The following is a 72,089-nucleotide window of genomic DNA, read 5'->3' as shown; positions in this document are numbered from 1 at the left end:
AGATAAGGGAGTTGAAAGAGTTTTTGATAGTGGAAAGAAAGAGTAAGGTGTTAAAGTTAAGGTGAGTTTTATTATACCTTGAGTTATCAAAATATATTTTATGTATATTTTGACTTATCATATTTATTTTATACAAGTTATGTTTTATTAGTATATTAATAAAAGTTATGTTTTATAAAAGCTTTAATTACGTGGTTTTATTTCTGAACCCTATTTGCTTAAAAGGAAATCCATGGATATGTTTGTTTTACTTTTAAAGAATATTTGACTATGACCTTATAAACAATTATGTTTTGTAAATATCACCACGGGAGTCCCATGCTTTGGGGACTTAAATAACCATTGGCCTTTATTTGGTTACTTGTGGCCCTCTGATCCATTGACTTCTGTTCTGTGCGGACCAAAGTGCTGTGCGGAGCTAAGTGTTACACTATTGTGGGAGCCACCTCTAGAATCTGTACGAGCCACCTCTTGAATCCGTACCTATATTCTGTGCGGACCAAAGTACTGTGCGGAGCTAAGTGTTACACTATTGTGGGAGCCACCTCTAGAATCCGTACGAGCCACCTCTTGAATCCGTACCTCTGTTCTGACTGTCACTTCTATGACCTCTGCTCTGTTCTGTACCGTGGTTATGGTTATCTATTTATACAATATCTGTATTCCAGTTTCTGCTACTCAAATGATTTATGTGCCAAGCTGAGTTATATAAATGTTTTGGCCTAATTAATTGTCCATGGTTATTTCGTGTTCCTTGTACTCTTGGTATAATATTTCTCACTCTACCATGTACTTATAGTTGTTTACCAATTTTCAGGAATCAATGCACTTCAGAAATAGCTTTTTGAAAAGTCGGGTTGCGGAATAGACACACACAGTACTTTTATTGATATTTTTATATGTAAATATCGGCCTTTTGGGTCAATAAATTTTGTAATAAAAATAGAAACTCCAATGATTATTTTGGTACCCTTACTTAAATTTTACTTCTGCTTGCGTTTATTGATTTGTTTAAGAATTGGCCGTAGGTAACCTCAGTTACTGGCTATCACGATGCTTAACCCTTGAGTACGAGGAGCGGGTCGTGACATATAAACATTTTAGTTACATGGTTTTATTTCTGAACCCTATTTGCCTAAAAGGAAACCCATGGATATGTTTGTTTATATTGTAAAGAATATTTGACTATAACCTTATATACAATTATGTTTTGTAAATACCACCACGGAAGTCCTACGCCTTGGGGGATTTAAATAACCATTGGCCTCTATTTGACCACTTTGTGGTCCTCTGTCTGTCATGGATCCATTGACCTCTGTTTTGTGCGGACCAAAGTGCTGTGCGGAACTAAGTGCTACACTATAGTGGGAGCCACATCTAGAATCCGTACGAGCCACCTCTTGAATCCGTACCTCTGTTTTGTGCGGACCAAAATGCTGTGCGGAACTAAGTGCTACACTATTGTGGGAACCACCTCTAGAATCCGTATTAGCCACCTCTTGAATCCGTACCTCTGTTCTGACTGTCACTTTTGTGACCTCTGTTCTGTTCTGTACCGTGGTTATGGTTATATATTTATATAATATATGTATTTCAGTTTCTGCTACTTAAATGATTTGTTTATGTAAATGTTTTGGCCTAACTAATGATCCATGGTTATTTCGTGTCCCTTATACTCTTGGTATAATATTTCTCGCTCTGCCATGTGCTTATAGTTGTTTACCAATTTTCAGGAAACATGCAATTCAGAAATAACTTTTAGAAAGTGTTAGACGCGGGGCTGCGGAATAGACACACACAGCACTTTTATTGATATTTTTCTATGTAAATATCGACATTTTTGGTCAGTAAATTTTGTAATAAAAATAGAAGCTCCGATGATTATTTTGGTACCCTTATTTAAATATTACTTCCGCTCGCATTTATTGATTTGTTTATGAATTGGCCGGAGGTAATTTCAGTTACTGGCTATCACGATGCTTAACCCTTGGGTACGGGGAGCGGGTCGTGACAAATGGTATCAGAGCAATGGTTTATATAAAAAAAAAAAAATCATCATTGGAGTATAGGACACGCGCACATTTAAGAACTGGGATAACGGATAATTAGTACCGAATTATTATATTTTGTTCGTTGATTTAATTATATTATAATTTTATATGATTATATATATATAATAATTTTTTTTTTTAGTGTGGCTAATTTGTGAAGGATATTAGATATAATTTATATTTGTCATAGTAAAAGAAGGACAAGAAAAGAAGGATATCGGGTTCAAGCACTCACCAAAATTATAATATAATTAAATACATATGATTTTTAGTTCAATATTCAAAAAAAAAAATTATTTTGATGTTTTTTTCAAAAGTGAGTTCCGATTACAAAGATACTAATTTTGAAACTATTTCCCATCAATGAAAAGTTCATTTCAAAATTTTCAATTCTTAAATATAATTTTGTCATTTTGTTCTCATTTTTATTTATTCTTATTGTAAACAAAACGAGTGAAAAGTTTTTAAAGTCACCCATTATTTCTCATTTTTGGTCCAAATCAATTTTTGACAACTAGAGAGTGAGTTATTTTTGGTAAAGTTTTTTTTTTGAGGTACTATTTTCTATCAGATTAATCATCTAATATATATTTATTAGAGTGCACAGCGGATAACTTACATATGAAAAATTTCGAAGACGAAATTTTAAAAGGAGGGAAGATTGTAACAACCCACATTTTTAATTATTCTGTAGAATTTATACTAATATTATTTAATCTCAATTCGAAAAATATATAATTTATTATATATTATTATTCATAATTTTTGAAAAATAATATAATTATTAAAAGTTTAGAGGTCAAAATATAAATAATAATAATATAGATAATAAATAATAATAATAATAATAGGTGTGGTATTAAAATAAATAATTAATTTTTTATTAGTATATGATAAAGTATAATTTAATTAAGAATTAATTAATTTATATAATTATATTAAAATATTAGATCAAAAGGTAATTATCTTAAATATCTATTAAGAATAAGAATAAATTTATATAATTATGAATTAAATCTGAACGAAAGCGATGCCTGAGTCATGTGGAGGCCACGTACTCGTCTCTCCTCCCTATAAAAGGAGGAGACGTTCACTGGAGAGGGGAGGAAAGAAAAGAAGAAAAGAAAAGAAAGAAGAAAGAAGAAAGAAAAAAGAACGAAAGGAAAGAAAGAGAAGAAAATCCACGTACTCGTCTCTCCTCCCTATAAAAGGAGGAGACGTTCACTGGAGAGGGGAGGAAAGAAAAGAGAACAAAAGGAAAGAAAGAGAAGAAAATCCACGTACTCATCTTTCCTCGCTATAAAAGGAGGAGACGTTCACTGGACAGGGGAGGAAAGAAAAGAAGAAAAGAAAAGAAAAGAAAAGAAAGAAGAAAAAGAGAAAGGAAAGAAAGAGAAGAAAAAGGAAAAAAAGAACAAAGAAGTGGAAAGAGTTTTTAATAGTGGAAAGAAAGAGTAAGGTATTAAAGTTAATGTGAGTTATATTATATTTTGAGTTATCAAAATGTATTTTATACAAGTTATGTTTTATAAATTATTATAAACTATAAATATTTCAGTTATGTGGTTTTATTTCTGAATCTTATTTGCCTAAAAGAAAACTCATGGATATGTTTGTTTATATTTTAAAGAATATTTAACTATAACCTTATATACAATTATATTTTGTAAGTACCACCACGGGAGTCCCACGCCTTGGGGGATCTAAATAACTATTGGCCTCTGTTTGACCACTTTGTGGTCCTCTGTCTGTCATGGATCCATTGACCTCTGTTTTGTGCGGACCAAAGTGCTGTGCGAAACTAAGTGCTACACTATAGTGGGAGCCACCTCTAGAATCCGTACGAGTCACCTCTTGAATCCGTACCTCTGTTTTGTACAGACCAAAGTGTTGTGCGAAACTAAGTGCTATACTATTGTGGGAGCCACCTCTAGAGTCCGTATGAGCCACCTCTTGAATCCGTACCTCTGTTCTGACTGTCACTTTTGTGACCTCTGTTCTGTTCTGTTCTGTTCTGTACCGTGGTTATGGTTATATATTTATATAATATATGTATTTTAGTTTCTGCTACTTAAATGATTTGTTTATGTAAATGTTTTGGCCTAACTAACGGTCCATGGTTATTTTGTGTCCCTTATACTCTTGGTATAATATTTCTCACTCTGTCATGTGCTTATAGTTGTTTACCAATTTTCAGGAAACATGCAATTCAGAAATAACTTTTGAAAATTGTTAGACGCGGGGCTGCGGAATAGACACACACAGCACTTTTATTGATATTTTTCTATGTAAATATCGACCTTTTTGGTCAATAAATTTTGTAATAAAAATAGAAGCTCCGGTGATTATTTTGGTACCCTTATTTAAATATTACTTCCGCTCGCATTTATTGATTTGTTTATGAATTGGCCGGAGGTAACTTCAGTTACTGGCCATCACGATACTTAACCCTTGGGTACGGGAAGCGGGTCGTGACATTAGATCTTTTTACTCTTTGATTTAAATTTTATAATTTGAATTATATTTTTAATAAACCGCCAATCTGCCCGAACCACCAAGTAAATCAGCTATTATTTACTCTTTTATCAATCCGTCACTTGCCGTACGGTTTCTATTTTTCTCCTAAACCGCATTGACCCACACCGTGCACAACCCTAACTAAGAGAGAGCCGAACAAAAGATGAGAAAGAAGGGAATGAGTGGTTTAATTTATAAGAAAAAGGAAGAAGAGAAATGGAGTAAGTGAATGTTTAGCATACTCTAAAAAAGATTAAAAGTCAAAAAGTTACTAAAAAAGTCAAAAAGTTCATCTTTTTACCTTGTTTGAGTGGTAATATATGTCTAAAAATTCAGACAGCAAAAAGACAGTTTTCTCCCTTCCAACTGTGGCATTCCATCACCTTATCTACACACACGTGGCACACATTGGGCCACTCAAAATTTGCAGCAGTATGTAAAAAAGAAAAAAAAAATTGAAATGCAAAAGTTGCTAGGCGCTGCAGCTTTGTCGGAAGTCCACCCAAGGGTAGAAATGTAATTTTGTTATTTATTACAATATTTTAATATGTATTTTTGGTAAAAAAATCAAAAAATTATCCCAAATATATATTTTTTTCTTCTAACTTTTATTAAAAAGTCAAAAAGTATATTTATATAGTTACTTCCAAACATTCCCTAAGTGAAAATATGTGATATGTGCATGAGTTCGGTTTGGTTTGAAAAGAATTGAAAAAGAAAAACGAAAGAAAATGGCACATGGGTGTGTCTACAAAAGAAAATGAAATAAATAAATAAATAGAATAATTGAAAAGAAAGAAAAAGTATAGAAAAGAAAGAAATGGCAAAAGGAAAAGAAAGGGAAGAAAAAGAAAAGGAAAAAAAGAATAAAGCACATGGGTGGTATCTGGCCTGGCTGTTGTCGGCCATGCTTTAATTTTTTTATTTTTATTTTTATTTTTATCCGCAGAAAGAATGGTGGAAAATGATGGGAAATAGGATCAAATTTATTTTTAAAAAGAGATAAATAACAATAAAATAGATATAAAATAGATAAAATATATTTTTATTAAAAAATTTTACCACCACACTATTATAATAAATCACCAATACTTCTCACTAAAATATTAATATCTCAAAAATATAAAATTTCACAATCTATCTCCCTTAAATTAATTTCATTCTCGAAATTCTAATTCTTAATACTCCTAAAATTTGATAACGACTAAATCCTCAAATAACACGTATTCGTTGTGCACTCTCATATAAACAATGATTTTTTTTTCTAATACCAATCATTTTTTTTTTAAATCTCAAATATAATCAACTATATTTTTTTTAACTTCAAATATCAACTGTCCTGATAGACCCCATATAAGATCTAATCCCTACGCTTTGATACCATTTTGTAAAGTCCTGCTTTTCAGGCCGTTAAATACATTAAATCAACCTCAATAATATACAAATTTTCTCAACAAAAAAAAAAAAAAACAAATTACACACAATTGTCTCCATAATATAATTTATACAAATCTTTAAGTATAATAATAGTGGCGGGGCTCAAAATCTCTAACTCAATAATTCATTTATTGCTTCAATCGTCACTAAAATTTGCTCCACAAGTGAAAAATAAATTAATTCGAGAAGTATATAATACAATAGGAATACAAAGCTCGAATATAGAATAAATCAACAATTTATAACATTGCACCAACGATTCGATAATACCAAGTAATTTACCAAACTACTCAAAAAAATAATCTCACTTATGACAATTTATCGAGAACCAAATACTCGATCTTATTCAGTATATGACCAGTGACCGGCCACACCTATCTCACTCAAGCACAACCGTTTGCCCAAGCATATTAGTTCAAGCTTATTGGTGGGATTCACTCGATTTATGTATGGAGCATTTTCACGTCATTTAGTCGGACAAATCACCATTTTTAACACAAAATATCTTCACAGAATTTTACCAAATGACCAGAATAATCAACGAATCAACAATAAATAATTTCATAGAATTTATCAATGATCGCAATAATCAAAAGGATTACAAGTTGGGAATAATTAAAATAGAACTCTTTGCAAAGAGATTTAGGGAAGCATATTGTATTCTACTTGAATTATCTCAAAATAAACTCCTCCGTCACCATCACTTTGATAATCTGAAATTGCTCCATAAATCTCAAAACGAATGCGGATTAAAATTCTAAGATATAAGGTAGGTAAAGTTTGATAAAATCTGCAACTCTCCTCACTTTAAACACTCCCACATCTAAACTCAATATTCGTGTTACAAACAAACTAAGAGGAAAAACAATCTAAAAGAGAGAGATGAAACCGAGTGACACACAGAGAGAGAGAGAGAGAGAGAGTTGAACAAGAGAAGAGGAAGAAGGGAATGAGTTGTTTAATTTATAAGAAAAAAGGGTAAATTACACTTACCTCCCTTAAGTTTTCTAACAAATACAAGGGCCTTCTCCGTGGGTTCAATAATTACAGAAATCTTCCCTATTTTAACTAACAATATCAAGATTCTCCCATTTTTTAACTGTTATTCACACAACGAACAGAAATTACTGATGTCATCAAAGATATATGTTGAAATGCCATAATGTCCTCAAGTGTCTTGTTGAGAATACCCAAATTCAAACAAAGAAATACCCAGTTCAATTGATTTTTCAAATCTCATATATACGAACAGATATATATATATATATATATATATAAACATGCAAACATATTTTGATTTCTAACAAAGAAAATAAAATCCAATTAAATTAATTTCTAAATTTGATTAATAGATATATGTATATATGTACACACATTCAAACATGGGAACAAATATTTTTCTTCTTCTAATTGATACATATATATATATATATACAAATTTATAGACAAATATATGTATATATACAAATATAGAAACATATTATACAAATTATTCCTATGTTTATATATTTGTATATATACATATATTTGTTTATAAATTTGTATATATATATATATACACTTGTTTGGAGTTTCAACAAAGAATAGAAACTGTGGGGACATATTTTTTGGATAACAACACGTGGCTAAGGTGGCATCGAAGTGCCAGCCGAAGTGCCACATGTCCTGGTTTTGGCGCCGAGGTGATCTCGGCTAGGCCGAGGTTGCCTGGGAAGATATCGGAATTCGAGATGAGCGGATAAGGGATAAGAGTCCTAGAATGAGGGAGGACCTCAGCCTGGATAAAGATAGAGCTCTTAGAGAGTTTATCTTTATCTATTGGAGAGTCCAAGATGAGCATTAGGCCAAAGTCCAAAAGAAGTTAGGCTTCTACAGGGATCAAGTTAGTGCTGGCTATAAAAGTAAGGCACCATCATGGGTCTAAGGTACGCTTTTTGTATTTTGACTAAGTGAGTTAAGCACTATTTGCTATCTTTAAGAGATAATTGAGTACTGACTTGATCGTTGGAGTGCCCCCGGGTGGAAGAACCACTGCTAGAGTCTCATCTTTCTGTGACAGGTCGTTTGGGCGCAATTTATTCTGCCGGTGTTCTCCAGCTGAGTACCTGTTTGGCAGTGGTGTCAGAAAACAACACCCATAATTTGGCACTGTCTGTGGAAAAGAAAGGAGAATAGATGGCCAACGATGGACAGAAAGAGAAGGTTGGAGATGACATCCCTACTGGAAGTGGTAAACACATTGACCTTAACGTAGAAGAGGATAATTGCAACGAGAAAACTCGGGATCAGAATCCCGGAGAGAAAGACGTCGGCCAGGAGGGCGACGTACCAAAGAAGGCAGACCGAGGCGGGTATTATAACGAGGACGACCTCCAGGTATGGAAAGATAGATGCCTGTGGAGGGACGGCGAGATGAAGGGAATGGTGACCAAATTGGCGGACCTACAATTGGTCATCAACTTCATGATACAGAACAACGTCATGCATCCACCATTTTCGCTGCAAGACACGCCGATTCCAGCGGCCAAGAACGATGCCCAAAAAGTGGTGCAAAAAACAATCCCTATAGTCTCGCAGCACACCAGGACCAAGGAACACTCTCACCGGCCTTCACGGGAGGTCGGGTGAGGAGAGTCAATGAAGGGAGAGTCTTGAAAGACACATCACACCAAAGAAGTCGATACCAAAGAACATCGGCATGTTCAAGGGAAGGAACTCTGTTTTGACATAACTAATTGAGAGAGGTCCAAGAGGACTCATAACGACACCGGGAGTAGCGCGCCAAAGAGGCTCAAATCCGTTGATAGCCGAGCTCCTGGACGGACCAAGGAGGATCTGAGGGATTACCTCCAGAGGAAGTGACAAGATGCCGAGGTAACCTCTCTGGTCAAGCCGAGATCACCGTTTTCAACAGAATTGGACAAATTTAAGGCCCTGAAAAGGTTCCACATGTCGAGATTCCAGATATACGACGGTAAGTCTGACCCTAACTTTCACATCAGCTTGTACCTGAACTCAGTGGCACTGTACGTCGGGAACGAGCCGTTGTTCTGCAAAGTGTTCCCCTCGTCCTTTGGGAAAATCACATCAGACTGGTTTTACAAGTTGCTGAAAGGAACTGTGAAAAGTTAGGAAGGCCTGGCCGAGATGTTCGTTGCCAGGTTTGTAACAAACAAACTACAGCCGTTGAGGGTGGACTCCCTGATAGCTCTAAGAATTAGCGAGGATAAAAGCCTCAAGGCTTATGCCAAGAGGTATTATGAGGTATTCAACCGAATACCAGGATGCAACCAAGAGGTGGCGGTCGTGTCTTTCAAGAACGGCCCGAACGATGATTGTCTGCTTTGAAAATCACTGGCAAAAACATTGTCAAAAAGTATGGAGGAACTTATGGCCTGGATAGAGAAATATGCGAGAGCAGAGGAAGACACGCCGAGGATAAAGGCGTCAAAACAAGAGAAAAGAAACGGCTCGCTGAAGCGAGGCCGAGGTAATAGTGGATACAATAAGCAAGAAACAGGACTAAGGGCTGCATAGGCAGTCACAATCGTATTCCGAATTCCGATTTACAAAATCTTGGAAAGAATCCGGAATCAGCTCTATTATAGAGCACCAGAGAAGATTCCTGGTGAATTTATGGAAATTAGTCTGGGGAAGCGTTGTGCCTACCGCAATGAGGATGGGCATCTAATTCAAGGGTACAGAGCCCTAAAAGCACATCTGGAAGACCTGGTAAGACAAGGTCATCTAAGAGACCTAGTAGATGAGGCCAGCACAAGGGAAGAGCAAGCGAGACTACCTCAGGCACTGGCAACACCACCTCCTCCAGCACCACAACCGCAAGCAGGCGGACCTCGAGTGATCAATGTGATTCACTCGAAGGTCAATGAGAACGAGATACGAGGGAAAACTCATAAGGTAAAACACTTACAGCATGTGTACTAGGTCCGACAGAAAAGACCTAGGGCCGATGAGTGCCAGGGACCAATGGTGTCCTTTACTGAAGACGGCCTAGAGATGGTGCAACATCCACATAACAATGCCTTGGTAATATCCCTCAAGATTGGAGAGTGCTAGGTAAAGCGAATTCTAATCGACCAGGGTAGCTCTTGTGACATCATGTATGTCAGGTGTTACAAGGAGCTTGGCCTTCACCAAGATGATCTGGAATAATCCAATGGCCTAATGGTTGGGTTCAACAGAATGCCAATGTGGCCCCTGGGAGCAATAAGTTTGGAGGTATAGGTTGGCACCAAGAAGGTGAAAATGGAGTTCACAATAATTGATACCCCCTCCCCTTACAATGCTATCATGGGAAGGCCATGGTTGCATGTAATGGGGGCTGTTCCTTCAACATTGCACCAGCTGTTGTGGTTCCCAACAGAACATCGAATTAAGGAAGTCAGAGGGGATCAGGTGCAGGCAAAGAATTGCTCCATGGCAGCAATGAAGTCCACCTGTAACATCTAAGAAGTAGAAACGGCAGAGATTGAGGATGAGGACATGGAGGTCCTTGAGGACGTCGGCAAAAAACCAGCCAAGAAAAGTGAGAAAGCCCTAAAGAAGATTTTAGTCCAGCAAGGGAATGAAGAACGCTTCTTCCTTCTTGGCTCAGGCTTGGCTGAGAAAGAGGAAAAGGAATTAGAGGCGTTCTTGAGAGCAAACATTGAGGTGTTTGCCTGGACACCGTACGAGATGTCTGGCATTGACCCCGAGGTCACTTGCCATAAACTGAATGTGGACAGGTTGGCCAAACCTGTTATCCAGCGAGCAAGGAGGACTATGTTGATGCATGTTGAGGTAGTAGAAGAGGAAGTGGATAAACTTCTGGAGGCCAGAGCCATTCGAGAGGTAAACTACCCAACATGGCTATCAAACACGATAGTTGTGAAGAAAAAGAATGGGAAGTGAAGGGTCTGTGTGGACTTCACCAGCCTGAATAAAGCTTGTCTCAAAGACAGTTTCCCACTCCCCAAAATTGACCAATTAGTGGATGCCACCTCAGGACATGGAAGGATGAGCTTCCTAGACGCTTACAAGAGGTACCATCAGATAGCCATGTACCCCCCTGATGAGGAGAAGATTGCATTTATCACTCCAAAAGGGCTATATTGCTACAGAGTGATGCATTTTGGGTTGAAAAATGCAGGTGCAACTTACCAGAGATTGGTAACTAAGATGTTCAGACATCTAATAGGTAAAACAGTGAAGGTATACATTGATGACATGGTCGTGAAGACCAAGGAACCTGAGGATCATCTGGCCAACCTGAAGACAGTGCTTGATATCCTAAAGACATTTCGGCTGCGACTCAATGCTTCTAAGTGTGCATTTGAAGTTGGGTCAGGAAAGTTTCTGGGATACTTGGTTACTAGAAAGGGCTTCGAGGCAAGCCTGGATCAGATCAAGGCCATCTTAGACTTGAAGAGCCCAACATCGGCAAAATAAGTGCAAATGTTAACTGGAAGGGCTGCAGCCCTGAATAGGTTCATAAGCAGAAGTTTTGACAAATGCAAACCTTTGTTTAGTTTGGTAAAGAAAGCCACAGACTTCTTATGGACAGAAGAGTGCGAAGTCGCCTTGGCCGACTTGAAGAAATACTTGACCACCGCTCTAGTTCCCTTAAATCTAGTACTTGGAGAAAAGTTATTCTTATATTTGGCAGTTTCAGAGAATGCAGTGAGTGCAGTGGTAATCAGAGAAGAAAATGGAGAACAAAGGACAGTTTACTACGTGAGTAAAACCCTAGCAGATGCAGAGACCAGATACTTACCCTTGGAGAAACTAACGCTGGCTTTAGTAATGGCCTCCAAGAAGTTGAATCATTACTTTCAAGCCCACAACATTGTGGTATTAACTGAGCATCCTTTGAAGTCCCTGTTGCAGCAAGGAGATCTGATAGGCAAGATAGCCAGATGGGCAGTGGTATTGGGCCAATATGACCTGGAATTCAGACCTAGAACAACAATCAAAGGCCAAGTTTTGGCCGACTTCGTGGCTGAGTTCACACCAGGCGCCATCATATATCGGGCTCCGTAAAGCCAGGGTATACGATGTCCAGGTGAACGAGGAAAAACCTATCTGGGGATAGCAGAACAGAGGAAAGAAGAGAAACTCAGGCCCTGCAGTATTTACGTCGGCGACTCCTTCAGCCTGTTTGTTGATGGAAGTTCAAACTGACAAGGAGCGAGGGCAGGAGTAGTACTAGTATCGCCAGATGGGAAGATGCTGAAACAATCCATTCGTTTGGGGTTTAAAGCCTCAAACAACGAAGCAGAGTATAAAGCACTAATCGCAGGGTTGAAGTTGGCAGTAGTAATGGAAGCCGACGAGGTGGTGGTCTTTTGTGACTCCCAGCTTATCGTCAACCAGGCAACAAGCGAATACGCATCTCGAGATGAAAGAATGATGGCCTATGCAAAAGAGGTGGGCAGACTGATAGCATTATTCCAAAATTACCGACTACAGCAAGTTAGCCGAGATGACAACAGCCATGCTGATGCCTTGGCCAACCTGGCTAGTGCAATGAAACTAGGAGAGACAAGGACAATAATGGTTGACTACTTGTTAGGTCTAAGTGTAGAACCACTAAACACAGAGTATGAGGCAATGTGTGTGGAGATGGGACCAAGCTGGATGGATGCGATAATCGTATTCCTTAGAGATGGGAAACTACCAAATAATCATAAAGAAGCACACAAGATCAGACTGAAGTCGGCAAGATTCAGTCTGACAGCAGAAGGACATCTCTACAAAAGATCTTTTACTGGTCCCCTTTTGAGGTGTGTGCATTCTTCGCAAGTTGAAGACTTCCTGTATGAAATACATGAAGGAGTATGTGGAAGCCACACTAGGGGCAGGTCACTTGCTCATAGGGCCATTACTCAGGGGTACTGGTGGCCCTATATACAGAAAGATGCTGAAGCTTATGTCAGAAAGTGTGAGAAGTGTCAGAGGTTTGCACCTTTGATACACCAACTAGCAGCAGATTTAAACCCAGTATCCAGCCCTTGGCCATTTGCCCAATGGGGCATGGATCTTGTTGGGCAACTACCTCAAGCGACTGGACAAAGGAAGTTCCTGTTAGTGGCAACAGATTACTTCACAAAGTGGGTGGAAGCTGAACCCCTTGCAAAGATTAGAGATGTTGATATGAAGAGCTTCATATGGAAGAACATCATCACCTGGTTTGGGATCCCAAAGGCAATAATAGCAGACAATGGAACACAGTTTGACAGCAAGCTGATCAAAAGCTTCTGTGTAAAGTATAAAATCAAGAATTATTACTCTACTCCAAGCTTCCCTTAAAGCAATGGACATGTAGAAGCATCCAACAAAATTATCTTGGATGGGATTAAGAAGAGACTGGATGCAGCAAAGGTAAGGTGGGTGGATGAGTTGTCCAGTGTACTTTAGACATATCGGATTACGCCGAGAAGATCAACTTGGGAGTCCCCATTCACCATGGCTTATGGCATAGAAGCAGTTATTCCACTAGAGGTCGGCATCCCAGGGATCAGAACCCAGGGAGTAGAAAATGGGACCAATGAGGCATTCTTGGCCCGAGATCTAGATCTATTAGAAGAAAGAAGGGAGAAAGCAGCAATTCAGCTGGGGGCATACCAACGGCAGCTTGCTAGGGCTTACAATAAGAAGGTCAACCCACGAGAGTTTCAAGTCGGGGACCTTGTCCCGAGAAAGGTCATCGGCAACAAAAAGGATCCCAGAGAGGGCAAGCTTGGCCCAAATTAAGAGGAGCCTTATAAAATCACCTCGGTCCTGGGCAATGGAGCATATCGGCTTGAAGACATTGACGGCAAAGAGTTGCGAAGACCTTGGAATACCTACAACCTGAAGTTTTTCTATCATTAGATTTCCTTTTGTTTTTTTTAAGTCTTTTGTTATTAGCCGAAGTAATAATAAAATTTTAACTCGATTTTTTCAAACTTGTGAAAAACGAATGACTAGTCCTTAGGCGCTGTTTCTGATTGAAACATGACGAATAACTTAGACTTATTATATGGCAGAGTTGAATTATACTTGCATATAATAGAGTTGAACTAAGTTGGTGATATTTCTTATTGAAACATGATGAATAACTTAGACTTATTATATGGCAGAGTTGAATTATACTTGCATATAATAGAGTTAAACTAAGTTGGCAATGTTTCTGATTGAAACATGACGAATAACTTCAACTCATTATATGGCAGAGTTGAAATTATACTTGCATATAATGGAGTTGAACTAAGTTGGATTAACCTAGATTTGCTGTGTTGACAGAATTAAAACTTTGAATGATACTAAGTACATGTCAGTTAGATTAACAGAGAAACCAAGGTTAATAACCTCGGCCAATCCCTGTTTGAATCTGACCTCGGTGACAAGATCACAGGCACATGCTTAATGTGAACATAAGTGAAATTTAAGTTCACATTAGGGGGCAGAGAGTTGGAGAATGATAAAGAAAGTTTAAAAGCCTGGGAAGGCTTGTCAAACATTTTACAAGCTAGAGTTGGCCTAAACACTTGTTGAAATTTCAGAAAAATTTACAAGTTAAAGATACACCGAGGTAATATTGCAAAGAAGTACGTTCCTGGTTGCCAAGATGACCAAATTACCCAGCCTTGAGATAATTGAAGATAGAAGTCTTGATAATTGAAAGTGAAGTGGCAAGTTTTAAATAAACACTTGTGAAAATATTTTCACAAATGTTTTCAAATGTTAAGCCATGGCCGAGAGAAACAATCAGCAGGTATATCCTAAATATTTTACCCCAAGGAAATTGCACAGTTGAGGTGTACTTTGAAGAGATGCAAATTATTCTAAGTATGGAATGATACAAGACAGTAAAACAAAAGACAAGTATCAACACTTAGTCAAGAAGGAGGACTTGCACTCAGATAAGGAAGTTGTTCAAATACAAAAGGGCACGCCGGCCAAATTAAAGTTAAAACATTGTCCAAAAAGTTACAATAAACTCCAAAAACAGAAAATACAAAGTAAAGAAGTAGCAACTGGTATCTAGACTACTCGGTGTCAGCGACAAGATGTGTCTCAGCCTCAAAAGACAACTGTGAACTTTTCTTGACAGCTTTCTTAGCCTTGAGCTCGGCGTCAATCTCTTGTAGAGTTTGATCAATGTTTTTCTCGGCGATTGACACCTCGGATGTTGTCTTCTGGGGAGAGGGACCTTTTGAAACCTGGTCCTCCTTATCCTGAGTCAAGTCTAGGACTTGCTCATTCAGAGTTGGGGACTTGGCCCCAGCAAGAGCTCCAGCATCAGCCACCTTGGCCTCTTCGTCTTCAACTTCCTCTCCTTCTTCCTCTTCTTCTTCCTCCCCAGCCTTAGCCTCAGATTGGCTTGAAGCGGAAGGAAATAGTAGCACAAGTCAGCCTGTATCTCTAAGAGGAGAGTCCTCGGGAACAGCCAACTTCTTCAGAGTAGCTATCTAACCAAGGGAGGAACCCTTGTTGCATGCATCTCTGACTTGTTTTTTGTAGTCCTCGCGGACGTCGACTGCCCCCTCGGCATAGGCCTTCTCGTCCGTCGCTTTGATCTTGGCAGCTTTTATGGCCAGGGCAACTCAGAGTTCGGCTTGGGCTTCGATCATTTTTGCCTCAGCCTCTTTCTTTTCGGCCTTGAGGACCTCAGCGACAGTGTTAGTAGCCTCCGCCCTTTCCTCGGCCTCGCCTTGGGCTTGTTTGGCTGCCTTGGCCTGATCTATCAATGTTTTCATCTTAGCCTCGGCTTTATTTATGGTCTTGAGCAAACCAGCAGCCTTCTTGGTCTTGTGGACTAGCTTCTTCTTCATTACCTCTGCTTGCATCGCAAAGGAGTGGGCATGCTGGATTGGCTAGAAGAAATGCAAGGAACAAGTTGGTAAAATCATTAAGTATGAAAACAGAGATTTAAGAGCGCCAAGTGTTAGGGATTTACCTGTACAGAATGCTACACCATCAAAGCGAAATTTTCATATTCGCTGACCTCGGCCATTCAGTTGAGGTCATTGGAAAGGAGCAGCGCAGTAGAGAGGACGACGCCAACGTCGATGTCGATATCAGAGGTGCTGTCAGTGGCTCTGACTAGCTTATCCTCAATTGTGATGGAGGGGGCCCAGGGGTTGTTCGATTTAAAAGAACCCGAGGTGGCTGCTGAGCTCAACTTCAGCTTCTTTAACTTGGTAGATTCAGAGGGTTCAGCCTCGGTGGGCCTCTTTTCAACGGTAGAGGAACTTTTTTTCTACCTCAGCTATTTTTGAGATCGGCAAGGTGTCCTCAGAGTCGATCTGAGTCACTGTTGCCTTGGCTTGGGCTTTCTTCAGCCTTTTTGGCTTCGGTTTGGGTTGAGATTGGGAAAGTGAAGATTGGACTGTGACAACGTTCGGGATGTCGGCTAAAAGATCATCAGCAACAACCTTCTTGTGACCCATCTCGTCGATAGCAACGGCTACAGTGACTCTAGTACCAAAATGGATCGCTGGAAGTGCAGTTGGAGGGTTGAATGGGTCGTAAAAGGACGTCTCGACACTTCGGGGTCTTCGGCTACGAGTTCTGCCTGCTGGTGAAAGTAGTAGAGCTCAACGTCGGTGTTGGTATTAAGAGGGTGGAATCAGTTGTGGAGCAGAGGTTGATGGTTGTTCTGCTGGGTCAAAGGTTGATCCCTGGTCTGGCCTTGATGATGACTCGGCTTGAGGAGTTGTTGCTGAAGGAGGAGACTTGCTTTTTTTCGGCACGTTGGGTAGTATAGATTTATAAGTTAGGATGTAGTTGAGCAGCAAAGGGGCTTTCCGCTGGTCAACTGGCAAACCTAACAATTTCTTGAAATCCTTGCTAGGATAAAATATTTTACGGAAGTCCTTTGGTGGTTGAGGAAGGACTACAAGTAAAAAACAAATAGACGATTAGAACATACAAAAATATCAAAATAATAAAGACTTGAAAGCAAGTAAAGTGACACTTGGCTCTTACCATTCCCCTCTCTGAACACTGTTCGGCTTAAGGGGTAAAGGTGAAGGTCATAATCTGGTGAGAACTCCCAGTTGCTCGAAATGATGAAATAATTGTCTCCAACACCCTTGTTGGAGTATGGAAGGTCGGCGACAAGTTTGTATTCTGTGGATCTCGACTTAAGGTAATAGATGTAGCCCTTTTCTGACATTAGGCCGCACATGGTGTAACAGTACTGGATGTTGGCTAGAGTAATCCTAGCGTTCTCTTTTTTGGCTAAGGAAATTATATCGTTTATGACTTGATAAAAGTTAATGGCTAGTTGCATTGGATTAAGCTTATAATAGTAAAGGACTTCTCGGAAGAGGATGTCAAGAGGGAACCTAAGTCTACACTCTATAAAGGCTACTACAGGGAAAGGCATGGAGTCCCCATCAGGCATGATGGAGTCCTCCTCCCCTACTAGCCTAAGGTGGACATCGGCAGGGATGGCAAATTTCTACCTAAAGTACTCTAGTTTGGTAGGAGTGTCTACCCTCCACCTAAACATTCCCATGATGTCAGCTAGAGGGGTAGGGTGTTGGATTTTAGAAGGAAGTGTTTTGTCTATGTTTGAGTGGACCTCGGCTTAACTCAAAACAGAAGCTGGGGGAAGGGTTTTCAAGATGTAGGAGGAATTCATTTCAATTTTTCCTAAGGATTGGAGTTCTAAAACAAATACCAAAATCTAAGAATATGAAAACAAGAATTGAAGGCAGAAATCTGGAAAACACAACAAGAAAACAGAGAAGAACAATAATTCAGACTCAAGAAAACCAGAAGCGGTTCAAGAACATTACATAAACTGTAAACGTGCACAAATTAAAGACAGTGGCAATTTACATAGAACATCAAGTGTATGAACAGCATGTGAGTGCGTGTGTATATCCAGAAACAAATTGCAAGCAAGGCAAAATTTATAACACAGATGAAGATTCGAGAACATGAATAGAATCACAATAGCAGTGTATAAGCATAACAAATTTTGAAATAAGTCAAAAACTGAAGAAATTGGGGAACAATGACTTACCGAGGAAAATGAGGCCCGTATGAAGTACGCCAGAGTCAGACGATGGCAATGAGGGGAGAAAAGTAGCAAAAGCTTCACCGAAGGAGGTGAACGGAGTAGTTGCAGAAAGCTTCGAGAAGACAGAAATTGAGGATTTGGAAGAGAAAGTTAGAAAGAGAGAGAGAGCTTGAGCGAAAACGGTGGTGCAAAAGTGAAAACATGGAGAAAGAGAGATGATTTTGATCAAAACACGAAAAGGCGGCAAAATTACAATTAGTGAGCCTAGGACGACATGTCTGTCAGGCGGCGCACGTAGAAACGACGCGACCTGATGGCACGTGTCAGGTACGATTCAATAGGGAAGAGACGCTGTAGCTCGACTTTTCGCGCTCCCTTTCGGAAGAATGAATAGCTTTACAGTTCGGACTCCACTTGTGTGTTGGTTCTGATTCTGATTTCATAAGTGCAATGTGAAACAGTGAAAACACAAAAAGAGTCCAAATCCGGCAATTTCTTTTGAAAAATCGATGTTTGAATCAAATGCCAAAAAATGGACTGCTTTTGCCAGATATTAGAGTCACCACCTAAATATTTATTTTGGAAAATTTAGGAAATCCATGACTTGTGCCAAAGGCCATTAGTCCGTCGTTACCAAAGTGTCTTGGTTCAGGAACTTAGGTATGAGAGGGGAAGGTCACTAATTGCACACCCCACTCACCCGATCAAAGATCGGCCTCTACTAATCATGATGTGGTTTTTATGTACAGTACATGCTCTTGTTCTATATGTAACATACAAGTATAGACTAATTTCACGAAAAATTGGAACGTTTGATTCCATGTTTGTTTTGAAAAAAATGTTTTGAATATGTATCACTGAAAATGGTGATCTCATATATACATGAATTAGAGTATCCCAATTCAAGTGATTAGCCTTCATCCACAGGCATTCAAACAAGTATATCAAGAAAGCATTTAGCCTCATGGTAGTATGTTTGATACGACAGCAATCACACTTATGCAATATGCTAAAGCATAAAAGCTTACCTGATGTTCGAAGGCGAGTCAAAAGAAAGTAAATAATTAGAAAAAATGCATGATCCTAATTAATGCGATATGGCTAATGCAACACATACAACGTGCAAATAATAAACTCGGCTACTAGCATGGCATGGGAGTCAATTCAAGGCATGTGATAGAGCATGTATTCAAGTAAAGAGTTTGAATTTGACATTTGAATAATATGATGAGCCGAACTTTTATGCATGCAAAACGAATGGATGCAAGTCATGGAAATGCTAATTTGAAAATATGATATCCCTAACCTAACTATCATAAGTAGTGAAATAAGAGGGAGAAAGAATGGGGGTTGGAAGACATACAACTTATTACATATTTGTCCTCGCGAAGGAGGGTCCGAATGTCCAAATGTCCGAATAAATAATTATTACAAAACCGAATGAATAATAAATGAAAGTGGCTATCTAATTTATTATAATAAGCCCTGACTCAATAAACTCGGTATAACGTCTGATCGAATTCAATTAATCATATTGGTTCTTTATGTCGGTTGTAATACAATTTTAACCAATTTTATTAGCTTTTTTATTACTTTTCCATTTCTTTATTTTTTCTCCTGTTTGTGCAAAAGTGATATTTACGTCCAGTAAGTCCAAAATGCAACAAAGAGAAACAAGGATCAACTTAACCTAAGAAAATTTTCTTCGGGGGAAATTACAAAGGAAGAGTCAAACTTATTTATACGGGATAACGGATTCCAAGTCAAACTCAAGATGTGCAACAAAGACTAGTCAAACTCAAAAGAGTGATAATGACGTAGAAAAACCCAAACTTTAGTGATAATGACTTGAAATCCAAACGTGATAATAAGTGATAATGACACTTTCCTTGGTGATTCCAAGGGTCAATTAGTCCCTTAAAAGTTAACACATTGATGAATAAAAAGAAATGAAAAGTAAAAGATTGTGCTTTAGTATAAGAACATGTATACATTTGGGGTAGTGAACCTCCAAAGAATTTAAACCGTTAAGTGTAGAGCGTTTTATGCTTTTGGTAGTAAATCCCCTAAGAGATTAAATCAGTAAGCATAGAACGTTGTATACTTTTGGTAATGAACCTCTTAAGCATAAAACGTTTTATGCCTTTGGTAGTGAATCTCCAAAGAGATTAAACCATTAATCATGAAAGAGTTCCTTTCTTATACTTGAACCACAATCTTAATTTTTCACAACTTTTTAATCGAAATAAGCAAAGAATGGAAGGAGGTTGCAGAAATGATTATGCGAAGTTGATTAATTGGTTAGTATAAACAAGCTTGATATTTAAAACGTAAATTATTGAAATAAATTAAACAGCCCCCTAAATAGCATACAATAATGCTGAAATTAAGATATAGAAAGCGAGCAAAATTAAATAGCCAGAGGTACTATTCACCGCAGGAGGTTACTATTCACCGCCGGAGGTACCATTCACCGCCGGAGGTTACTATTCATCCGGTGGGGTAGATTATTTAAAGTAATAAATTACAACAGTTTATATACAATATTTAAATTACGGCAGATATGCGGGTGGTGCAGCCATCCCATTAAAGCGATAAAAAAAAAAGTTATGAAAAGAAGTAAATGAAGTATTTAAACAAATTATCTCACATTTTTAAATTAAACGAAAATTTGCGAAAACTCACCTTTTGGGAAAATGATGAATTTTCTAAGTCACAAGATTTCTTTTGATTACTCTCAAGTCTGTGGAATGTGTTCTCAATTCTCAGTCCAAAATTTGGAATTACAGCTTTAGTGGTTGGTTTTTGAATGGTGTATTGATGAAATGAAAATAAAAATATCAAAGAAAATATTTTATTTTCTCTCTCTCTCTTCTCAAACTCTCTCGCCTCACTTCCCTTTTTTTTTCTCTCCCTAATTTCCTCATTTTCCTTTTGCTGGGCCTCCCCTTTCTTTTTTCTCTCTTTTTTCTTTTTCTCTTTCTCTTTCTTAGCCTCTCTCTCTTTGACTATTTTTTCCCCTTTTTTTTTCTTCAGACTCCTCTCTCTTTTTTTTTTCCTTCTGTTGAGCCCCCTCTTGTGTCCTTATATAAGCAAATTATAATAATATAAATATTATATTAATATCATCTATATGTATTCAGTTGAGTGAATTGATGTCGGCATGTCGACATCAATATATTTTTTTCTTATTTTTCTTTTATAATATATAATATAATTATAATAATATATAAAATATATAATTTATACCAAAATGCTAAACGTATAATATAACAATATAACTTTATATAAAATAATAAACATATAATATAATAATATTAAACACATAATATAATTTGTTTTATTATTTTCTTTTATATATATAAAATATATAATTTATACCAATTTATATAAAAGTACCAAAAATATGAACAAACACATAAAATTATGCAAAATTACAAAATGCTAAACTAATAAAATATTTAGTAGTTTAAAACAATTAGACCATAGTGGTGAAGGTTGGGATTAAAGTTCAAATTCCATCTCCTTACTGAGGATTTTGTGAGAAATACATTCTAATTGTCATCATCGGGTAATCAAAAGAAAGCGCCCAAGTCTTAGGGCCGGCCAAAATAGAGTGTCTACAAACGCGTGGTGAAAACGGTTAAGTTACTGTGCATGACAGCTCATACGTGTGTAGAAACTCTTAGAGTTCTTGATTTAATGAAGCAAAGACCTCAGCTAAGGGAACGATCTCGGTTACGGAACTTGAAAAACTTGGCTCTTGGCTCTAAGGCATTGATGAAAACATACTACAAGTCTTGGTCATATGGAGCTGACGAATGATGACCTCGGAAATAAAGGATAGAGCAAACCTAACCGACGTGCTATAGGTTCAAATGATATAGGTTCCATCACCTCAGGATCCCGAGGTAATAGAACCTAGGGGGTAGTTGTGGGGACATATTTTTTGGATAACAACACGTGGCCAAGGTGGCATCGAAGTGCCAGTCAAGGTGCCACGTGTCCTAGTTTTGGCGCCGAGGTGATCTCGGCTAGGCCGAGGTTGCCTGTGAAGATACCGGAATCCGTGATGAGCGGAAAAGGGATAAGAGTCCTAGAATGAGGGAGGACCTCAGCCTGGATAAGGATAAAGCTCTATGGGAGTTTATCTTTATCTATTGGAGAGTCCAAGATGAGCATTAGGCCAGAGTCCAAAAGAAGCTAGGCTTCTATGGGGATCAGGTTAGTGCTGACTATAAAAGTAAGGCACCTTCGTGGGTTTAAAGTACACTTTTTGTATTCTAACTAACTGAGTTAAGCACTATTTGCTATCTTTGAGAGATAATTGAGTACTGACTTGATTGTCGGAGTGCCCCCGGGTGGAAGAACCACCGCCGGAGTCTTATCTTTCTGTGGCAGGTTGTTCAGGCGCAATCTATTCTGCCGGTGTTCTCCAGCTGAGTACCTATTTGGCAGTGTGGTCAGAAAACAGCACCCACAGAAACCCAACAAAGAATAGGAACTTGTTTGGATTTTCAACGTGATAACTCATTGTTTGGATTTCCAGCAAAGAATAGGAACTTGTTTAGATTTCCAACCTGATAACTCATTATTTTCTCTTTAAACATTTTTCCAACAACCCATATACACAAATATATATTAACATATATACACAAATCAAAAATTAAACATTACAGAGCACATTCTAGACCTACACTAACTAATCTAAAGCAAAACTTTCAATTTTCTTACACTAAATTAGCAAAAAGACACAAATATACATATATATATATATATATATAGAGAGAGAGAGAGAGGATTGGTGCCTTTAGATTTTGAACCCAGTGGTGTTTGGAATCTACACCCAAATGATCTAAAGCAAAATTTTCAACTTTCGTACACTAAATTAGCAAAAAAATACACAAATACACAAAAATATACATATAGAGAGAGAGGATTGGTGCCTTTGGATTTTGAACCCAGTAGTGTTTGGAATCTATACCCAAATGATCTAAAGCAAGATTTTCAACTTTCTTACACTAAATTAGCACAAAAAAAAACACAAATATGCAAATATATATATATAGAGAGAGAGGGTTGGTGCCTTTAGATTTTGAACCTAGTGGTGTTTGGAAATTCTTGCAATTAAGAAACCCAACTCTTTCAGTTCCATTGTTGTCGTCCAGCCTTCATCTACCTTTATCGTCGTCGCATCACCTCTCTGCATCCATTGTGTCGTAACAGCCCATCATTCCCTCCATCACCCCACCTTAGCACCCAATCTACCTCCATCACACCAGCGCTGCAGCTCAGACTCTTCTACTACCTCCATCGCCCATTGATGGGTTTTCTCTCGATCTCTCTCTCTCTCTCTCTCTCTCTCTCACACGTTTTGATCCGATGAGATGAGAGAGCACAAAAATAAAAACAAAAACAAAAACAAAAGTTGAATAATGTAAAAAGAGGAATCAAGGGATATTTTCGTCTTTTCGTGCTTAAATAAAAGGGTAATATGGTCATTTTGTATAGAAAAGTAACATCGTTTGTGCAAAATTGATGGATTGAGAAAATTTAATATTGTGAGTTAAAGTAGGGAAGGTTTTTCTAAATATTGAAATCACAAGAGATGTCCTTGTATTTATTAAAAATCTTAGGGAAGGTAAATGTAATTTACCCTAAGGAAAAGGAAGAAGAGAAATGGAGTAGGTAAAAGTATGTGGTATGTGTATGGAAAAATGCTATAGGTCTCAAATTTTTTACCAAATAAATAACCAAATGTCTCACATGGGTGTGGGGTTCACAAAATTGCGAACCCCACACCCATGTGAGACATTTGGTCATTTATTTGATAGAAAATTTGATATTTCTAGTATTACCCATGTGTATGAGTTCGGTTTGGTTTGAAAAGAATAGAAAAAGAAAAGAAAAAAAGAAATGGCACATTGGTGTGTCTGCAAAAGGAAGTAAAATAAATAAATAAATAGAATAATTGAAAGGGAAAGAAAAAGCATAGAAAAGAAAAAAATGGTAAAAAGGAAAAGAAAGGAAAAAAAAGAAAGAATGGAGCACATGGGTGGTATTTGGAGTTTTTTTTTTTGGGGGGGTGAATATTCTAAAAATAATAATTTAGAGAATTGATTTACTTTTTAAATTATTTGGGAAACTAACTCACTTTTAAAATTGCATTTTGAATATGCAATTTCAACTTGAAAGGTCAACATGGATTACGACGTGCTGATGTGGCAAGTTGAAATCACATGTTGAAAACGCGATTTCAAGTTGATATAACTTCTATTGTATTGACATGGCAAGTTGAAATTGCATTTTCAACATGCAATTTCATCATAAACTCGCATTTTGAAAATATGATTTTAAGTTGCGCAATTACATAATCCATTCTGAAAATGACATTTGAAATTGAAATTCAGTAATTACCTGGTAGATTGAAAGTCCTTTCATTTCAACAATTTTTAACATACATAGCCAAACTATTTATATTATTTTAGAACGTATAAATTTTTATTCATGTCAAATCATCACTCCTTGTTTGTCTTTTTTTTTTCTCCCTTCCTATATATTAAAGTGAATTTTGAGAAAAGATAAGGACTCCCTTAACGTAATATAGTAAACGCTATAATTTTAACACAGTCACATTGAGTTTCCTTATTTTAATTTGTATAATACTTAATTTTCATCAATAATTTTTTTAGTTATATGGATGAAAAAATAATATTGTAATCCTTTTTAAATAAAATTGTATATTTTACGTTATTTATTTTGTATTTACATGATATATGCATTAGTTTCGGTCTATTTAACTTTACTAAAAGGAAAATTAGCGTAATTATATGAAAAATATAATATTTAATGTATTTGTTTTTAAATTTCACATCGTTGTTGGCAACTATGTCAATTGACAATTCTCTGAATCAACTATCTACATAAAACTACAACCATGTCAATTGTAATATTTATCATTTACTTCATTTTACTCATAAAAATATAAAGGTTATAACACATTTTTATATTAAGAAATATGATACGACATACAACATAACTTAAGATTGATAACATTACATTCAATATTAAAATACAACACATAGAACAATTGATTTGGATAATCATTAGTTATATGACCCACTACTTGAGACTGCTACATTGTTATTTGAACATCTCCTTTGATTATGATCTTGTTGCCCACAGAATCCATAGTTTAGTTTGGTTTGGTTTGAGACTCGCGCCAATCCATATTTTTTGAAGTCGTGTTGTCGTTGAACGACCACTGGAACAACCCCGACCTATGATTAGCCGATAAATCATGATTAACTATGCCTAACAAGTAATTAAGATGAAATTATGAATTAATTGCATTGTGTTGCATTATTTGTGTTTCTATCTGTCCATCGCAAAGCTATCTGTTTGTGTTTCTGCTTTGTTCTGTGAATTGAAGGCCTTATCGATATCTGATCATGAAAGTGACTTGGTATATGTGATATTTGAAATTTTTAGAATTTTATGATAAGTTTAATTAAAATTCGATTCGGAATGATTAAATTAGGATTATTAATGTTCATTTAATTAGCCTTAACTAATCACCACTAATCAAACCTATATTAGGCTCCTTTATGTGTCATCACTTATCTCATTTTTCTTCATCACATCTTTAAACCTACACAAACAAACGAGAGAGAGAGAGAGAGAGCGAGAGAGAGAGAGAGAGAATGAGAGAAAGTTGAGATCAAGCAAGGGAATTACTAGCATTTGGGAAGGAACCTTGGATATTTGGCCTCCAAGCTCAAAGAATTAGCATTCTAGAGCATAATTGAACATCTAAGGTAAGCATTCAACCCTTAGGCTTGAGTTTAAGTTATTCAACACATGAATTCTAGAGAAGTAAGCTAAGTTAAGCAAGAATTGAGCTAATGAAGTGGAAAAGAAGAGCATCCCATGCATATATGTCCAATTTCATCACAATTTGAGTTTAATTTCAAGAAGTCTCTCATACATGTGTCCATCTTACCTTTGTTTTGAGAATTCATCAAGTTTCATGCCAATTTATCTTACTCGATCATGTTTTGGAAGGTCGAATTCATAAAAACTCATGCATGTTCTACAAACATACAATTCAAGTTTGATTTTGAGCAAATGACATGCTTTGGGGCCTTGATTTCATGAAATGATCTTTAATTCTCTATGTTTTACAAGTTTGGACATGTTTGCTTAAGTTTTGGGGCCCAAGGGTTGCATTTTAAAGCTTTGAATTCGAGTTTTGATTTTGGGAGTGCAATCTGGAAATTCTAGAATTCTGCTCTCTGCTTGAGCAACAGAACCTACGCTCAAGAAACCACTCTTTCTTTGACACTATCGCTTGAGCGACAAATAGTTGGCTCGAGCGTAAAATGCATGCTCCCAGAAGTTTACAATTTTTGCAAACCGCTTAAGCGACAAGAGTTATGCTCGAGTGAAAACCTCAGTCTTACGCTCCAGCGACCGTCGAGCGTGCGTCGAGTGAAAAAATCAAGCAACCAGTACTTTTGTAGAGTTTATAGACCACTAGAGCGACCGAAGTTGTTCTCCAGCGACCACTCACATTTTTGAGCCTCTGCTCGAGCGAAGGAAGTTGCACTCGAACGAAGGCCCTATTTTCAACAAATTTTGTTAACTGTTTCAAAGTGTATTTTGGCATCCACATTGCATCCTACGCATTCCTAGGCCATGGTTAAGACATAATAATGAGGTTAAGAAGTAGAAACACACCAAGATAAGAAAGAACTAAGTTAATGATTCCGGGAGTGTAATTTAGTACATATTCATTTTGTATCTGTGTAGGTTACGTGCTGCAAGTTATTTGATTTGTCCGCTTTGCCTGTTTGCTTTGGAGCTATCTGTGAGTAATAACTTTGTAAAGCTATGTTTATGTTTAAGTAATTTCTTATATGATATGATATGACAAGAAATGCTCTGTTTTCTGACATGTTAAATTCTGAACCAATGAATGATTATCCATATATTGAAAAGTATTCGTGGCATCCATTGCCCGGGGGTAAGAATACCGTGGTCTCATGGTCCTCGCCTGAGGGTAACAATACCATGGCTTAAGTATGTTTTCTGTTCCCAGTATCGGAGATTCCTTATTGGAACTGGCAAGCATGACCCTTTATGCTCTGTATTTGATCTGTCAGCGCTAATGGATGTACCATGTATGATAAAGCATGAACTGTGATTTCTGTATAAGATTTGAATAAGAATATGATTACGAATCTATTTCTAATATGAAGTTTGTTTTCTGAATCTGATATGGGACATCATTTATTTAACCCTTTACTCTATTATTATTCACTGGGCCTCCGCTCACTATTTATATTATGTATGTCGGTGATCAGGCATGTGACCAGGCCTTGAGTTGAAGGCCTAGAGTTGAGTTTTGTGAGCCAGCCTTTGTGCCTCCCGATGAGGTTCTCGTTGGAAAAAGTCAAGTTTTGTGGCTTATGTTAAAGATGTTTTGGTTTTTATTTATTTTTGGATATATGTGCACAGGGCTAAGCCCATTTTGTTAATATCTGTGTGATAATACTTGACTTATGAAACCTTGACGTCATATATATATATATATATTCAAGTTTTAAATTTATGTCCCATGTACGTCAGCACAGCTTTATGGACAATGTATTTTATATATTTGCTTCCACAGCCCCTTATATTTTATGATATTCAGATCAGAGGCCTTTGGTAATCCAAGGATTACTGGCCGGTTACGATGCTAAACCTATAGGGGCGGGTTTGGGTCGTGACAACCACGAGTCCTAGCAAAGTTCAGATTAGGATGGAGTTTTGGAAAGTTAGACACTCGCCAATAAACAACATCAACTACAGGGTTGAATGAGTGTTGATAACATGCCATTTGTGCTTTCAGTGTGCAATATTCATCAATATATTGCAGGTTGTCAATGCTGACAAATTTACATATTGCAACGACATGAGAACATGAAATTTTATAATTTTGCCATTTTTAATAGTCACATGTAATTTCCATCAAGTTGATCATGTAAAGATGCAAATCCTGATTCGAATATAAGGGGTTCATAGCAGTTTGAACGTCAAAAAATACCCAAATTCATATTGAAACTCCGCACCGAATGACCCTTGGACTTTTTCTCCCATTTGGTGAGTATCTGTTTTGCATAAGCACTGTAAATTTCACTGGGGTGCATTTCAACTTTGGCCTTGTTAGACAACATAAGGGTAACTTCTAGATGAAAAATGGTTTGTAATCAGGACATTCCCACAATTGTGGTCTATCCCTATAGTATTGATTAATCGACTGCGGAGATTAATAAACAAAATATTTTGATTAACTCGTATCCATTTTGGATAAAAACCCTCATATGCAATTCCACACTCATCATTAATTATTCCACCATTATAGTATATTACAAGATTGTATCGTTTCCCTACCGTTGAAATTGGGAAAAAATCATCAAATACAAAACGTTATTGAAGAATATAAATCTTAACTAACATAAAAAAAATACAAGAAATAAAATAAATGATTTTGCGTTAAATGAATATTTTACCTATGTAATGTTCATGAAAAAGATTTTTGAAAGCTTTGTCTCTTGAAATGTTGAAATATAGTATTGGTAAAAGGAAAATGTTGACATTCTAGAAGATTGAATAGTTGAAGAGTTTGAGTTTAGCATGTTTTTGGTTCACCATTATTTTGGGGAGTTATATAAGCAATAAAAGAAAAATATTCACAATTTGACATTGATAAGAATATTTCATGTTACTAACGAAGTCTGTAACAATTTGAAAATTTAAATTGTCTCTTAAATTTTATATTAATATTATTTAATAATAAAAAAATAATATAAACATATGAAATAATATATCTCATTACATAACTATATGTGCTAAAGATATTATTTAATTTGGCCTTGATTTATTAAAATTAGATGAGTATATTTTACTTAAAGGCCAAGTTAGCACAACAATTAATTGTGCAAATTGTTGGCGAAAGGAAAGTCGAGCCAGCCAGCTGTGCTGCCTAACACTAGGAGAGGTGAGTCATCAATTGGAAGGAATCATTAAATGGGTGATTCATCACACAGGTCATGTATGTATGTATATATATATATATATATATAGGGGGGCTGTGTGATGTAAGGAAGAAAAAAAAAAAAAAAAAAAAAAGGAGCAAGAGAACCGTCTCGAGCAGCTGAAAAAAAAAATAGGAAGAAAATAGTAAAGATCAATATAAAGGTGAGTTATATTATATCTTGAGTCATCATAATATATTTTACGTATATTTTGAGTTATCATAATTTATTTTACGTAATTTGTGTTTTATAAATTATATTAGCATTTTTAATTTGTGAACTTTATTTTATATAATAAGGAAAACCCATGAATATAATTGTTTATTAAAAAGTGTTTTGAGTAATTATTTTATAAGTACCACCACGAAGGTCTTATGCCTTGAGGGACTTAAATAATCATTGGCCCTCTTATTAGTCACTTTGTGACTCTCTGTCTGTCATGGATCTACTGACACTCTGATTTCTGGTGTGGAGCAAAGTGTTGTACGGAGCTAAGTGCTATACCATTGTGGAAGCCACTTCTAGAGTTCGTACGGGCCACCTCTTGAGTCCATACATCTGTTTTGTTCTGTACCATGGTTATGATTTCTAGTGTGGAGTGAAGTGTTGTACAGAGCTAAGTGCTATACTATGGTGGGAGCCACCTCTAGAGTTCGTACGAGTCACCTCTTGAGTCTATACATCTATTATGTTCCATTCTGTACCATGGTTATGATCATTTTGTTTATATGATTTCTGTATTATATGTCAAATGATCTCTGCATTATATACTCTGTATTTTAATATCAAGCTTTGTTTAGCCAATAATTATCCATGGTGAATTTTATGCCCTTATGTTCTTAGTATAATGTTTCTCACTCTGCCATGTGCTTACTGTTTACCATTTTTCAAGAAACAATGTAATTCAGAAATAGCTTTCGAAGAATCTTAGATGCGGAGCTGCGGAATAGACACACATAGCACTTTTATAGTATTTATAATTCTATTATTCATATGTAAATATCAGTCTTTTTGGTCAATAAATTTTGTTATAAAAATAGAAGCTCCAATGATTATTTTGGTACCCTCAGTTAAATATTTTTCCACTCGTGTTTGGTAATTTGTTTAAGAATTAGCCGGAGGTAACTTCAATTACTAGCTATCACGATATTTAACCCTTGAGTACGGGGAGCGGGTCGTGACAAAGTCACATCTTGAAAATCTGATTTCATTATTTAAGTCAGAACTAGGATAGAATAGCTATCACGAAAATTTAATTTTACGTAATACAAATAGTGTGTACTATTTGTTCACATATTGAGAATCTAATTTGAAGGTTTGAGTCCGAACTAGGTCAAAGTGAGAACCATAGATTCAATTTCACGTAAAACTATTGATAAATAGTGTAATTTGAAAATGTTGTACTAAGTCATGGGTGAGAATTGAATTGCATGTTCAAAATCTAATTTCACAATGATCTTGCATGTTTAAAGTGAAATTTAAATTAACATAAAAAATTTCATATAAATAAAAATTGCACACATATATATACATATATTTTTTTTTACATTTTTATTCTTTTACAGAGAAATTAAATAATAAAATAAAAACCCTCGTGATTTGACATTGACAAGAATCTTGCATGTTACCAATGAAGTCACATGTTAAGAATCTGATTTCAGTATTTAAGTTAGAACTAAGGTAAAATGGCTATCACGAAAATTTCATTTCACGTAATACAAATAGTGTGTACTATTTGTTCACATGTTGAGAATCTAATTTGAAGATTTGAGTCAAAAATAGGTCAGAGTGAGTATTATAAAGATTTTTTAGTTTCACGCAAAACTATTGATAAATAGTGTAATTTGAAATTGTTGTAGCAAGTCACAGGTGAGAATTGAAATTGCAAAAAGATGCAGAAGCTTACGTAAAGAAGTGTGAACAATGCCAAAGGTTTGCACCTTTAATACACCAGCCAGCTGCTGACCTGAACCCTGTATCCAGTCCATGGCCATTTGCCCAATATAAATTCTTTCAATATAATTTTTTTTTCTCCCTTAATTATTTTGTTTTATTAAATTCTTTCAATATAATTTTTTTTAAAAAACACTCAAATATAATTTTTAAACACTTATTAAATTCTTTCAATATAATTTTTTTTCTCTCTTAATTGTTTTGTTTTTTTTTTTTTCTGAATGTAATCATGGTGTCAATGGCTCTTAATTTTTTTCTCTCTTAATTTTTTTTTTTTTGAAAAAAAAAATAACACTTATTAAATTCTTTTAATATAATATTGGGATTGCTTGGTGATTGGTTTATTGTTTTATAATTACACTATTGATAAATGAAGGAAATAGAGGGTGGGGAAATAAAACAATAAATGAAATGTGAGTGTGAGTGTGAGAGAGAGAGAGAGAGAGAGAGAGAGAGAGGCTATTTTGCTTCCCCAAGAGACCCATGTAATCATGGTGTCAATGTAATTATTATAATCTTTGAACCAATCACCAAGTCAATTTTTTTTTTTAAAAAAAATAAAAAATCAGGAAATTAGCATTGGCATATTGGAGCTTCCACAGGCCCTGGGGGTTAAAACCCCCTTTTGCTTAATATATAGTATATATATAGATATTATATTAAAGTTTAATATTTTGATAATAATCATATGTGTTGGAATTTTCAAAAAATTTTGTTTATGTTGATCTTTAATGCATTAAAGTTTAATTATGAGGGGGGTTTTAACCAAATCTCCCAAAAAGCATGGGGTTGGGAGAAATTAATAAATACTGAGTTTTTTTTTTTTAAAATCAAAAAATTAGAAAATTAAGATTGAGATATTGAAACTCCCACAGGCTTTTAGTTAAAAACCTCATTTTCCTTATATAATACTAGCATATCACCCGTGCTATGCACGGATTGTGTTTACAATTATCTATATATGTGAATTGTGATTTTTAAATGTTTTCTTTTTTATTTTATTTTAAATGTCTTTTTTTTCCCTTTTTTATATTATATTAAAGTTTAATATTTTGAAAATAATCATATGTGTTGGACTTTTCAAGATTTTTTTTTTGTATTTGTTTTTAATGTATTAAAGTGTTATTATGAGGAATAATAATCATATGTGTTTGGACTTTTCAAGGAATTCATATGTATTGGATTTAAAAAAAAAAATTATACTTGTTCTTAATGCATTAAAGTGTTATTATGAGGGTAAGACTTGAAAGTTGGGAGAAGTTAACAAATGCTAAGATATATATTTTTTTTAAATCAAAAAATTTAGATTGGGAGATTGGAACTCCCACAATGCTTGGGGTTAAAAACCCCCTTTTACTTAATATATAGTATAGATATAGATAGATAGATAGATATATCTTTTTATTTTTATTTTTATTTTTATTTTTATTTTTGTGTGGTTTCTATTCGAGTATTTTTTTTCAATTTATTTAAGATGGAGTTGTAGGTATGTTTTTTTTTAAAATTTAATTTATCAGTGGTTTCCATTTGTTTTTAATTATTATTATTTAGGTAAATTATGATGTGAGTTAGATATGTGATAGATATGTGAGTTTTATTTATTCAAAGTTTATTTAGATAAACTTTAAAGATTTTTTTTTTTAGTTTTTTAGTTTTTTTTTGTTATGTTATAATATAATATATAAAATATAGGTAGATATCTACAACTTTAATAAAAAAATATTATCTGATTTTTTGGGAAAGAGAAAAGAAGTGCAAGTTTTAATATTTTTTTTTGAAAATTTGTGAGAGAGATTAGGAGTCAATAGTTTTTTTAATCTATTATGTAAATTCAAAATCAATAATTTTGAAAAATTGATTAATTTGTCCCATTAAGTGATTTAAAATTTTGATAGATATACATAATAAAAAATACATAATTATATTATTAAATCCTAATTCAAATTTAGATGTTATATCTTTTTGAGATTTATAGCTAAATTCTTATCTTTTTTTATTTTTATTTTTGTGTGTAACCATAGTGTATGGGAGAAATTGAAAAGGGTGTTGCAATAATTATAAGAGAAGTCAAAATGGATTGTGGGTTGGGAGAAGTCAATAAATGCTGAGATTGGGTTGGGAGAAGTCAATAAATGCTGAGGTTTTTTTTTTTAAATCAAAAATTTAGAAAATTAAGATTAGAAGATTGGAGCTTCCACAAGCCTTGGGGTTAAAAACCCCCTTTTGCTTAATATATAGTATAGACTAGCATATCACCCGTGCTATGCACGGGTTGTGTTTACAATTATCTATATATGTGAATTGCGATTTTTAAATGTCTTTTTTTTTTAAATGTCTTTTTTTTTCTTTTTTTATGTTATATTAAAGTTTAATATTTTGATAATAATCATATGTATTAGACTTTTTAAGGAATTAAATGTCTTTTTTTTATTATATTATATTAAAGTTTAATATTTTGATAATAATCATATGTGTTGGCCTTTCCAAGAAATTTTTTTTATGCTTGTTCTTAATGTATTAAAATGTTATTATGAGGGATAATAATCATATGTGTTGAGACTTTTCAAGAAATTCATATATGTTGGATTTCAAGAATTTGTTTTTTTTATACTTTTTTATGATTTCAAAGTATAGATATACCATAAAATTTATTTAAAATATGAATTGGTCATATAATAGTAGAAATTACAACTATCGTTTGTGATAAATTTTAATTTAATACAATACTCAAGGAAAAGAAAGAAAGAAAGAAAAAAAAAAAACTATTCTCCTATGCAATAATAAATTATCAAAATTGTTTATTGAAAAATATTTCTCATATCATTAAAAAGTTATTAATTGACTTAACAATTTATTTATTAACAAAATGGTTAACTGAAATCTTTTTTCATATCATTAAAAATTATTAATTTACTTATTAATAAAATTGATCAGTTGTTGTGAGAGTATGATTTATGTGTTAATAAAATTAGTCATTTGTATATGTATGTATTTTCTTCTGCTTCTTTATTAGTTCAGTGACTTATCTTAGTATTTTTTTTAGATGAGAGAATTATCTTAGTAGTTGTTTTATATTTATTTGTTGAAAACAACTACACATTGTAATTTTATTTTTATTTTTTTTATGAATTCAGAAGAAATATTTAAAACTCATAAATTCACCCAAAATGATATGATAATAAAATTGGAGTCGACATTATTGGTTGTATAACAAATCAAAAAATCATACATATCATAACACATAATTCTATCATATATCTAAATGTCTTATTTTTTTTATTATATTATATTATATTAAAGTTTAATATTTTGATAATAATCATATGTATTAGACTTTTTAAGGAATTAAATGTCTTTTTTTTATTATATTATATTAAAGTTTAATATTTTGATAATAATCATATGTGTTGGACTTTTTAAGAATTTTTTTTATGAGGGTAAGACTTGGGGATTGGGAGAAGTTAATAAATGCTAAGGTTTTTTTTTTAAATCAAAAAATCAAGAAATTTAGATTGGGAGATTGAAACTCTCACAAGGCTTGGGGTTAAAAACCCCCTTTTGCATCTAAATGTCTTCTTTTTTTTATATTATATTATATTGAAGTTTAATATTTTGATAATTATCGTATGTGTTAGACTTTTCAAGAAATTAAATGTCTTTTTTTTATTATATTATATTAAAGTTTAATATTTTGATAATAATCATATGTGTTGGACTTTTTAAGAATTTTTTTTATGCTTGTTCCTAATGTATTAAAGTGTTATTATGAGGGTTAATAATCATATGTGTTGGGACTTTTCAAGGAATTCATATGTGCTGGATTTCAAAGAAATTTTTTTATGCTTGTTCTTAATGCATTAAAGTGTTATTATGAGGGTAAGATTTGGGGGTTGTGAGAAGTTAATAAATGCTAAGGTTTTTTTTTTTAAATAAAAAAATCAGAAAATTTAGATTAGGAGATTAGAGCTCTCACAAGGCTTAGGGTTAAAAACTCCCTTTTACTTAATATATAATATATATATATATATATATATGTATTATCAAAATAAAGATGCTGCATGGTTATCACAGCGTCCGAGCCTTAATTTCAAGTTAACCACTTAACGATTTAATTCAATTCATAAAAGGACATTGTCCACTGAGACAACCAATCCTTAATTTCAGGTTAATCATTTACGTTGTGTTTGGTTAGAAAATTTAAAAAAAATTTAGAAAAGAAAAGAAAAAAATTTGATAAAATATAAATAAAATATACCTATATTTCATTTAATTTTATACATATTTTTTTTTTCTTTTTAAATTTTTTCTCAAATTTCTCAACTAAACACATCATTAATGACTAAATTTTATTTAATTCATAAAAAAAGAGATTCACCGCTGAGACAACCAATAAAGTGCAGCACTTGCTTTTGGTTTTAAGATAAGCTTTTGACGAAGCATCTAGGAAATTTGACCCCACCGTTGACACTTTTTCTCACCCAAAGTCTTTCGTCTCTCTCTCCACTCCCATTATAGAGACATCTTCCCTTTCCTCTCCACTTCACCTTCTGCCTTTGACACACTCTCTCTCTCTGTCCTCAGGTACTCTCTCTCTCTCTCTCTCTCTCTCTTCTAAGTTTCTTTCAGTTCCTAAATGGAATTACATAGAATTTGGGCAAGGATTTGTTTTTATCTGTTCATCTCTGTTCCTTTGCCATTGTTTTTCTTTCTTTCTTTTTTTTAAAAAAAATTATTTCTCTCTCCTTTCTCTCTCTCATAAATTCAGAACCATTATCTCCAATTACGATATCTTATTTATTAGTAAATATTCCCAGTTAATTTGTTCTCATATTCATTTATTCCGATTTGGATTGCATGATTTGGAGAGAAATGAAAATGATTAAATTGGAAATTTTCAGTCTTAACCACTGTTTGGGTAATGGAAAATTTTCACTTTCCCCTCCAAACTATCACACTGTGTCACTTGGATCCTCAATTATCAATTTGCATAATTACGCCCTTAAATTATTAAATATTAGTTCATTTTACCTCAATTCGTCAGCGTAGATAATTTTTTTTTTTTTTTTTTTTTTATGATAAATCACACTTTTAAGATTTGTTTAAAATATAAATTATCTCTTTTTGTTCTGAAAATTACAAATAGCCCATTTGTTAGAATTTTTTATTTGACAAAATTAATAGAAAAAATAAATTCCTAACTAATCTCCTATAGAACAATGAAATTACTTGAAAAAAACTATTAATTGGCTTTATAATTTTTAATAAAATATGTCATTTGTTATACGATTAGAAACTTGACAGGGTGAAATACAAAGGGATAATCCGTATTTTAAGCAAATCTCATGTGTTGTATTTGTAATTTATCCTATTTTTAATGGAATATTAAAATTTATCCCCGGGTAAATTATTAACATTAGCTCACTGTCGGTGTAATACATGTCAAATTTATGGAGTTCATTATACTTTTTCTAAAACCTCAGGTGGTCAGTATAATTTACCTCATTTAAAATTTTTTATTTTTATTTTTATGAACAAATAAAGGTATTAATGTGTACCCAATCTTTGTGCATTATGTCAAAAGTTAGGTGTGTACTCAATCTTTTTCCTCTCAAACACACATTAATATGTACTATTTGAGCATGGTTTATTTTTATGAGCAAATAAAGGTACTTACAGGAGTTCTGCAAAGGCAAAACGTCATGTTCAAACTTGGTTCCCAACCAAATCCTAACGGAGAAGTTTGGGATCATAAGGGGAAAACAGAGCTTGTACAGATTTTTATTTCGTATGGTAGCAAGATTAATTTCTTGCAATACTTGCATGTTGAGAATGGAACTTTGGTTTTGTCCGAGCGCCTTCGCGGTAGTGACAATGGAAACAATTTCAACACGGTAAGTAGTATTTACTGTGCTAAAGTAACATGTGTTTTGACAAGGAAGTATTTTTTTTCTTTTTGTTGTTATTTTTTGCTTCAATTCTTTAATCTAAGTTGAAGTTACAGAATAAATAATTTTGTTGTGCGTAATGTAATGTTTATCTTTACATAAATTTCTCTTAATGTATTTGTGTCAAATTAACTACTAGTTTACTTCATTTACTTCATTTAATTTGTTATAAATAAACTTCTATTGTATTGAGGCCAAGTTTGGGAAGACTAAATAAGTGCACTTTTTGTCTTTTTAGACTAAAAAGTTGAGGTTAAAAATATGAATGTTTGGGTTAACTTTTTGACTTTTTATGAAAAAATGTGTAATAAAAAATTGTAAAAATTGATTTGTAGGAGAAAATTAGAATTGGGAGTTGTGCAGCCGTAATTGTTGACTTTTGGTGAATAGTGATAACTTTTTAACTTTTTGAGTAACTTTTTGGCTTTTTGGGGTGTTCCCAAACTTGGCCTGAGTAATTTTTATCAAAAAGTCAACTAATCAAATTTGTAATATAAAATAGCACACCGCTATTTTGTGCACCAAGGATCCTCTAGAGTGTTTTTTTCCTAAAGTGGTGTATTGTGTGGTTGAGATTTAATGCTGAAAAATTGATGTGACTTGTCATTAAATCTCAACCACACAATGCACCACTCTAGGAAACTTTATGAAATAGTATTGTGCTATTTTGGGACAGACTTAGGGTGTGAAGGGCTGGGTGGCGGTGGACTGGGGTGGTGAAGGGGTTTGGTGGCGATGGTGGTCAGTTGGTGATGGTAGTAGTGGCTGGTTAGGGTTTGGGTGAGGTAGGAGATAAGGGTATTTTGGGCATTTGATTGAAGGACACAATTGAAATAACTAAAAGCTCAAAAAATGGTGTGAACTAGGGCAATTCTATTTTCACACACCATTTACTCTTAGTGCACATCCTTCTCAGTTCACACACTAAAATAATTATAATTTGCTCACACCACATACAAGCACGCACTATTATTCCAAATATATCCTTTCATAATGAAAAAATCAAAATGTACACATCCACTTGCTACACACTCACTCAGTTATAGAGATATCCCTTCGTATGATAAACCCTGTCAAACCTCCATTGTTGCTTCATTCCATACAAAATCATAAACCTTAGAGAATGAAGATCCGTTGTTGAGATTCATGTTAAAGATATATTATTATTGGGAAGGAGTATAAACTGTATTCAATTTTCGTTTGTGGGGCACAACACCTCTTTGTGTGGCTGATGGTATTGTTAAGAGGTGATGAATGTCCCCATGTCTAGTACCTGTTTTTTACTTCACCAAAGAAATTCTACAATGTTGACAAAACAAAATAAATAAATAAAAACTCTTGTTTTTATTGTCAATTTTATCGTGAAGAATGATTTCTATATTAAATTCTGAATTTTTATCTTTCAAATCCTCCATAACAATGACAAATGATTCAAATACTAAACTAATGAGAGGTTTGGGTGACAATGGACTTGGAAGATGAAAACTTTTAGAAGGTGTGGATTTTGAAAGGTTGAGTGAAAAATAATGGAGAATAACACTAGGGTTTAGTGTGTTTAATTTTACACTTCTAATGCATGTGTAGTGAGAGTTTTTTAATTGCAAAGATGTGTACTGAGAAAATTTATATTTGAAGTTAGAGTAAATAGTGTGTGGAAATAGAATCACCCTGTGAACTAGGAGAATGCATGGTGTGCAAATAGAATCTCCCATGAGAAGAAAGAGTCTTACTCCCTCAACACAATCCATAGGGTATTTATACACGGTCTACAAACTATCCTAGCTGTCATAACAAACGAAAACCACCTGCCTACTTAGCTCGTCGCCCTATCCACTATTAACCACCTTGCAGCTGAAATGCTGACACCTCTGCTACATTTGATTATCATATTAGTAACTATAGTCTATATGAATACCCACTCTTAAAGTTTCTCACATCTTTGAAATCTGCTCATTTCAGTATATTCACCGTCTTGTCTGCTAGATTTTTTGTTTGTAATTGTCCGTTACTGACTACTGTTAGCAAAGACTTTGATTGTTTTTGTGCTTATAAACACAAGCAGGTTAGACTCAATTATCCAGATGAGTTTCTAACATCAATAAGTGGTAGTTATCACACTGAACAAATTTTTGATGGTTTCGACGCGGAGGATCATGTAATGACTTCTATCACATTTGGTACCAACCAAGGCAGCCATGGACCGTTTGGAGAACCAGGCAAATATGACTCAAAATTCAACTTTCAAATGGGGCAGGACCGGCCGTTTGGTGGATTTCATGGAAGTACTAAGGATGGGTTACTTGAATCTATTGGGGTTTATGTCAAGCCATTAGAAACTCTAAGCGACCTTAAATGTGCTGAAGACTCGGTGGTTTGGCTATAATCTGATCAGACTAAGATGAAGAGTACTACGAACTCCGGTGTAATTTAGCCACCTGCAATAACAAGAACAATGAGAATTTGCTGGCTGGGGTGTTCAGCTAAGTCGCAAGCTATCTCTTAATATAATAGTATGAATGTGTATTGTATTTTTCATGCCTGTACTTTTGAGAGTGAAATATTGTTTGTATTATGTTAGAGAAATGTTCAACTACTTGAACATGCTGCTTCTCTGAAGTTTTTGACTGGTTCCACCCTCTGCTCATATCCTGACAATCCAAACACCTAATTGACCGGATGTCTAGCCACGTGTTTATCAAGACCAAGCAGCTAGGCCGAGTAAATTGTGCTTTTCTTTTTGTTTAGTTTGTTTGCACATGTATGCTAGCATTGTGGAACTCTCTTGTTTTTTTTTTTACGGCTTGTACTCGAATTTCATGTTGTTTAAGTTGAAAGGAATGCTTTTGATTTATGATTTATCAGGAAAAAACATAGAATGTTACTTTTAGTGGATTAAAGAAAAACACATGCAGGTGTGTGTGCTAATTTGCATGCTAAGAACAATCATTTATTTCTGCATTTTTAGTAATGTTACTCCGTTTGGTTATCAGCCCTTAAATTTTTTTTTTTATTTTTTTTTTTTTAAAAAAAAAAATTCAGCTCCTGAGTACTTTGAAAATACTAAATTAAGGGGTTAATCATTTGATAATGTAGTCAGTTTTTTGTTTACATAAAATAGGAAACAAAAATTTGTTTTTATCAAAATAATGCCTGAATTTTTGTTTTTTCAAAATGTAAAGTGTTAACAAACAATTAGGTGGATTTCATAACACTGAGGATGGTTAACAAGGTAATGGCCTTCATAAACAATTCTGCAACTCCTTCATGACAGATATTGTTTCTGTTTGTACATATGGACACGGGATGCTCTGTCTCCAAACATATGTCCTTTCTACAAAAATTAGTACAGTGAGTTGTGGAGAAGAGAGCTCGAACACACTTTTTGTGAATCGGTTTCTGTTTTGCAATTCTTAAATAACAAAGAGATATATGAATTGAAAGCAAGAAAAACCTTACAAATTTTAAAAAAGTAATTACATATCTCACTGTTCATGGAAGAATGCTCACATACTGTATTCCTTCAAAAATACATTCAGAACTACAAGCCAAGCTTTGAAATTCTAATTCTTCCTTGATAGTGTCAATTTGATACAGTTTTGAGAGGATATTCCTACAATTTTTGTATAAAACCCTGCAACTACTTGGCGCAATGTTCATACGGTTACGAATGTACTCTGCAGTTCCGGATCATTTACCTTGAATCATGTTTTAACGAAGGGGGAACATTCACAAGCAAAATGAACTATTTCGGAGTAATTACCCGAGCCTAAGATGATCAAACTCATAACTTTGGCAATGTCGTGGTAGTTCGATCTTCTAACCGCCATACCCTTCTCAGAGACCTAGTTTTCTTCTGAACTGGATTTTGAGATGTTCTTTCCAAGAGAATATCAAGTTTGGATGGGTCCAGCGATAGCCTTTCAAGAATGAAAGCATCCAAATCAAAACTGCTTTCAGTACTTTCTGCATTATTGTAATCAGAGGAAGGGCTGGCTGATTCTTCTCCCTTGTCATTAGCTCCAGCTATGTCTCTGGAAGTATCATTTACCTTGTAATATGAGTTTTGGTCCAAGTTCAGGAACCGCTTTATGCTATCAAATGCTGGGTCGATAATGTCTAAGAGCCCCATAACCCATGAAGCATCATCGACAATTTCAGTACGCTGTTGCACACAACAATCAGGTCTTAGCCTCAATGTTAATTAGACAAGATCAAAGGAAAAAATTTCGTTTATTTTCCATCAAAACAATCAAAACGTTTCGTTTCCTAAGAAACTGGAACGAAATATTAGAATACTGAAATTCCAATATTTCCACTGAAATTTTAAGAAACACACCGAAACAATGAGTTGTTTTGACAATAATATATTAACATTTATATAGGTTTTAGTTTTAGTTTTAGTTTTCCATACATTTTCAAAATTTTATCCCATTTCCCTAATGTTTTCAAAATGTTTTTGAAACGTTTCCGTTTCCAAGCTAACCGATACAACATATTGAAACAAAAATTTTGATCCTTCGACAAAACACCTATATCATGTTAATGCATCTTTCACCAAGATCTCCTTTCCAAATTCATCAGATATCATTTATACAAATGATCCTACAATCTTTCTATTGAATTCAAATAGAACATGACTTGAGAGAAGCATAAATTTGGATGACATGGGTATTTTGTATGGTCAATTCTTGATATCGAAGAGTTTATTATAGGCAATTGAATGCAGTGGGTCATGGAAAATACCTGCTGGAAATAAAGATTACGAATCTCCTCAGCACGCACAGAATTTCCTTGATCCTCCTCAAAAGATGCCCATGTCATCCATGTAACATAGCTTTGAGAATTTATGTTTAGAGAAGATCTAAATAGACTCCGGGCAGCTGATAGGTTGCCAACTCTCTGCTCTAAAACTCCCCAAGCCTGCAAAATATGTATGCATATAGCATAAACGATAGCATGTAAGCTAGTCTATATGTACTACATGACATGCATGAAGCAACAAGAAACTACTCATGATCACCTCATTTATAGTGTCTTTACCTGAAGGCATCGGGCAGCACTTTCGGTGGTTGAATTGATTGATAATGCTTTTTGGTAGAGTTCCCTGGCTGTGGATATGTTTCCTTCTTTCCACTCCATCCACCCCCAAGCCTAAATCATCCCAAGAAAAAAATAAATCAGCTTCTGGTGGGCCTGCACAAGGGTGGATGCGCACTCTCTCATGCCGTACAGGCATAGAACGCTCCAGGCACAATAGATGAAGGCAGGGAAAACCGCAAACAGAATACAAGTTGGATGATCAAAACCAAAAGATAAAAATTGTGAACTGTTGTGTTCCCCACCAAAGACAATCTTTCCAAGATTATCAGGAAGAAAATATCCGTTAGTGTGCAAACCCAGTTTCATGGATTCTCAAGCATAATGAAATATAAGTACAAAATCTAGATCCAATCCAAGTAAGCCACAAAACAAAATTCACCCTAGATCAAGAATTACTTGGTTTTTCCTGGGAAAAAGGAACCCTGTCAGTCATCCAAAGTCAGTCGCTAAAGTCCCACTTTAACTTCTACAAATTTGGACTTGGAATTAATCAAGAAGTCCACAAAGCTAAATTCAAGGTTGGGGCTTAAACATATGAAGGTCTAAATAGCTGAAGCACCCCAAAACTGAGATTTTTGGTATCGTGAAGCATTATCCTCCTATTTCTTTTCACTGACTTACTTGGGTTGCAAAAGTGGTTAATCATGTGGAAAGTCTCAAACTGTTGCACAATAAAATTAGGATTAGCAGTCGGAATAAATTACTTACAATCCATACAGGTTGGTGCCTTGGGTCCAGTTCAGATGCTCTCTTGAACAGCACTCGGGCATAATTTGCAGTTGAGTATTTGTATTCCAATAATGCAAGAGACTGAAGAAGAACAGGATCCCTAGGATTCACTGCATGACCTATCTTTAGAAGTTTCCTTCCAAAATCAATATTCCCCCGATTAGCTTCAAAGACTCCCCATACATGCCAGGCAAACCTATTCTTTGGACTGGCTTGGACTGCTTTCTGTAATTTAGAAGAGAGGAAGGTATTACACATCTGATGATAAAAAGCAAAGCAGTAACATTCGGGAAAGTTACAAAAGAAATAAAATGCAAATTAAGCTAGTAGTCCCCGCACTTTGCCCTCTGTGTCATTTTGGTCATTGCAGTTTCAATTGGTTCGATTTTGACCTTGAATTTTTAATTTTGGTCCAATTGATATCAAACGTTTTATGGTACAAAGGGCAAAGTGAAGGGATCATAGGTATAATTTGTCCAATAAAATAATTTAGATTAACAAGTATGGGAATAGGAAAAGAGAGCATGGTTAAGCGCTTCTGATGAAGTCTAAAGGAAATGATACCAAGCAGTGGCGTAGCCAGGAATTTAGTGGAGAGGGGGCACAAATGAATGACAACATTAATTTTTTTATTTATAATAAACAACAATGAGATATTACTAAAATTAAATATTAAGAATTCATTTGGATAAATGTGAATTTTAAATTAAAGGATTTGAGATTAAATTTTATACAAATATTCGGGAGTAACTATTTTATAGGTGGATTGAAAATTTAAAAAAGAAGATAAGTTGAGATAGAAATGATATACTGTAGTAGAGAAATTTTATAAAACATACTTCAATAAAGTGTCTATCATATGTCGCAATTATGATCTTCGTGGTCTTTAATTATAACACATTATAGTGTTAGATATAATTTAGTTATAACTTCTTATGGTTGTTACTTTGGTTATGACTATATATCAAGTAATAGTTAGTTATGACTCATTCTGATATTAATTATGACCTATTGTATTTTTTTTTTACTTTTTTATTTTTTATAATTGAAGATGTGTTGCTTGATTATAATTTATATAGTGGTCATTTTAGTTATGAATGGAAAGAAACACATGGAGGATAAACTCCACATGTCAAATGTAACTAACAATCCAATAAATTTCATATCTTCATTAAAATTAATTATGTTTGCATGTCAATAGTGATAGACATCACCGTTACATCGAAATTTTCATAAATAATAATATGACTTATCATAGTCTCTTTATTTTGAATCAAAATAATCATTATTATTCTCATAATTTTAAAATGTCATTGACATTTCACTTTAAATAATATTTTTATAAATTTTTTTATTTAAAATATTTTCTTTATGTTAAAAAAAAAAAAAAGTTCCCAAAATCCAAGGGGGGCACGTGGCCCCCCCGGGCCTAAGGTGCCTCCGCTATTGACACCAAGGGAACCCATAATTAAGGCAAAAAAAAACATAACCTCAAAAAGTTGCTGAGCAGTGCCGTTGTTTTCCTGTTGCATCTCTAATTGTGCCCACGCCTGTACCAGAAAAAGTAGAGGGATACAAGAAAACAAACTTCAATGAACCCTGCAACATGAAACAGAAAATCATCCTCACAACAACAAAACGTTGCCTTAAGAAGAACACTTACAAGCCAGCTTGCACAGCTTTTGGGATTAGATTTGGTGGCCTGCTTGAATAAATACCTCGCCTGCTCATAACGGGTTCCTTTAACCTCAAGCAATGCAAGTGTCTGGTATATGTACTCGTTTCCACCACAATATTTGAGACCTTTACCAAGGAGATTTCTTGCCTTCTTTATATTTCCTTGTTTTAGCTCCAAAACTGCCCATCCATGCCAGGCTGCAATATGTCTCTTATCAGCAACAGTGGCAGCATCAAATAATTCTCGAGCTCTCCTTACATTTCCGATCTTATTTTCCAGAACAGCCCAACACTGTTTTCAAAAGAATGAGTCCATGTAAACTTCTAATGCAAAATATATGGATAATAATAAATAATAATAATGAAAGGATAAGGAGGCAACAGCCACATTAACTCTACTTACCTAACCAAAAACCAAACATGTGTAATTGACTTAACAGAGTTTGCTTAAATCTAAGTTAAAATGATAAATAAAAATCTAATAATTTCTCCATATCCGGGAACACAAATACCCATTGTCATATGCTAGGACAAACAAACTCGACTGCTATAAGGAAATTGGATTTTAGACAATGTTTAACTAATGAGTCAGCATATTCTCGAGTTATTTGTATAACATGATCGATATTGTTAAACGGAGCAAGCGGCTTGTGAGCTAAAGGTTATTTTAGCTTTGAACCCACAGTAGAGAAGCTTACCAATTTAATCTACTGTAGTTTAAATCAAGTTTATTAGTTAAACCAAACATGTTTGACTCCAAAACACATAATTCAACAAAGCCTTAACTTTAATCAGCTAGTCTAATCAAGAAAAAATTGTACAAATTGATCTACCTTGGGGGGCATGCTAAGCATTGTCTGATTGCATAATTGGAAAGATAAGTTCCTCAACAATGAATGCGACAAAAGAGGTGGGGAAAATTATTGAGCAGTAAAAATGAAAACATTTCAACAATGCAAATTCAAGTAAAGGATATCTTAGAAGGAGAACATCATACGCACCTGCCAAATGTAGGCATTTTCACCTTGTGTTGCTTGGCAGCCTTTCTCATACACAGCTCTGGCTTCAGCTGTCTTTGATTGCTTGCTTAAAATCTTCCCCAGTGCCACATATGGTCTCCCATCTTCAGGCCAAGTATTAATACACTTCACACATTACCAAATCACACAAAATATACAACATTCATTATTATGTTTTTGGTGCATTAAATATAAAGGAATCAAGTTAATGTGTCACACAATGAAAATGTGGGATGAGTGATGGAACGTCAGTTGCGAGGGATAATATAGGTGTCAAAGAATCAATTTGAGTTTCTGCCTGGTAGGTCAACAATGAAAGCGATCTATCTTTTGAGGAGAATAATAGAAAAGTGTAGAGAAAAGAAAAGAAAAGAGACATTCATATGGTTTTTATCGATAGAGTGTCTCAGGATATAATCTGGTGGGTGTTAGAGAAGAAAGGATGACAAAAGGTTACATTAATGTGATTAGAGATATATATAAATATGTGGTGATGTAGAAATTTAATGTATAAAGAGAAATAGAGAATTGTATTATTGATTGATTTATGTTTGTTGTTATAATTACAATGATTCATGATTCCTATATATAGAAGAGGGTGAGTGTGTAGTAGGTAAGAAGTAGGTGAAGTGGAGGTGGTAGTGGTGTAGTGGGTTAGGTTTAGTGGAGTAGGTGAGGTGGTAGTGGTGTAGTGGGTTAGGTTTAGTGGAGTAGGTTTAAGTGGGTGTAGTGGGTTAGGTTTAGTGGAGTAGGTTTAAGTGGGTGAAGTAGGTGATAAATTTTAACAGCCCCCCGCAAACTCAAGGGGGATAGGAACTAGCCAACTTGAGTTTGGAGAGAGTTACAAAACAAGAAAATACATAAAAATAAAAGAGGATAGGTGACACTGTATGGTCGTGTCAGACCATTGGTGAAGACACTGGATGGTGGTGTCATAACGTTGTAGAGGACACTGTATGGTGGTGTCATAATGGTGTAGAGGACACTGGATGGCGGTGTCAGACCGCTGTAGAAGACAGTTTATGGGGTCATGTCGGACCGTTGTAGAAGACAGTTTATGGGGTCATGTCGGACCGTTGTAGCAGACAATGTGGTGACAGTTGTTGTGACAGTTTACGGAGTCTTACTGGACCCTTGTAGAAACTAACCGGAATCAATGTCGGGACAGTTTACAGAGTCTTGTCGGACCCTTGTAGAAACTAACCGGAATCAATGTCGGGACAGTTTACAGAGTCTTGTCGGACCCTTGTAGAAACTAACCGGAATCTATGTCGGGACAGTTTACAGAGTCTTGTCGGACCCTTGTAGAAACTAACCGGAATCTATGTCGGGACAGTTTACAGAGTCTTGTCGGACCCATAAAGGAGCTAACCGGAATTAATGTCGGGACAGTTTATAGGGTCATGTCGGACCGTTGTAGAAGTTGCACCCTCAAAAGGTGTGCCCAATTTTGTCAAAAGGCGTGCCATCAAAAGGCGTGCCCAATTCATCAAAAGGTGTGCCGGACATGATAGCGAGGCACGTGGGCGCCTTGGCTTGCGCGCCCGTTTTGTCGTCTGGTGGCAAGAGGCGCGCAATGCGCGTGGCTGCCTCGGCTATTTAACCAAGACGGAGGCTGAGGCTGAGGCTGAGGCAGACAAAAAACTTCTGAAAATCCTCTGAAACAAACTCTTCCTTTGCTGAGAAACTCTGTAATACTCTGTAACCAACCCGTCTCTGAAACACTCAGCAACATGGCCTCTTCTTCCCGTCCAGCTACCCAGAACATGGCCTCCTCTTCCCGTGGTCTGCTCACGCTCTTTCCAGAACTGAACGAGTCCACAAGAGAAATAACTGGTGCGATGGCCAGTGAACCTCAACCAAACACCTCTGGTTTTGCTCCATTGAACTTTCCGATGCGGTCGGTGGAGCAAAAAATGGCGGTGCAAACTGATATTGAGGCCAATCAGTATACTCTGAAGTCATGTGTGGAAACCATGACGGCGGTCACAAACTTGTCGCACCGGCTGCAGAGCAGGACAAATGAGGTGCAACAGTTAAACTCCCAGCTGGCTCTGCTCCAACGCATGTATAAGGATGCGCGAGCAGAGATAAGTGTGCTAAAGACAGAAAATAAGGAGCTGAAGCGGAAGGCCACCGTGATGTTCCGATTTGGAGGTCCTCCATATGCTGCAGTGGAGGAGTATGGGGGAGTGAACGTGCTCGGTGGACAAGGAAACACGGAGGCAACATCGGCAAGGGCCGTCCAAGACGGAGGCAAGAAGAAAAGACCGGCGGAATAGGCGAAAAAGTGAGGTCGGTGGGTGGCCGTCTGCAGAAAAGAAAACAAACCTTGTGGTGTTGTGGTTTGTGTTGTTGTTGTTGTTTTTTTTTTTTTTTTTTTTTTTTTTTTTTTTTTGTTAAAATTGTGATCGGGGTTGATCCCTGAGATGAATAAAAGATGGTTTGGTGTGCAAAGCTATATGGTATGAATGGAATTTGAAAAAGATTAAAAAATAATGTGAAAGAAAAATAAAGAAAGAAATAATAAAAATATATTTGAAATCAAAATGAAAGATGGGGGAAATAAGGAAAGTGGTTTGGAGAAAATAAATAAAAATAATGGATTTTGAAATCAAACGGAGGAGAGAGAGGGGACAAGCCCATGTGAGAGAAAGAGGGGAAAAATGATAGCCGATGCACCCAAAAATAATCTAGCTGCTATCCACAGGCGATTAGGGGAAGGAAATGGTAGCAAGAGACGGCCAACACCATATATGGCTATAGCAAAGAAATGGAGTATCAAGCTCAATGGGTTAGGATTTAGACCAGAGAGTAAAGCCACTGGTCCTGTTGAACACACACCTCCAAGGCTCAAATAGTCAAAACATGCTTCACGCATTTCCTTCCTTGCTTGATCAGGAGATGCACAAAACACCTTATACAGGGCTCCAGTCATTCCTCCACCAGTTAAAGGATGACGCATGTTGAAAGCATCACCTATTAATAGTGCTCCAGGAGTAGGGTAAGGAGCAGCTGGCATACTTCTATTGGGCATTGTTCCAATACTTCCCTTATCAATTGCAGCTATAAATGAATCATGCAGCTCAGGTGGAACCTGGGGAGCCACCAGAGGGAAGCAAAGCCGAAGGCTGCTGCAAAGCCGAAGGCTGTAAAAGCGAAAAAGGAAAAGAAGGCTCCGGCTAAGACAAAAGCTGCTGCGCCAAAAGCTAAAGCCGCTGTGAAGCCCAAGCCAGCGGCAAAGGCCAAGCCAGCTGCGAAGCCAAAAGCTGCTGTGAAACCGAAGGCTGTCGTGAAGCTGAAAGCTGCAGTGAAGCTCAAGGCTGTGGCGAAGCCCAAACCAAAGCCGAAGGCGAAGGATCCTAACAAGAGGCAAATGAGCATGGAGGAGAAGCATAGATTGAGTGTTGGGTTGCAGAGTTTGCCCCAGGAAAAGATGCCACAGTTAGTGCAGATTTTGAAGAAGAGGGATTCACATTGGCCTCAAGAGAGAGGATTTAGGCAGTGATGGGAAGGTATGTGTAGAAAATAAGCGGAATAGGTTGAGGTCCGGCGGACGGCTAAGGTGAGGTTGCCGCCCGCCGGTGAAGCGAAAATTCTAAGTTCTAAACCTGCTCTGATACCATGTAGAAATTTAATGTATAAAGAGAAATAGAGAATTGTATTATTGATTGATTTATGTTTGTTGTTATAATTACAATGATTCATGATTCCTATATATAGAAGAGGGTGAGTGTGTAGTAGGTAAGAAGTAGGTGAAGTGGAGGTGGTAGTGGTGTAGTGGGTTAGGTTTAGTGGAGTAGGTGAGGTGGTAGTGGTGTAGTGGGTTAGGTTTAGTGGAGTAGGTTTAAGTGGGTGTAGTGGGTTAGGTTTAGTGGAGTAGGTTTAAGTGGGTGAAGTAGGTGATAAATTTTAACAGGTGACCACTATTAGATCGCCTGCTAGAGAGGCGAGTGAGTTTTCAATTACTGTAGGGTTACACCAAGGATCAACCTCTCCTTATCTTTTCGCTTCAGTTATGGATGAATTGACAAGCAATATTCAGGATGATGTGCCATGATGTATGCTTTTTGCAGATTATATCGTGTTAGTGGGTGAGATTAGAGAAGGAGTTAACACTAAGTTGAAGATTTGGAGAAAAGCACTTGAATCTAAAGGATTTAGGATAAGCAAAACTAAGACAAAGTATATGGAGTATAATTTTAGTAACAGTTACAATAAAAGCAGACGAGACGTGAAGATTGAGAACCAAAAACTACTTAAGAGTGAACTTTTTTCTTATTTAGGATCGATTATCTCAATGACTAGGGAGATTGGAGCGGATGTGGTCCACAGAATTAAGGTGGGGTGGCTTAAGTGGAGGAGTGTGTTTGGAGTACTGTGCGATAAGCGAGGACCCATTAGACTAAAAGGGAAGTTCTATAGAACGGCTATTAGACCAGTGATGTTGTATGGAACGGAATGTTGAGCAACTAAGAAACAACATGTAGATAAGATGAATGTTGCTGAGATGAGGATGCTAAGGTGGATGTGTGACAAGACTAGAAAAGATAGAGTTAGGAATGAGTATATTTGAGAATGGATAAGAGTAGTACCGATAGAAGATAAGTTGAGAGAGAATAGATTGAAATGGTTTGGTCATATACAGCGGAGACCAACAGAGGCAGTAGTGAAGAGATGCGATACAATGACGGTAGATAATAGTGTTAGAGGAAGGGATAAACCTAGAGTAACGTGAACTAGTATAGTAAATAGAGATATGAATCTCCTTAATTTAACTAACGAAATGGCATTGGATAAAGTCGAGTGGAAAAGAAGGATTCATGTAACCGAACCCATTTGATGGTACCCACCCAAAAAAAACCCATTTGATGGAACTTAAGGCTTGGTTTGGTTTGGTTACATTAAATGGGCACAAGATTTTCTATCTTCAAATCCTTTTGTCTCAATTCACTCTTAGTCATTGAATTTTGCATGATCCTCCAACTGAAAGTACATTGGAACATAACGATAGACGAATTTGGAGACAGAAGACTCCTAGCCCTTAAAATTCACACAAAATTATTCACTAGTAGAGACGGAACTGTGTATAGACCTACAGGGGCCCTGGCCCCCCCGCTTTGCACAAGATGCTCTACTGTTATATATAGATTTAGTTCAACACCAACAACTTCTCCTATGCCCCCCCTCCTATTTAAGGGTTGGTTTGGGATATTCTAAAAAAGTGTACTTTTTGACTTATTGGCTTATATGGGTTGGGTTTGGGTTGGGTTTGATGTGATGTGTTAGAGAGGTGATATGATTTAAATAAGATGATGCGACTTAAATAGGATAGTGACTTTTTGTATTATTTAGGGCATGCTAAAGTTGGCCTAATTCTTATAATTTTAACTATTCTCTTCAACAGCTCTTTATAATACAATAATAGTATAATATATAGGAGAATGTTATATGTACACCTATTATAAGAAATATATGAATTTTTTATTTTATAAAAGTTTAAAATATTTGTAGTCTTATGTGTAGTAAAAGTTACTAGTAGTCAATTTATGGTATGCATCTATAAAGTGAAAGTGAAAGTTATGAATCATCGTAGTTATGTTATGAATGATGTAGTATAAATCTTATGAATCATTTGCGATGCAAAATGTTACGAACTATTTGGTGAAAAAAGTTGCAATTTGTTATGGTTATGCTACATATATTGTGATAACATGTATACGATATGCACCTTTTAAAGAGTGTACACCATAATAACTCCCCAACATATTATGTTCTAAAATATATTTTTAATTATATTATTCACTTTGTAAATGAAATTAAGTTAACAATTTCTGTCTCTCATTACATTAGCCCAATTATTATTTCTCAATACTGCAATGTAAAAACTCTCATTGATTAGTGATGTTATCACGTAATATTACTCTTACATCAAATATTTAACAAAAATAAGAGTTTATCCATTTTTAATTAATAGCACGAAAAATCACAATTGTTAATTGCATGAAAATCCATTGCTTTAAATCTAACCCCACTTATCTTCCTATGTTTTTTTTCAGGGCCCCCAATGATCAAATCGTGGGTCCATCACTAGTCACAAAATAATAGAGCACTAGTGGCATACGTACGTGAACCAAGAGGCCACGCAAAAGGATGGATGAGGCCAACATTATCCTCCACCCAACCAACCAAATTGGCTCCATTCATGCTGTGACTACTTACTCTTATTGACCCGGTAGTGTTTGGTTTGCCAGAATGATTTTACATCAAGATTCAAGAATTGAATGATTATTATTTGGCCTCCCAATGGAATGACCACTCTCCTAAACTGGTGAATGGAGGTTCCATTTTTAATATAAATGCCTTTCCCTTTTACCAAACCAAACATAAGAATGAATATTCTGATTATTCCATTATAACCGCATTCCAGTAAAGCAAACACTGCAAAAGTGTTTCGACACCACGTAATAATTACCCAAAATCCACACCTTGGATTTGAAATCCTTGGTCTAAATCTAAAAAAATATTTAAATAAGACAGCTTGTATTTCAAATCCAAGACAAGAATTTTCAAATTGAGACCTCAATCATAATAAAGAAAACTGAAAAATTAAGCGTGATTCACCTTCTGAAGAAGTTTCTCTGCTTCATTATACCGAAAGCTCCTCGCAAGCACCTTTGCACGATACAAAGCCAAATCCAAATTCACCACAAGAGGCTTATCCCCAGAGCTCAATTCCAGCCTCTCCGGCTCAAAAATCGGCATCTTCCTCGCAAACTTCGAAAGCCCCACATCGATAATTGCTGACGAAGATAACTCATCATCGCCCCCTCCATCTTCCTCCGAAACCTCCATAACTGGCCTCCGAACCACCAGCAACTCCTCCAGAGACTCTTTCGCAGTTCTGATATCTCCAATGCCTCCATCCTCATCATTTTCATCTCCGCCGTCGCCGCCGCGACCGGTGGCGGTTGAGTTGAAGGATTGGGGATTTTCGTGGAGAAGCGGTGGTTGGTGAGAGGACAAGGGCGGAGGCAAGAGGGGACGCGGGAGGAGGGTTTTGATGGGGACTTTGAAGGAGTGGAATTTTGAAGGGTTAGGGTTTTGAGAAGTAGAGAAGAGAGTGAATTTGGAGGTTGAAGAAGAAGAAGAAGCAGACGGAGAAGATGAGAAGATGTTCATTTTTTCTCTCTCTGTAACGGATAAAACTGTACCGTTTACTTGGAAGGAGTTGGGCGGGGTTTTGGTGGTGGGAGGAAGGTGGTTGTGAGATTACAATAATACCCTTAGGTACTATTTTTTTATTTATCTAGGCCTCGTTTGGGAACCCTTATTTTTAGTCAAAAAGTCAAAAAGTTACTGAATTAGCCAAAAAGCCAACAATCCATACCAAAAAGTCAAAAATTCTCTTTTCTCTCTACTTTTTGCACATCTTTTCGTAAAAAGTCAAAAAATCATTCCAAACATACTAGTTTTTTTTAGCTTATATTTTAGCTAAATAGTCAAAAAGTTACTAAATTAGTCTGTTCCCAAACAAGGCCATATTTATTTTTTTTATTTTTTGATATTGACATAATCTAACCTATATTTATAAAAAATAATGTTGTATGTGCATAAGAAACATAGAAATGTGCATAAAAAAATTATTGTGTGTCTTAGGCCTCGTTTGGGAACCTTCTTTTTTAGCTAAAAAGTCAAAAAGTTACTAAATTAGTCAAAAAGTCAATAACCCATACAAAAAAGTCAAAAATTCTCTTTTCTCTCTACTTTTTGCACATCTTTTCGTAAAAAGTCAAAAAGTCATCCCAAACATACTGGTTTTTTTTAATTCATATTTTAGCCAAATAGTCAAAAAGTTACTAAATTAACCTGTTCCCAAACGAGGCCTTAGTTCATTTTAGCAGTAGTTCTTATCACACATATAATAAACATTTAAATAACACATTAACCGTTTGTGCAGATTAATATTATTACTATTTTTATAAATATTATGAGTTTGTTTGATTTGTATCTCAAGATATAATTTTTGAAATTTTTTAAAAAAATTTTGTTTGGTTCAAATTTTTTGAAAATTATTTTCAAAATCACTTTCTCGTTCCTACACATCAATCAATCACTTTTTCTCCCTCCTCTTTCCTTCTCAATCACTTTTTCTCTCACATACATCTACTCAATTATAACAAAATATTAAATCATCTCAAACTCTCAAATTCCAAAACTATTTTCAAAATATATAACTAAATAAATCAAAAAAAATTCTAAACTCTCTCTTCAAAAAAATTTTAAAAAAATTTATCTCAAAACATAAACTAAGCACACCCTATATTTATTTTATTTTATTTTTTATTGAATTAAGCACTTATTAAAAAAAACTTAGATTATATTGACTTCCTGTGCACATTATGTTATTGATTTTTTTTTTATAAAAATCATTTTACATTTTTATTCATTAGGTTATTCACTTACACCAGAGACTAATTTGCATCTTCATATTTTTGTAATTATTTTTATTGATTTATTATTCTCCTAGACTTAATGGGAAAAGAAAATTTATAATATCGGGTGAGCTTGGTATTGTCAAATGGGAGGGCGTTTAGGTAATTTAAAATAGAGACGCCACTGGTCCAAGATGGGCCACGTAGCTCAGAGTGTTGGAGTGGCTTACACTTCAATCTGGACATAGATTTTCTATGGTACGTGGAAGGCCCTTATTGGTTCGTGCGTTTTGCGCGAACAGTCAGGTTATTACTCCCTCCGTCCCATAATATTAGTCCCTTATTCCATTTTTCATTGTTCTAAAATATTAGTCCCTCTTCAAAAATCAAGTACAAAAATAATATAAATTTCCCATTTTGCCCTTCTTTTAAATTCATAAATAATATAAAAGTACAATTATGGCATTGATATTCTCAAAAAAGTGTACTATCAAAGGGTAATTTTGGAAAACCAACTTTTTAAAAGTACAATAATTGTACTACCAAAAAAAGTTGGATTCCCCAAAAGGGACCATTATTTTGGGACGGAGGGAGTATCATTTTTTTTTAGAAAAATGTCCGGACCCTTTCCCTCCATCTCCTTTGACCCCTCTCTTTTTGATTGGCCAGTTAATTTTTTTTTTTTTTAATCATCACCCACCACATGTGTGTGAGAGTTGTGGGGATCACATCCTTTTTTTTAATGGTTTGTGAAAAAAAAATCCAACTAATTATTATAGAGAAAAATATCAAATAAATAAAAAATAATTTTAGATAAATTAAGGACAAGTTTGGTAAGTTATAAAATAGTCAAAAAGTCATTAAAATTTTTTAAAAATTAAAGAATTATAAAGAAAAGTTAGATTATCTTTTCTCTTTACCTTTGCACTTTTTTTTGTTTTTTTATAGAAAGTTAAAAAATGGACAAATGCCTAGTAACACGACATTCATGGGACTCGAATGGCCCGAATCTTGGTAGTGTTAAAACAACGTCGTTTTGGCAATTTTTTTTCTTTTTCCTTCTTTCTTTCTTTACTCTCTAATTTTCTTTTCTCTCTAAAACTGGTTTAAAAGAAAAAGAGAGTAATAGAGAGGCGAGAGAAAGAGAGAAGAAAGAAGAGAGGAGAAGAAAAAAAAGGGAGGGAAAACAGAGAAACCAGGTCGCGAACCATTCAAACCACCACAACTCAATCCACTGCCATAGACGGAGAGGCTGAAGTTAGATTTTTGGCTGTGGGTTTGGTTTTAAGTTTGGTTTTGATTTTTGGGATTTGATTTTGATTTTGGGTTTTGATTTTGATTTTGAGTTTGGTGACCGTCAAGTTCTCCAACTTGGTCTTCTTACAATTCCGCTGACTTCTCGCCAGAGCTCTGATTCCGGCGATAAAACTCTGAATTGATTGATTTCCTAACCCATTTTGCCTTTTCTGCTCAATAAAACAAAATAAACAAAAACAATCATCTTTTATCTTTTTGTGCTTTTTACAAACAAACCCAAATCACATTTTTGTTTCTTTCGGATTAGAAAACGAGACTAACATTGGCTTTGGACAAAGTGGTTGTGGAAATGGAGGTGGAGGTGGTGGATGATGCAGAAGATGAATCGTTGCATGTGAGTCTAGATTTCTGAGTTGTTCTTGTGGTTGTTTCAAACACCCCTAAATTGCTTCCAATGCCATTATAATCTCCAAAACAGAGCATTTTCGGAGAATGAGGAAGGAAAAAGAGAGGGAGAATGAAGAAAATGAAGAAAATAGGGAAAGGAAAAAGGAAAAAAAAAAATGATTTTGATTATGAGTTTGGATTCAGACAAAATAGAGAAAGAAAAGAGGAAGGAAAAAAAGAGAGGAAAGGAAGAAGAGATAGGGGAAAAAAGTGTCAAAACAACGTCGTTTTGGCACTTCGAGCCATTCGGGCCACTCCTTATTTGAGCTACCCAACAGCTCTGTAAAAAATATTCCTAATATGTTAATTTTTTTATCTCATATTTTAATTAAAAAGTTAAAAAAAATTCCTAAAATAGTATATTTCCAAACCAACCCTAAGTACAAATGAAATATGTATTTAGGGCAAGTGATATAATTTTTAGGAAATATATATCAGTGTAATTTTTAAAAGTTAATTACTAATTAATGAAAAAATTTATAATTTTATATTTTAAAATTAGGAGAATATAAAAAAAGTGGAGAGTGAAAAAAAAAATTTAAATGATGAAAATACAAGTAATTTATGCATTCAATTATGAAAATAAATCTTGTACCATCCTTAGTTAGGGGAAAAAAAATTCCACTCTCCATTTTTTTTTAAATTTCCCCTTTAATGTTTGTAAAATTTATCAGTAATTTGTAAATAGTTTTTGAAAATTTTCCCTAATTTTTACTTGCATTTACCTACACTCTATTACTTTATAATTTACGAATATTTGCTGGCGCAGTTTTACATTAATTATGACCACACTGTCCCTGATGCCCCTGTCATCATGCCACGTATGCAGAATTCGCACCCACCACGAACTCGGCTCAGTGTGCAACATTCACTAGGACAAGGACAGATGTACAAATCTTTTCGGCATATTGAACTAACAGATCTATTCGACATGTTGAATACTGTAGTATTTGGCATTACTTACTCAGGCAGGGACAAATATACGAATCTATTTGGCACGTTGAATACTGTAGTATTCGACATTACGTCATGGATGAGCAAATATATATAAACAAATTAAGCGCGTTACGCAGTATAAACAGAGTGATGCCGAATTGATATGGAATACCCCATGAATCGTTACACTATATTTGGTCTTTGAACTGAATTAAGAATATGATTTGTGTGCCAAATTAAGATGTGATTCCTATACCGAATTACTATAGTTGTCCTTGATATATCGTTTTCATTCTAATTTTAATCCGTTTAATACACCACATTTTTTATGCACAACGTACTGTTTTCGTTAATAAACTAAATTGATACATTCATTTCACTTTATATGTGAAAACGACTTGAGTACATCAGTTAACAAACAACAAAACACAAAACAACAAAAGTGGCAAGCACATCAAACTAAAAACTAAACAAAAATCCAAAAAAATTACAAGAATGATAGTTTCGCTGCGCAAAAATAAGTCGGCCTTAGAGATCTTCAGGATCTGATTCCAAGGGCTCCACCTCTAGCTGCTTAAAAAGAATCGGCATTTCTAGGGTTAGTTTTGCAGCTGCTAAGGCCTTGAAGCAGTGCTTGAAACCCCTGTTCTCAAACTTCAGGGCCTCATCAACATATTTTTCTATCGCTGACATCTCCTCGTCATCAAAGGTTTTTGATGCCATTGATTGCGCCTCAACTGCTGCCTTCTTAGCCACTTCAAGGTCGGCCTTCAGCTTTTCCATCTCTTCTTTTGTCATTTTCAAAGCAACATCCGAAAGGTTTACCCATTTTTCAACAACACGGCGAAGCAGATTTACATGCTTCATCTTCTCCTACTTCGCAGCCGCTTTCAAGCTTTATTTTTCAGCTCTTTTTGCCTCTGCCTCTGCCTTTTGCATAGCAACAGCTAAGTTAGCTATCACCGACCTGGCTCTACTGTCACGACCCGCTCCCCATACTCAAGGGTTAAGCATCGTGATGGCCAGTAACTAAGGTTACCTCCGGCCAATTCTTAAACAAATTAATGAACGTGAGCGGAAGTAATATTTAAGTGAGGGTACCAAAATAATCATTGGAGCTTCTATTTTTATTACAAAATTTATTGACCAAAAAGGTCGATATTTACATATAAAAAATATCATAAAAGTGTTGTGTGTGTCTGTTCCGCAACCCGACTTTCCAAAAGCTATTTCTAAATTGTATTGTTTCCTGAAAATTGGTAAACAGCTATAAACACATGGCAGAGTGAGAAATATTATACCAAGAGTATAAGGGACACGAAATAACCATGGATAGTTAATTAGGCCAAAATATTTACATAACTCAGTTTAGTAAATAAATCATTAGTAAACAAATCATTTAAGTGGCAGAAACTGAAATACAGAAATTATGTAAATATATAACCATAACCACGGTACCGAACAGAACAGAACAGAACAAAGGTCACAGGAGTGACAATCAGAACAGAGGTACGGATTCAAGAGGTGGCTCATACGGACTATAGAGGTGGCTCCCACAATAGTGTAGCACTTATCTCCGCACAGCACTTTGCTCCGAACAGAACAGAGGTCAATGGATCCATGACAAACAGAGGACCACAAAGTGGTCAAACAGAGACCAATGGTTATTTAAGTCCCCCAAGGCGTGGGACTCCCGTGGTGACACTTACAAAACATAATTGTTTATAAGGTCATAGTCAAATATTCTTTAAAATATAAACAAATATATCTATGGGTTTCGTTTTAAACAAATAGGGTTCAGAAATTAAACTACATAACTGAAATATTTATATAATTTATAATAGTTTATAAAACATAACTTGTATAAAATAAATATGGTAAGTCAAAACATATGTAAAACATATAATGGTAACTCAAAGTATAATATAACTCACCTTAACTTTAATACCTCACTCTTTCTTTCCACTACTAAAACATTCTCAACTTCTACTATTTTCTTCCTTCCTTTCTCTCTTCCTTTCCTTCCTCTCTTTCTTTCTTTTCTTTCTTTCTTCTTTCCTTTTTCTTTTCCTTCGCCCAGCTGAATCACCTTCCTATTTATAAGGAGGTGAGGCCATTGGTTGGCCAACGCGTGACCAACGCATATCTTTTCCCAAGATTTGATTCATAATTATATAGATTTATATTTATCTTATATAAATATTTAAGATAATTATATTTTAGCCCAATTTGCTAATATAATTATATAAATAAGTTAATTCCTAATTAAATTACACTTTATTATATAGCAACAGAAAATTAATTATTTATTTTATTACCACATCCATTATTATTATTATTATTATTATTATTATTATTATTATTATTATTATTATTATTATTATTTAATAGTATATTATCACATATAATCATAATATTAGCATAAAATTTAAGGGACAACTTAAATTTTTGGGTTGTTATAATCTTCCTTCCTTTTAAAATTTCGTCCTCGAAATTTATCATATGTGTAAGCTATCCGCTGCACACTCTGATAAATATATATTAGATGATTAATCTGATAGAAAATATTACCTCAAAAAATTTTTTTACCAAAACAACTCACTGTCTAGTTGTCAAAAATTATTTTGGGCCAAAATAAGAAACAATTGGTGATTTTAAAAACTTTTCACTCGTTTTGTTTACGATAAACATAAATAAAATAAAAAAACGAGAACACAATGATAGAATCATATGCAAGAGTTGAAAAAAAATTTGAGATGAACTTTTCATTGATAGGAAATAGTTTCAAAATTAGTATCTTTATAATTTGAACTCACTTTTTAAAAAAATTGAAATGAATTTTTTTTTTTTAAATATTGAACTGAAAATTCCATGTATTTAATTATATTATAATTTTGATGGGTGCTTGAGCATGACATCCTTTGTTTCTTTTTCTTCTTTTGCTATAACAAATATAAATTACATCTATTATCCTTCACAAATTATGCACCAAATTTTTTTTTAATATATATATATATATATATAATCATATAAAATTATAATATAATTAAATCGACGAACAAAATATAATATTTAGGTATAATTACTCACTATCCTACTTCTTAAATGTGCATGTGTCCTATGCTCCAATGATGATTTATTTTTTATAAACCATTGCTCTGATACCATTTGTCACGACCTGCTCCCCGTACCCAAGGGTTAAGCATCGTGATGGCCAGTAACTGAGGTTACCTCTGGCCAATTCTTAAACAAATTAATGACCGTGAGCGGAAGTAATATTTAAGTGAGGGTACCAAAATAATCATTGGAGCTTATATTTTTATTATAAAATTTATTGACCAAAAAGGCTGATATTTACATATAAAAAATATCATAAAAGTGTTGTGTGTGTCTATTCCGCAACCCGACTTTCCAAAAGCTATTTCTGAATTGCATTGTTTCCTGAAAATTGGTAAACAGCTATAAACACATGGCAGAGTGAGAAATATTATACCAAGAGTATAAGGGACACGAAATAACCATGGATAGTTAATTAGGCCAAAACATTTACATAACTCAGTTTGGTAAATAAATCATTGGTAAACAAATCATTTAAGTGGCAGAAACTGAAATACAGAAATTACGTAAATATATAACCATAACCACGGTACCGAACAGAACAGAACAGAGGTCACAAAAGTGACAATCAGAACAGAGGTACGGATTCAAGAGGTGACTCGTACGGACTATAGAGGTGGCTCCCACAATAGTGTAGCACTTATCTCCGCACAACACTTTACTCCGAACAGAACAGAGGTCAATGGATCCATGACAATTAGAGGACCATAAAGTGATCAAACAGAGGCCAATGGTTATTTAAGTCCCCAATGCGTGAGACTCCTGTGGTGGTACTTACAAAACATAATTATTTATAATGTCATAGTCAAATATTCTTTAAAATATAAACAAACATATCCATGGGTTTCATTTTAAACAAATAGGGTTTAGAAATTAAACCACGTAACTGAAATATTTATATAATATATAATAGTTTATAAAACATAACTTGTATAAAATAAATATGGTAAGTCAAAACATATGTAAAACATATAATGGTAACTCAAAGTATAATATAACTCACATTAACTTTAATATCTCACTCTTTCTTTCCACAACTAAAAACATTCTCAACTTCCACTATTTTCTTCCTTCCTTTTTCTCTTCCTTTCCTTCCTCTCTTTCTTTCTTTTCTTTCTTTCTTCTTTCCCTTTTCTTTTCCTTCGCCCAGCTGAATCACCTTCCTATTTATAAGGAGGTGAGGCCATTGGTTGGCCAACGCGTGACCAACGCATATCTTTCCCTAAGATTTGATTCATAATTATATAGATTTATATTTATCTTATATAAATATTTAAGATAATTACATTTTAGCTCAATTTTCTAATATAAGTATATAAATAAGTTAATCCCTAATTAAATTACACTTTATCATATACCAACAGAAAATTAATTATTTATTTTATTACCACATCCATTATTATCATTATTATTATTATTTATTTAATAGTATATTATCACATACAACCATAATATTAGTATAAAATTTAAGAGACAACTTAAATTTTCGTGTTGTTGCATCTACTATGCTTATTTACCACTTCGACTTTCAGCGAGTTAATTAATTCAACGGCATCATGCTGGCGCCAACCAATTTCAACAATCCGTTTGGCAGTCTGGAAACAAACTTAGGTTAGAGCAAGAAAATTAAACTTAACCCAAGTAAAGTGGGAGAGAGACTCACCAGAATGGGCATTTGTGCATCCAAAGCGATTGAAACCACATCCAACTCAGCACGGAATACTGACTTGTCAACGGGCAGTGTGATAACAGTAGCCACTCCTAGAGCCACACCAGGATCCTTCATTGCTGAGGCACCGATTGGGACGATTGACCCTCCACCTTTGGCTGAATATTAAACGATGCCGTAAGATCTAGAGGGGGTGAAGGTCTTAGCCTTTTCGACTACTTGCTTAATGACCTCTAAGGATTTGGCAGGACGCTTCTCTCTCCTCTGTTTGGCCATTGTTTCCTCAACCACAAGCACCAAAGCAGTTTGCGCCGACTTCACCAGGTTAGCCTCCATGACTTCTGTTTGAGTCGCCACTGGAGGGGGAATTTCTTCATTGCCCTCAGAGCTTGCCGCCTTTTTGAGCGCTGCCATCTTCTCGGCATATCTTCTCCTGGAAAACTGAGCAAGAGATTCTGTAGCCATATCTTTAGATCCGACTCCAGGCAAGTCGTCTAGGTCTATGAAGATGTCCTCCTCTTGAAAGCCGCCGAAATCAACTTTTTCGCTGGAGTCGACTTGTTCATGTTCCAAGGTCAGAAATAGTTCCCTACTCGGTTGCTCTTCAGCCTCAAGAAAAGTTCACTCAGCATTGGCGTCTCGTTCGGCGTCTACATCTTGCACGCTAACTTACTCCTCGGACTCGGTGTCTTGATCAACGCCCTGTTCGATCCCGTTTTCGCCGTTGTCGCCTTGTTCGCTTGCCGAAGACTCTTCAAGTCTAATATCCCTAAAGTTTGTGAAACTTGGGAACACGAGGGCCGTAAGGTGTTGCTCACCTCTCAGAATTGGGATATGATTAGCTACTGATAATGTTGTGTAAAACCGGGTCGTATCTGAGCAAGATATGGGCCGCCTGGCCTTGTCCTTGAAGATTCAGCTGGCCAACGAAGTCAAGGGTGGTTTTCACCTGAGTAAGGACCACTTCGTCCGCAGAGGCGAGAGATTTTTTGAGCTCATTACCTGCACAGAACGAAAATAGTTAGAATACAGAACAAGTGCTGAATAAAAGTATAAATCAGAATTATATATTTGGTGACCTGGTTCACTCTTGCGCCTTGGCACAAGAGTTAGGCAATCTTCATCCTTGTCGAACTCCCAATTGCCTCGAACAGCGACCATCACATCATCCACTCTTTTGCCAAAGTTGACGAGCATGGTGACCAAATGATGGTTACTGTCTTTCGCTCCAATAAAATATTGTCCTTGCTAATCAGAAGATTTGGCAAAGACATAACAATGCCGAATGGCAGGAATCCCTAGGTCAAGACGAAGGCGGCAATTCAACTCTACGATGCCCATTACGATTTGATAAAAGTTGACGTTTAGCTGAGATGGAATCAAACCCCAGTAACGAAATACAAACCTAAGAGTAAGGTGAAAAGGGAAACAAACACCTCCATCAGTGATTGCCAAGAGAGGTGTTTTCATCAGTCCTTTCCATGTCAACTTCGCTATCTCCGACTAAGGATAGTTGAACGTCATCGGGGATAGAAAAGTGACGACGAAAAGCGATAATTCGGTCTTAAAAAAGAAGAGCCTTAAGGTGATTCTCTATGAGAGGATTGTAGTGGAAGATAAAGAGAAGATGAAAAAAAAAAACACGAAAGACTGAAAGCGCAAAAAATGAAAGAGAGAATGGGGCTTAGAAGACTTACAGATAGAAATAAAAAGGTCACGAGCAAGAAGAAGAGCAAGAAAGTTACAGATGAGGTCCCAAATTTAGAAAGTCCCAAGTGTTGAGTAATAGTGGTGTCCCAAATGAGATGAAGGGGCGAAAAGCTTTCCAATCGCATTAAATGAAGAGTGCGAAGAAGCGGGAAGCAATAATCATTCTTTATCACGTCTTTTCTGGCATGATTATTGAGAAAGCGTGTCCGCCACATCCAAATTCCAAAGTGCTTCAAATGTAGTGAATTGATCTTTTGGCAACCGAGTATGCCTACTATACAGAACCATGGGGAGCCGAATACTCGGAGGGAAATTATGGGAGCCAAAAAATAGTGGCCCAAAGAAGTATACAGGGCCCAAAAACATAGTTCAATCCAATTGAGCCCAATCCGAGATCGGCCCATTGGGCGAGCCTATTGGACTGAATCAGAGCCAAGTAAGAGGCATTAGAAGGAACGAACGCCAAGTAATGAGTGGGTAGTCGAGCTGAGTAGTCTCTAACTCCCAACCTATGGGTCCAAATTACATTCCATAGGGAAGCTGTCCGTGAGAGCCACACAGCGGTTCAGGAGTTGTTTTGAATTTTCGCCCTCGAAACGCCCTTTTTTGACTAAGTTTAAGGTGTTTCGGCTCTAACTCACAACCTACAGTCCGAATTACATTTTGTCTATTGTCACAGGTTCTAATTGTCATGGGGAAACTGTCTGTGAGAGCCACACCATGGTTCGGGGGCTGTTTTGAATTTTTGCCCTCGGAACACCATTTTCTGACTAAGTTTAAGGCATATTCGGCTCTAACTCCCAACCTACGGGTCCAAATTAGATTTCATCAATTGTCACAAGTCCTATTTGTCAAGGGGAAGCATTTCGTGACAGCCACACGGTGGTTTGTGGGCTATTTTGAATTTTCGCCTTTAGAACGCCCTTTTTCGACTAAGTTTAAGTCGTTTTCGGCTTTAACTCCCAACCTACGGTCCGAATTACATTCCGTCTATTGTCACAGGTCCTATTTGTCATGGGGAAGCTGTTTGTGAGAGCCACATGGTGGTTCGGGGGCTGTTTTGAATTTTCACCCCTAGAACGCCCTTTTTCGACTAAGTTTAAGGCATTTTCGGCTCTAATTCCCAACCTACGGGTCCGAATTACATTCCGTCTGTTGTCATAGTTCCTATTTGTCAGGGGGAAGCTTTCCGTGAGAGCCACAGAGTGGTTCAGGGGTTATTTTGAATTTTCACTCCCAGAATGCCCTTTTTCGACTAAGTTTAAGGCGTTTTCGAGTCTAACTCCTAGCCTACGCGTGCTAATTACATTTCGTCTGTTGTCACAGGTCCTATTTCTGAAGATGTGCTAAGTAAGGTGTTTTTTCATGGTCCTATGTGTTTTTTTTTTTTTTAAGTTTATCATTTAATGAAATTTCATTGTTGTTATAACATGGGAAATTTGCATCATTAAATATTCTCACCACTCCTCTTCTTTTTTTACATAATTAATTAATTAGTTAACGAATTAATGTGTTCTTTCTTTTCTCCTTTTATTTGTATAATGTCAAACAATTTCAGGTGGTCCAAAACAATAATGTCAATATGTGAAGTATTTTTGTAGAAGTTTTAGTATCATATGAATAAAATTCTTCTTACCAAATACGACGATACCTATTGAACCCTCCAACAGAGTTATGAGTCGTAAAGCCACGTCATTCAGATGATTAAGTTGTTCTTGTTGCGCCTCCCTTGCTTTTTTTCCTTCTTCTACTTCTTTCATCAGCTCCTCTCTCTCCCTCATCGTCTTTTCACAATCTCTCTGGTGCTCTTCTTTCTCCTTCATCAAATCTCCATGATCTCTTTGGCGTTCCTTACGAAAACCTCCATCTCAGATCTCATTGCCTCCATTTGTTTGTCACAAGATCGTGTCACACTATCAGATAGTGAATAGGGTCGTGGGCCAATCCTAAATCCACGCAAGTAATTCTTTCACTGTCCAAGCACTTGCTGTGAGAGTGCCTCATGTGTCAATGGCATCCCTGAATCCGTGGTTGATGCTTGTAGATTCACCATCGCATCTTGTCATTACAAAAAAAAGTAGACTATTCAACAAAGGCACAAAGAATGACATGCAATTTTGTGCTAAGATACTAATTAATATTAAATACAATTGGAAAAAGAGTTTAATCCTTACATGTAGCTCACCACATTTGGGATGAATCCATTCATTTGTATTCTTCAACTTGTGTGATTTCAAATAAGATTCCGAAAAATCCAACTCTCCATTCTCATCTACCTGCTACTTTCAAATAACAAAATTAATTCGTCACAGTAGTAACCATGACTTTTGGTTACACATATAAGTGATGAGAAATAGTTTTCAAATGCATCTAGCTCACCATGATCGACATTGCTATTAGAAAGGATCGTGATCCACTTGTATAATGGTATGGTAGCAAACTCCTGTTTGCTTTACCAGCTTTTGAGCGTTTCTGAAAAAAATGAATTATTCAAGAATTAGTAATATCAATGCATAATACACAACTAAAACAATAGAGTCGTTTATATTTGTTTGTTACTAAATGAGATTCATCCTTCCAAGCTACATCAATCATATGTTTCCAATCGTCCAAGCGAACTCCTGTAGGTGAATGACTGTATGGGTCATCAACACCCTCTTTTTCAAGTTTTTCGAAGTGTTGCCTTAGGTTATACCTCCAATCCTTGTACAAGAGATACGCCTTTGTATCAACGATCTCTTGAGCTTGTTCATCAGTATGAAAATCTTCACAATTTCAAACTTGTCTTGCAAGCATAAGTGTGTGAAGTATTACACAAATTAAATGCAACAACTGCAAATTTACGTAATGAAGACATTTAGTTTAAGGTCAGAAATTACTAGCACAGCTTGTACAACAGCATCTTTGATACTCTGATTAATTTTCTTCCATGACTTCACTCCCTTGAGAGGGCACAACCGCCTTACCTGCAATCCCAACTCATTTGTTGCAGGGGTGGCATTCCCTACAATGAGTGCATTCAACATTCAACCAAGCTATCATCAAAGCTTACGAATTATAGGAAACAACCAAGGCTTAAATGCTTATACAGAAAGGTGAATTAAATCAATAAAAAGTATTTATTAAGTAAAAAGGAACTGGTAGAAAAAAAAAAGAAAAAAAAAGGGCTGTGGTGTAGCCACAAGTCATAGATTGTGCACTAAAAAAAAAAAGATTTTAGTTGTCAGAAGTTATGAATTTATTAACAACCCAATAAATTATCGGGAATTCCAGCAATGAACAAGTGTACTGGTTGGTTCTATGGTGATTAATAATAGATGTGTGGTGTATGTGATTCCCTCAGCCCTAGACCTCTCAATTATCTTCATTGATTATAGAACACTACTATCTTTATGTTACAAAATAAATTAATTAAAAAAAAGTTTAAGTACAGTGGAGTACGTTGAATGAATAGAAATGACCATAATAAAAGATCCAAAATCTTCTTATTTCAGGTGACACTATTCTTGTTGTCTATTGGGGAGGGCGGAGGGCAGGGTGGTGGTGGTTATTGTTAACTCTTTGTATTTCAAGTAACAATAATGGTCTCCTTCGTATTGCTATTACAAACGTTTAAGAATATAAGACATTCATGCATGTAAACTTAAAATTTGAGATGGCATTTTTTCTTTTGTATTTCGTTTCATCTTCTGTGTCTACATGTTTGTGCACATTTGTGGATATGGTGGTCAAAGGCAGAGGTAGGCCTAGCTGAATTTTGATTCTTTATTTTTATAAATTAATGTAGAATTTTATCAAGATTTTTCAAGGTTTACAAATTGACCCCAATGGAATTAGGAAAAAATACAAAAAATCAAACCCTCTTCCCCTCACTCAACCGTATTAGGGGGGAACAAAATTTATGCAAAACTTTTCGAGTTCTCCCTCCATCCCTCTCACTCTCTCTTTCTTTATTAAGGTTATCATGTTGCATTCAAAAAATGAAAACACGCTGGGTTGATTTTTGTTGAAGCAATAGAATTAACGTCCCCAAGTTATATTTTTTATTTTTGATAGGTTGCACAAATAAATAAAATGACATAATGGCATTGATAATGACTTGTTGAATGACCCACTAAATGAAATTCCTAGTTACACTCTAACTGGTGGTGCGGGGACAGCTAGGATGAAACCAAGTCTGTAAATGCCTCAAGATAAGGAGTGGAAAGCACAAAGATATATCATCAACTATGCCTTGGTTGGTTAGTCCCCTAACAGGTGAGAAACTTAATTTATAAAACTTCAAGCTGTCATACAAAAATCACAATCTAGGCAAGCCAAAAAAAGCCTTTGAAAGTAACACTCAAAGTACACTTGTAAAGATTTCCATTCATTTTCTACTCTTTCCAGTGATTCCCAATGTCATTTCTAAGTAGTTGCACTACAAGGTTCAACATCAGCATCTAGAGTTCACATAGTTACGTAATCATAATTAGTTAGCCATGAATGTAATAGCCTACGCTAGCCACAAATAGCTAGTACCTAGTGTATAGGAATCAACAGTTTCAACCAACAAATGTTGCAAAAGCAACATACTTTTCTAAATAGAATGTAAACATAACACTAAAGAAGAATATCAGAAGAACTAATGCCCTCCAACCTACACTCAACCCTAATAGTGAACAAGCAAACTAACAAATACAAAAATTTGTGCTACCTTGTTGCATTTTAGTCACTAGAATAATTTCAATTTCATAGATCAAATAAAGAAAGGTCACTAGATTCAAATTTTGACAGCATTCCTGCCACTAGACTATATGATGAACAACCAACTTCAATAAGCAAACCATTGAAAATAATTATACCATAATGTTTACACTTTAATAATGGTCCTGACATGGTGAGATCACACTCAAAATCATTCAAATAGAGTAGTTCAGTTCCTGTCAATATAGAAGGAATTTTCAAACGATACAAAATAGTGATGTAACTGAAATCCTATATCTCTCAAAATCTTAAAATACCAAGCAAGTGCTGAACAACCTTGTAACCAAATCAACTTTGAGATGCTAAGATACTCAATTGCCAGAGAAGCAACCTACTTCTAATAGAAATCAAACAAAAATCCAACTAATTTTGGACATGAAGAATAACATAATTTCATAGAAATCAAACAATTCAACCAAACCCATTTACGAAATCAACACAAAATTAAACTAAAAAAATCATATAAACCCTAGAAGAAGTGCAAGAGATGGGGAAATAGGGCAACACACACACACACACACAGAGAGAGAGAGAGAGAGAGAGAGAGAGAGAGAGAGAGAGAGAGAGAAACAAAGAGATGGCTCGAGAGAGTGTGAGAGAGAGAGAAACCTAGATCGACAGAGAGAGAGATGATCGAGAGCGACAGAAAGAGAGGGACAAGAACCTGTGATTTACGACAGTAGAGGTGATGATTTGCGGCGGTGGTGACGTGCAACAGTAGCTAGCGACGGTGAGGTGGTGGCCATCACACAGTGTGCGTCTGGTTTGTTGTACTAGTCTGTGTGTGTTTGTGAGACAAAACAGAGAAAAGATCTGTGTGAAAGAAATAAGAGGGAAGGACGCCAATATTTCCCTCTAAAAACAATTTAGTACCTTTAGCGACTAAATAAATATTTGTCACCAAATGTAATCAATAGCTACTAAACATTTGTAGCTGTTTGTTTAATAGTGGCTACTAAAAATCTTTTTGTCGGCAATAACTACCCATCTACGACTACAGTTTTTTAGTCACTGATATTTTGGTATGCAAAAGGCTGTGTACGTTGAAAACGATAATTAGTAGCCTAAAATGTAAACAAATGCTGACTAAAACTTTTTTAGTCGTCTATTGATATATTTTTAGTGACTAAATATTTTTTTAGTTAGCAATAACTAACATATGGCTACTAAAAAAATTTAGTATCTAAAAATTAAATCATTGCTGACCAACAGGAAAATTTGTCAGTAAAGGTGTAACTCTTGGCGACTAAAAATGTTTAAGTAGGCAAAAGTGGTCGCTAAAAATGCAGATTGTTGTAGTGAAAAGAATGGGAGTAGGGTAGGGAAGGAGTTGGGCGTGGCAGCCGAAGTTGGGAAGGGATGAGAAAGGATGCCTCAGCCAAAGTTGGTGGTGGTGGGTGTTGGCTGGGGTGGTGGATAGGGTTAAGGTTTGAGACGATTAAGGTTAATTTTAGTATTAAGTGAGTTGTTTAAATAATTTTTACAAATTTTAAAATGTGAGATCCAAAAAATTATATAGGTGATACCAGTAACACCACAAATAAAATTAAAGTAGTGCAATGGTATGTAAGTTGGCTTGCTAATCGAATGGCTCGGGCTTGAGTGTCATAGATGACACTCTCCTTTATTCATTCCCCTCCCCCACTAACAATTAACTCCTAACTTCTACTAATTTATATAGATTGATAAAATAATGATAAATGGTATTCCTAATAATTGTTTTCATCAACCCAAAATTAATAACTAGATCCAAAGAAATCCAAATCTTAAGTACTAACATATCCTTTGATTTATGAAATATTTTTGGGCAAATTCATAAATTTGCATTGATCCTTTTTTATTGAGGTCATTATTGCTTTGATGGGTATAAAATGAAGGTATTTGAATTGAAGCAGATTATCATAGGATCTGAGAGAATAGTTTTCTTTGTTGTTGCACTCATGGCAATTGTGATCTGTTTTCACGTTTCTTCTTCTACTTGATGATGGTTATCATTATGCCTTGCAATTCAGAAGTACATTCAGGTACTCCATAAATAAACCATCTTGCATTAGTTTTGAGGATGTAAAATTTTAAAAATTGTTCAAACTCGATTCATGTTCAATTAATAAATATTTGTTTGGCATCAGTTCATTATGTAAATAAATTAACCTTGAACACATTTTTAAAACTCATAAGTTTTCAAACTAATTATTTTATTTCTTTCAGACTCAACTCGATTACATGCATTATAAATAACAAAATTACTTAAATCCAGCTCGCGATTAATATTGGCCCATATGTTAGGCCGATTAAGCAAACTGTCTAAAGCCCCTTCTTAAAACCTCAATTTTTAAAGCCCTTAATAATGGCCTAGTATTTGTAAAGCCCATAGTGTATTATTTGTTTAGGCCGAAAAGATTCAGACCTCATTGTAATTATTTTAAACTTAAACAAATCACAAAAAAATAAAATAAGAAAAAAGGCAAAATAAAAAAGAAGAAGATGAACAAAAAAGGAAAACATCCCATGCTTCCAAATGAAAAAGGCATTTTTGTAAGAAAGTTGTCTCCATGTTGAAAATTTTACGTTTTGAAAATGTTTTCAGGGCTGATTTTTTAATTGTTAAAATAATAAAAATATTTGGCCTTAAAATGTTTTTAATTTCAAATGACGAAAATATTTGGTCCCTAAAGATATTAATAATATATTAGCAACCAAATTTATTGGTCTAAAAAAAATTATGTAAATATTAAGTGAGAATATTAATAGTCATTTTTATTATCTTATAAGTAAATTATCATATGTTTAAATTTGTCCCTAAAAAATTATTTTGAGCGACCAAATTTAATTAGTCCCAAAATATTAGTCTCTAAAAGACTAATTTCTTGTAGTGATTGCAAAATTCAATATCTCACAATATTTGTTTGCTTTCAATTTTTCTGAACAAAAAGATATTTAAAATAATTTAAAAATTACATTCACCCAAAAAATGGTAAAATCATATTAAATAATAGATGCAAACCCCCTCTGTGGCATCTCAATTATGTGAAGGATAGGATTTTATATTGCAATAACAAATCTAAACTGTGAAGGAAATAATAGTAATACATTATGGAAGTTTTTGTTTGTATTGAATATGTTTTGAAATTTTAAACTATAATTACTGAAATTAAAATTAGCAATAACGTTATGTTAGGTTGTGATTTTATATTGCAATCACAATCACAATCACAAATTTTTGGCAATGATGAATTTTTAAATAAAAAAATTAGCTTAATTTATATAAATTAGGTTTTGAAATAATTATAAAATGAGTATTTGAATGTTATGAAAATTAAAAACAATGAGAAGAATATATTAGAAAATCATTCCATAAAATGACATGTGTACGAGTGTTATATATTATGAAATTATATTATGGAAATCTTTGGTTGAAGGAAATATTATTGGTTATCAAAAAATATTACAAAATCATGATAATTTTATAATTTTAATTATAAATGTATATAAAGTATATCATTTTTCTGTAAATTTTTTTATAGAAAAACTTACACTGATTTGAAATTCCCCCAATGTCATTTTACAATTATTGATACTACAATGTCAAATCACAAAATTTAAGGGAATCTATTAATATATTATTGACAATTATTAAGAGAATTTGAAAATCAATTTAATTTATGTAAATTAGATTTTGGATCAATTAAAAAAATGTGTATTTTGAGTGTTAAACAATTTAGAAAATATGAGAAAAGTAGATTGGCATTTCTAGCTTCAAAATGGCCATAATATTTTTGCTTATATAATACTATAGATTAGATTTTGGACCAATTAAAATATCAGATGTGTATTTTGAGTGTTGTACAATTTAAAAAATATGAGAAAAAAATAGATTGGCCATAATATTTTTGCTTATATAATAGTATAGATATTATGGAATTTGTATCTATATTATAATATTATAAAATTATATTATGAAAATCTTTTGATTGAAGCAAATATCAATCAAAAGATTTTTTTTCTAATAATCTCTAACTTCTACTAATAAATATAGATTGATAAAAACAAAATAATGTTAGAAATGGGTTTTGGAAATTCTGAAAAAAAAAAAAAAAAAAAAAAAAACAACAACAACAACAACAACTAGATTTTTTCTTAAACTTTGGTCTAATTTTTAGGTGGAACCCATGCGCTTAATTTCGCAGGTCAAAGTGGTAACGCGTTCTATTCCGCGTTGTGATTCACATATGGTATATTTGGTTGCT

General features: G+C 35.0%; 2 protein-coding genes across 2 annotated transcripts; one reads left to right on the top strand and one right to left on the bottom strand.

Annotated features, from left to right (window-relative positions):
- Positions 1–35,487: 35,487 nt before the first annotated feature.
- Positions 35,488–39,851, top strand: LOC114317905 (inactive protein RESTRICTED TEV MOVEMENT 1). Its single transcript, XM_028264706.2, has 3 exons — positions 35,488–35,636; positions 36,732–36,946; positions 39,063–39,851. Exons 2-3 carry the CDS (start codon positions 36,755–36,757, stop codon positions 39,381–39,383), a joined length of 513 nt encoding a protein of 170 aa, XP_028120507.2. The 5' UTR covers positions 35,488–35,636; positions 36,732–36,754; the 3' UTR covers positions 39,384–39,851.
- Positions 39,852–40,434: 583 nt separating this feature from the next.
- LOC114317904 (protein high chlorophyll fluorescent 107) lies at positions 40,435–52,750 on the bottom strand. Its single transcript, XM_028264704.2, has 8 exons — positions 52,150–52,750; positions 45,508–45,651; positions 44,493–44,798; positions 44,320–44,379; positions 42,809–43,054; positions 42,041–42,151; positions 41,744–41,920; positions 40,435–41,162 (listed from the first exon to the last, which is right to left on the bottom strand). Exons 1-8 carry the CDS (start codon positions 52,705–52,707, stop codon positions 40,782–40,784), a joined length of 1,983 nt encoding a protein of 660 aa, XP_028120505.2. The 5' UTR covers positions 52,708–52,750; the 3' UTR covers positions 40,435–40,781.
- Between the last annotated feature and the right edge of the window lie 19,339 nt (positions 52,751–72,089).

Source organism: Camellia sinensis, chromosome 7, assembly GCF_055761805.1.
Source record: "Camellia sinensis isolate YWXY chromosome 7, ASM5576180v1, whole genome shotgun sequence".
NCBI classification, from domain to species: Eukaryota; Viridiplantae; Streptophyta; class Magnoliopsida; order Ericales; family Theaceae; genus Camellia; species Camellia sinensis.
The sequence above is the reverse complement of the archived record's forward strand: the minus strand, read 5'-3'. Positions and strand labels throughout refer to the sequence as shown.

Bases quoted from the DNA above. Each gene is read 5' to 3' on its own strand.
- LOC114317905 (XM_028264706.2), top strand. From the start codon at position 36,755: ATGTTCAAACTTGGTTCCCAACCAAATCCTAACGGAGAAGTTTGGGAT. The intron at 36,947-39,062 runs GTAAGTAGTATT...AAACACAAGCAG, and splicing joins ATGGAAACAATTTCAACACG to GTTAGACTCAATTATCCAGA.
- LOC114317904 (XM_028264704.2), bottom strand. From the start codon at position 52,707: ATGAACATCTTCTCATCTTCTCCGTCTGCTTCTTCTTCTTCTTCAACC. The intron at 43,055-44,319 runs GTTATGTTTTTT...TCTAAATTACAG, and splicing joins CTGCTCAGCAACTTTTTGAG to AAAGCAGTCCAAGCCAGTCC. The intron at 41,921-42,040 runs GTAAAGACACTA...CATATTTTGCAG, and splicing joins GTGCTGCCCGATGCCTTCAG to GCTTGGGGAGTTTTAGAGCA.